Source organism: Trachypithecus francoisi, unplaced genomic scaffold, assembly GCF_009764315.1.
Source record: "Trachypithecus francoisi isolate TF-2019V2 unplaced genomic scaffold, Tfra_2.0 Lachesis_group11, whole genome shotgun sequence".
Taxonomy (NCBI): domain Eukaryota; kingdom Metazoa; phylum Chordata; class Mammalia; order Primates; family Cercopithecidae; genus Trachypithecus; species Trachypithecus francoisi.
Genome location: NW_022681456.1, coordinates 1 through 53,458, shown reverse-complemented (window position 1 = coordinate 53,458; position 53,458 = coordinate 1). Strand labels below are relative to the sequence as shown.

The following is a 53,458-nucleotide window of genomic DNA, read 5'->3' as shown; positions in this document are numbered from 1 at the left end:
TCCCTATGAGTGCTGTGAATGTGGGAAAGTCTTCAGTAGGAAAGACCAGCTTGTTTCACACCAGAAAACTCATTCAGGACGGAAACCATATGTGTGTAATGAATGTGGGAAAGCTTTTGGTTTAAAATCACAGCTCATTATACATGAGAGAATTCATACAGGAGAGAAACCATATGAATGCAATGAATGTCAGAAAGCCTTTAATACAAAGTCAAACCTTATGGTACATCAGAGAACCCATACAGGGGAGAAACCTTATGTTTGTAGTGATTGTGGAAAAGCCTTTACATTCAAATCACAGCTCATTGTACATCAGGGGATTCACACAGGAGTAAAGCCCTATGGGTGTATTCAGTGTGGGAAAGCATTCAGTTTGAAATCACAGCTCATTGTACATCAGAGAAGTCACACAGGAATGAAACCTTATGTATGCAACGAGTGCGGCAAAGCCTTCAGGAGCAAGTCTTACCTTATTATACATACAAGGACTCATACAGGAGAAAAACTCCATGAATGTAACGATTGTGGGAAAGCCTTCAGTTTTAAATCACAGCTCATTATACATCAGAGGATTCATACAGGAGAGAACCCCTATGAATGCCACGAATGTGGGAAAGCCTTCAGTCGGAAATACCAGCTTATTTCACACCAGAGAACTCATGCAGGAGAGAAGCCTTATGAATGCACCGACTGTGGAAAAGCTTTTGGTTTAAAGTCACAGCTTATTATACACCACAGAACTCATACAGGGGAGAAACCATTTGAATGTAGTGAGTGTCCGAAAGCCTTTAATACAAAGTCAAACCTGATTGTACATCAGAGAACTCATACAGGAGAGAAACCCTATGGTTGCAATGAATGTGGAAAAGCCTTTACGTTCAAATCGCAGCTCATTGTACATCAAGGAGTGCACACTGGAATAAAGCCCTATGGATGCAGTCAATGTGAAAAAACCTTTAGTTTGAAGTCCCAGCTCATTGTACATCAGAGAAGTCACACAGGAGTAAAACCATATGGATGCAGTGAGTGTGGGAAAGCCTTCAGGAGCAAGTCATACCTTATTATACATACGAGAACTCATACAGGAGAGAAACCACATGAGTGCAGGGAATGCGGGAAATCCTTTAGTTTCAATTCACAACTCATTGTGCATCAGAGAATTCACACTGGAGAAAATCCCTATGAATGCAGTGAATGTGGAAAAGCCTTTAATAGGAAAGACCAGCTCATTTCACATCAGCGAACTCATGCGGGGGAAAAGCCTTATGGGTGCAGTGAATGTGGGAAAGCTTTTAGCAGCAAGTCCTACCTAATTATACACATGAGAACTCATTCAGGTGAGAAACCATATGAATGTAATGAATGTGGGAAAGCCTTCATTTGGAAGTCACTACTCATTGTACATGAGCGAACTCATGCAAGGGTAAACCCTTATAAATGCAGTCAGTGTGAGAAATCCTTCAGTGGGAAGCTACGCCTTCTTGTACACCAGAGGATGCACACAAGAGAGAAACCATACGAATGCAGTGAGTGTGGAAAAGCCTTCATTAGGAATTCTCAACTCATTGTACATCAAAGAACTCATTCAGGAGAGAAACCCTATGGGTGCAATGAATGTGGGAAAACCTTCTCTCAAAAATCAATTCTCAGTGCACATCAGAGAACACATACAGGAGAGAAGCCTTGTAAGTGCACTGAATGTGGGAAAGCCTTTTGTTGGAAGTCACAGCTCATTATGCATCAGAGAACTCATGTAGATGACAAACATTGATAATTTTATGAAACTCCGGAAAGTAAATTCACAAGAAATCACAAAATCATGTATAAAGAGAAACTCTGTAAGTGGAATCATCTTGTCGTCTTCCAGAAAACTCATACTGAATAGAAACTTCATGAATACACAGCATATGGAAAGGCATCTACAGAAAGCTGTTCTTTACATGCAGAAAAAATAGTAGAAAATACACAGAAAACTGAATTTAGTAACCACTCGGAAAATTCTCAGCAGCAAGTCATACCTTTTTTAAAAAGTTCATACGGGTGAGAAACTATGTTAAACAAATGTTGTAAAGTCATTTATTAACATAAGATTCACAAAGAGTAAACTTCATGAACCAGATGAATATAGAATAGACTTCTTTGAAATTCATAGTTTACAGGATTTTAATGAGAGAAATTTTTTTTTTTTTTTTTTTTTTTTTTGAGACGGAGTCTCGCTCTGTCGCCCAGGCTGGAGTGCAGTGGCCGGATCTCAGCTCACTGCAAGCTCCGCCTCCCGGGTTTACGGCATTCTCCTGCCTCAGCCTCCGGAGTAGCTGGGACTACAGGCGCCCGCCACTTCGCCCGGCTAGTTTTTTGTATTTTTTAGTAGAGACGGGGTTTCACCGTGTTAGCTGGGATGGTCTGGATCTCCTGACCTCGTGATCCGCCCGTCTCGGCCTCCCAAAGTGCTGGGATTACAGGCTTGAGCCACCGCGCCCGGCCGAGAGAAATTATTGAGCTAATGAATAGAATTAACAAAAGTACAAACATTTTATGTATTGGAAGCATATACCTTGGAGGAACCATGCTGTAAGGGAAAGTTTAAATCTGGAAATGACAAACCCCTAGGGAAAAAAATACATACATAGGAGTGAACATCTATGAATGTACCAAATAAGCCACAGCTGGACTGTTAACCTCACCTTATATCAGAAGCTTCATTCTAAAAAAAAAAACCAACCTATTATTATATTTTAATATTAATTTTGAAGAATGATTTCCTTTAGGAATCAAGAGACATTTTATTCCAGATGTTCCCAGTTTTCAGGAAAAGATTTGAGAAAATTCTAAATTATAAGTAAGATACAGATTATTACATTGTACAAGTGAATCTAGTAAGGAGGTTAACAATAAGAAGTTACATACCAGAGCCTACAGGGATGTTTAGATTCCTTCCTATGTGTACTACATAATATGAATTTTGCAGTTTGGCATTTTACTTGTGAATGCCGTATGTGAGACAAAAGTAAATATCTTCCAGAGAGTTCTACTCTGCATAGCAACATTGTTTCTTTGTGGCTTACCAAATACAACTTGTTACTGGAATGACTTAGTAAAAATGCATTTCCACACTGCAAACATTTTCTTGTGGTATCTTCTGCCCTTTTGAAGCAGCTTTGGCAGCAACCTCTTTAGTTATAGTAATCAATATAAGGCACACTTCATGTGTTTGTGTAGCCTGGAATCTATTCTACCATCACTGGTTAGAACTTCTTGATTCCCTCTTAGAGAAACATTCCCTCACAGTGTATGCAGTCATGATGGAACCACCATTCAAGATGCCCTGCCAGGGACTTGGCATGAGCACTGTTGTCAGCTGAGGCTCAAAACTGTACATTGTTAACAGGTTTTTCAGGTTCAGAAAAAGCAACATGAGCTTTTGTTCTATGGTGGCATCTTGATTTAATAAGTAGCTATTTCAGTAGAGGTTCCTAGAACAGCTTTTGTAACTGTCATTTTCTTAACCTTGTTCACTTGTCTTTCATTTTGAGCTATTGGGTGTGCTTTTAATACATTCCTTGTTGGATTGCATTAGCCATTGTGTATCTGTTGCATACAGCTTACTAAATCAGACTGCTTCAGAAATGGGTGGTAGAGAGAGGTGTAGGCAGAAGCTTGCAAGGATATGTGGATATTTGGAAACGGCTGTTTCCCAAGACAGGATGGAAGTCCTTCAAGTCTCCATTTATATTCCACAGCAGAAACTTGGCCCATGCTATGAAGTCATGAACTGAATTGTTGGCATCATGTGCTCACTGAGGCTCTGGGGAAATGGATAAGTTGTCACTGAAAAAATTTAAACAATTCTGGAGTGTGATTAAGAGGGATTGTTTTTGATACCCATGTATATAATGATCTTAAAAATTCAATTTAAAATTATGTGTCATCAGTGATACTACTTAGTTACATGTAACTATAGAGTCAGAGTGGTGAAAAATTCTGCCAGTTGCTTACTCACAAAATTAGTTTTATTCACTACCTCATCAGGTTTGTTAGGTGAGTGGGCATTAATCTGGTAAGAGTGGGACCCTGGCAGTTAGATTAGGGCTATCTTGGAGGAATATGAGGATTCAACACTGCAAATATTTCTGAAACACCTTCCGCTTTGTACTCTATTAGAGGAGGGAACCCTGTCACTTGCCCAAAGAAATTTTCATCCTTGCAGGTGAGGAATTGAATGGTTTCTGAATACCTAACTGTTGTTGTGTTCTGCTTATACAGAATCCAACCTCAAGATACCTTGGGTGAAGAATGATGATTCACAGAAGGGAAGAGAAATCTTACATAAATAATTGCAGATATTTGCTGAAGTGTACCCCCCAATCCGGGAAATACTGTAAAGGTGTATATTGGCCGGGCACGGTGGCTCAAGCCTGTAATCCCAGCACTTTGGGAGGCCGAGACGGGCGGATCATGAGGTCAGGAGATCGAGACCATCCTGGCTAACACGGTGAAACCCCGTCTCTACTAAAAATACAAAAAATTAGCCGGACGAGGTGGTGGGCGCCTGTAGTCCCAGCTACTCGGGAGGCTGAGGCAGGAGAATGGCGCGAACCTGGGAGGCGGAGCTTGCAGTGAGCTGAGATCCGGCCACTGCACTCCAGCCTGGGCGACAGAGCGAGACTCCGTCTCAGGAAAAAAAAAAAAAAAAAGTATATTATTGTTATTGATGTACCAAAGAAGACAGAATAAATTCATAAGAGAAAATTTATATTCAGCTTACTACTACCTAGGGTTAGATTTTAGTTTGTTGTTTTTTCAGATGCGAGTCTACATGCAGCCTTGCCTAGTAGAAGCCAGAAATGTTGACAGTATTGAGGACAGCACTCAGATACTGTGGGAAAGAATAATACTTGATTAGGACTTTGGCATGAAGTACATTCCCATTATTGTGCAACTATCATTTTACATTCCACCAGCAGTGCACAAGGCTTACAATTTCTCCACATACTTGCCAATATTAATTAGTTTATCTTTGTCTCTCATTTCATAGGCATGATCATGGCTTACTGCAGCCCCAGCCTCCTGGGCTCAAGGGATCCTTCTACCTCAGCTTTCTGGGTAGCTGGAACTACAGGTGCATGCCACTATACCCAGATAGTTATTTGTTGTTTTTTGAAATGGAGTTTCACTCTGTCACCCAGGCTGGAGTGCAGTGGCACCATCTCAGCTCACTGCAACCTCCGCCTCCTAGGTTCAAGTGATTCTCCTTCCTCAGCCTCCTGAGTAGCTGGGATTACAGGCATGTGCCACCATGTCCGGCTATTTTTTTCGTATTTTTAGTTGAGATGGGGTTTCACCATGTTGGCCAGGCCAGGCTAGTCTCAGACTCCTGTCCTCAAGTGATCCACTCACCTTGGCCTCCCAGAGTGCTGGGATTACAGGCTTGAACCACTGCACCTGGCCTCCATATTTTTTATAATATCCACTCGAATGGGTATGAAATGGTATCTCACTGTGATTTTCTCTAAGAGAAAATCTCTTTGATTTTCATGTACCTAATGGCTAGTGATGTTGCAAATCTTTTCATCTGCTTGTTGGCATTGGATTTGGCAATGATTTCTTGGATGTGACACTAGAAGCATGGGAAACAAAATTAAAAATAGATAAATTGGACTTTATCAAAATGGAAAACTTTCGACATCAATGGACACTATCAAGAAAGTGAAAAGAGGCTGGGTGCGGTGGCTCATGCCTGTAATCCCAGCACTTTGGGAGGCCAAGATGGGAGGATCACTTGAGGTCAGGAGTGCAAGACCAGCCTGGACGACTTGGCGAAACCCCATCTCTATACTAAAAATACAAAAAAAAAAAAAAATTAGCTGGGTGTGGTGGCATGTACCTGTAATCCCAGCTACTCCGGAAGCTGAGGCAGGAAGATCATTTGAAGCTGCAAGTGGAGGCTGCAGTGAGCCAAGATCATGCCACTGCACTGCAGCCCAGGTGACAGCAAGAAAGCAAGATTCTGTCTCAAAAAAAGAAAAGGCCAGGTGCAGTGGCTCATGCCTGTAATCCCAGCACTTTGGGAGGCCAAGGCGGGCAGATCATGCGGTCAGGAGATTGAGACCATCCTGGCTAACATGGTGAAACCAAAAAATTAGCCAGGCATGGTGGTGGGCACCTGTAGTCCCAGCTACTCGGGAGGCCGAGGTAGGAGAATGGTGTGAACTTGGGAGGCTGAGGTAGGAGAATGGTGTGAACCTGGGAGGCGGAGCTTGCAGTGAGCCCAGATCTCACCACTGCACTCCAGCCTGGGCAACAGAGCAAGACTCTGTCTCAAAAAAAAAAAAAGTGAATATGGGAGAAAAGACACTGTAAAATAATATACCTGATGAGGGTCTAGTATCCAGAATATATAAAGAACTCTTACAACCCAACAACAAAAAGCCCAAGATCAAAATGAAGAGACTTTTCTGTAAATAAGATATGCAAATAGCATATGAAACAATGCTCAACATCACTAGCCATCATGGAAATATAAATCAAAAATATAATGAGATAACATTCCATACCCATCAGAATGGCTATTATTTTAAAAGCAAACCAGAAACAAGTGCTGACAAAGAAGTGGAGAAACGTGAACACGGCTGTAAAATGGCAAAGCTGCTGTGGTTGACCCTTGCTACAACATGGAGGAAAAACATTGTGCTGAGAACCCAGCACAGGGCCACACACCTTAATCCCAGCTACTTGGGAGGTTGAGGTGGGAGGTTGCTTGAGCCTGAGAGTTCAGGTCCAGTCTGGGCAGCATAGCAAGACTCTATCTCTACAAAGATAAAAACAATGTGTAGAAAGAAGCTGGACACGAAAAGCTGGACACTTATATGAAATACCCATAATGGGTAAATCCAAAGAGACAGCAGGTTGTCAGGGGTCAGAGGGAGGATGGAATGTGTGACAGCTGCTTAATGGAGAGAGGATTTCCTTTGGAGTGATGAAGCTGTCTTGGAACGAAGAGGTGGTGGCTGCACAATGTTGTACATGAACTGAATGTCACAGAAGTGTACATTTTTAAACGTTAATTTTATGTGTAAATTTTATCTCAATAAAAAAATCTAGTCCGCGGCATTCCCTCACCAGGGTGAGCCCTCTTAGCCTCACGTTTAAGCCCCTCCACAGCCCAGTGCTGCCTGGGCCTGGCCAACCACATTCCAGACATGTGCTCCAGCCACACCATCTGCCAGCTCCTAAACCCGTGGCCGTTTCGTCATTCCAGGTCCAGGTCACCTTCTCTCTGATGCCGTCACAGACACCGAGTGATCAGCAGTGCCTCTTTAGGGCACACAGGGTCTTCTGAAACTTGCTTTGCTGTAATTCATACCTCAGCACATGATCTCCCAGGGTTGTCCCATTTCAACAAGGAGAAATCAGTGTTTTCTGACCACCACCATGCAGGTGTCTTGCTCAGATGACTCACAGCAATCTGTTAGGTATGGCTAGTTCCTTTTGCAGAGGGGAGGGCCAGGCTCAGGTGACTGAAAGATTCACCCACAATCACACAGCCTCCAAGTGGCTTCACATTCAGGTTCCAGCCCAGAACCTGGTCTCCAGGTGCCACTCAAAGTTTGTGAGTCATATGAACCTGTGTCCAGGCCACACAGAAGAGGTAACCCAGCTGTGGGGGCACTTGTCTGGTCATGAGATGGCTCAGGTTCTGCATGAAGCCTCATGAGCCACACAGACCCTATCATAAATACACCAGCCTGGGGCTCCCCAGAGGTCAGCTCCAGGAAGTGGAATCATGCTAGTATTGTAATATTTAGTTAGAACTGAGGCCACCTGCACCTTGCTGCCATCCACACCCCTTCCACTCTCTGTATGCTAAAGATCAACTCTAGGGCCTGCCTCAACCCTCATGATTCAGCTCCACTGAGGTCCCCCAGAAAACCTCAGGGGCTCTGCAGGCAAGCAGAGTGGGAGGGATGCTATCTGAGTCAGAAGGGGCTTTTGCCTTTGGGGGCCTGGGACTGTAAGTACTTTCTGCCTAGGCCACAGGAGGCATGGGAGCCCCCAGGAGAGGTCCCCTGCTGTGGCTCAGCATCCAGAGAAGGACCAGCCTCTGGTTTTTCCTGCCTTCAAAACACCAGCACCTCAACCCCAGAACAGTCTGAATCCAGCCTTTACTGGGCAAGGGATCCCAATGCCAGCCCCAAATCCAGCAGTTAGGCCCTCTGGTGAACTGCCTGGAGCACCAGGTACAAGGATGGGGCACCCTGGGAGGGGCCATGGTTACCTGTCACCAGCAGGGATGTGGAGATCACCAGCAGAGACAGAGACACTGCTGGGGTTGAATTATATCCCCCAAATTCATATGTTCAAGTACTGACCCCCAGTAGCTGTGAATGTGGCCTTATATGGAAATAGAGTCTTTGCAGATGATAAATGTGAGATGAAGTAATTAGAGCCAGCCTTAATCCACTATGATTATGTCCTTATAAAAAAGGGGGAATTTGGACACAGACATGCATACAAGGAGGAAGGCGTGTGAAGACTGAAGCTTCGATGTCACAAGCCAAGAAACAAGCAGAACTGGGGAGAGGCCTGGGGGCGATCCTTCCCACTCTTCAGAAAGCATGACTCGGTCTCCTTGATTTTCCAACTTGGAGATGACAAATCTCTGTTGCTCTAAGCCTCTCAGTTTGTGGTGCTTTGTTACAGCAGCCATAGGAAAGGAACACAGGCATGCTCCATCCACCACTCTCTCCAGACCACAGCTGCCTCCCAAGCCCACCCGAGAGGGCGAGTCAGGGAAGTAGGGCTCTTCATGGGCCACCACTGCTATTGGGTGGTCATTTCCACTCTGGAAGTCCTGGTCTCGATTCTTAGTCTTCTGGAGCTGTTTTAGCTTCCACCCTGCTGTCCCTGGGGCTGCACCTGAGCCTCCACCCCGCTGTCCCTGGGGCTGTCCTGAGCCTCCACCCCGCTGTCCTGGGGCTGTCCTGATCCTCCACCTCGCTGTCCCTGGGGCTGTCCTGAGCCTCCACCCCGCTGTCCTGGGGCTGTCCTGATCCTCCACCTCGCTGTCCCTGGGGCTGTCCTGAGCCTCCACCCCACTGTCCCTGGGGCTGTCCTGAGCCTCTACCTTACTGTCACTGGAACTGACCTGAGCCTCCACCCCGCTGTCCCTGGGACTGTCCTGAGCCTCTACCTTGCTGTCCCTGGGGCTGCACCTGCGCCTCTACCTTGCTGTTATTGGAGCTGCCCTGAGCCCCCACCTTGCTGTCCCTGGAGTCCAGAAAGCCCAGGGCTGGTGAAACACCACCCCTCATACCTCTCTTGGCCCCTCTTCCCAGCCTTCAATCCACTGGAACAGCCATTATGTCCCTTCATTCTCTAGACAGGTGCCTCAGGAAGGCACAGAAAGGGGTCACACCACTTGGTCATGGTGCCTCCCCTGTGTCCACTGGACTCAGGCTGGTCCTTTAATGGGGTGAGGGCAGAACAGGCTGTGGGGCCACATCCCATTGTCACAGAGGCCAGAGATAAAGCCAGAAAGGAGACGGGAAGGAAGGGCCTGTGGGTAGCAGCTCCTCCTCACAGGTGAACAGAGACAGTGAGGAGCCTCCACCCTCCATCCTGGTAGGACCTGCAACCACGGCTAGGGATCTCCTTTCAGCAGGTCCAGTCCTAGCCAAGGGCTGGCTCCAGAGACTTTAGTCCATTTTCTCTAGAATGGACATGATACAGCTGTCTGAGTCAGGACTCTAGAACATTCAGGACAGACCTGCTGAGGACAGGAGGGAACAACATGCCCTGGAGATCCTTGTGCAGCCTGGGCCTCTGGCTGTGACCAGCTAGCACCCAGTGCCTCTTTGCTGGGTCTCTGGGCCCTGCTGGTTGCAGGAAAGGCCCCAGCCCAGGGCTGGGTTAGGCCCAGGCTCTGTGTGTTTCCTGGGAGGGCCAAAGGGTGGTGCCTCCCATAGCAGCCCAAGGCACAGTAGTCTGCTGCTGCTTCTGCCCTCTGAGCCTGGGGGAGCCGGCCTGTGGGGAACATGGGGGCCGGTTCTCCTGCGAGAGGTAGGCGAGCAGCTGTTCCCTCCACTCCATACCACCCGTCTGGCAGCACATTCTTGAAACTCAGGATCGCTAGGAAGCTGGTCCCAGTGCCCTCCTGCTTCTCCAGGCCTGGGGATTGCCAGGGATACATGGGGCCACAGGTGAGCAATGCAATGGTCGCCAGATACCAAAGCTCCTGTTCTCTTTGCCGCGCTACCCCATTCCCTTCCTATCACAATACGCTTCTCCAACCTCCATCAAGATTCTCCTGTTCCCCCAACCCCCACTGTCAGATCTCCCAGCCATGGCTCCTCCTCCTGTTCCACCCATGACCCCACAGGAAGGTTGGTATTTGTGCTCCTGTCTCTCACAGAGCAGACTGGGAGCTCCTGAGAGCAGGACCAGAGTCTGAATTCTCTGGCTTAAGGGCTATTGACCTCAGCCCAGACCACTTGTGGCTCTCAGCTGAGATTGGCACGTGGCCAGGTGAGCACAAGGTCCGTCACAGACACTCCAAAACCCACAGTCCACACCTAGGGCTACCATAACCGACCCAGAAATTCAGCTTCCAGGAATTTATCCTAATAATAACCAGGTGAAGGGCAAAGGGCAGAGGACAGGGTTGCCCACCCAAATGCTGCATATAAAACAGACACTAGAAACCATCCAGATGTCCATCTGTCGGACACTGCTGCATGATTAATGTACACCCACATCATGAAACGCTGGCCCTGGGTGGAAAGGCTGATGTTCATCTCTGTACTTTGGCATGGACAGATGCCCAGGATACATGGTTAAGTGAATACAAGGGAGTTCAAAACATTAAACTTTAATTGACAACATTTGTGTCATAGACACAGTGAATTACAACCTGAAGGGAAAACCCAGCCTACTCTGCCCTGCCTGGGCCATTCGCAGACAGGTTTGTCTCCCAGTACTCGAAGTCCCTACACACAGAAATCTCAGGACGCTCCTCATACCTCACTCAGTTAACTTGGTGGAAAAGTCTGGCCTTGTGCATGGGCAGATGGCAAGGCAGCCAGCAGCAGAACACTCCTCTCTCTAGAATGGCCTTCTCTGCACACGAGTGCCCCGGAGCCTGACTGATCCAGAGCTGCCTGAGTGGGACACCTTTGACTCCTGATCCCATGAACATTTCTCAACTACAGGGAATTGCCAACCAAACTATTCAAACATGGCAGTGGGAAAGAATCTCTCAATGCTTTTCAGCAGAGCCCCCAGGGGAACTCTAGGGACCTTCATTTTGTATTCAGGATAAAGCTCTGCAACTCCTTGTGTTGACCAGCCAGACCATCCACACCTGCTCCTCCTCGGGTGCCGCCTGGCTCCCGAGGATAGCTCAGTCCAGGCTGCTCCCTGAAAACTCAAGGAGCATCCTGGCTCCCCAGAAGGCATCACCAGAGGCCTGGCTGTTGGAACACTGCACCTGGAAGAAAACACAATGTTAAACACAGAGGCTTCCTTTCCAGGCTCAAGATCGGCCCTCCCACCTGGGCACCTCCTGACCTTGGGAAGACCCCCCCCAAGTCTGGGCTCAGGAGGGAACGTTGCCCCACAGCATCCCTCACCCCAGCTCCCAGTCCAGTAATGTCTAGCCACAAATCATCCTTGTCCCTTGTTCATCTTTGCCTGGTATATTCCCTCCAGTGGCACGAGCTGAACCCTCCTCAGCACCATGAGCTGCAGATCCAGGAGTAGAGAGGGAATCCTTTAGTGCTCATAGGGAAGCCTCACCTGGCTGGAGGGCAGGGCCTGGCTCAGCTCCATGGCAGACACAGGGCCGGGGAAGGCAGATGGGGCTGGGGCCAGCTCCAGAGGGCTGGAAAAGACACAGTGTAAGGATGGGCCCTGTCTCAAGGGGACACTGGGTGACAAAATCCACCCAGCTGTGCTTTCTTCAACAGGAGCCATTCTAGTACTTGACTTACCAGAACAGACTCTCTTCCTGCAGGGCTGTAATGTATGTAGGGTGTTAGGAGGGGAATGTGTTACATGGAGAGCAGGGTTACCTGGTGGGTCATAGGGGCAACTGCACAGAGGGCTCAGAGCAGGCTCATGGAAGAGCCAGTGAGCAAAAATGTGGAGGAAACAGGGACCTCAAAGGAGGAACAGGCCTGGGCTGTGGAGACAAGATTTCAGGGAGCAGGAGGGAGAGCAGGGACGCACGGCACAGTCACTCAGGGCAAGGGTCGGTGGTTCCTCAGCAAGGTCAACGCATACCTAGCACGTGACATGGCCACGGCTCTCCTGGGCATGCACCATGAGAAAAGAAGGCAGGTGTGCAGACTATACACATACGGGATGTTCACAGCAATATGGGATGTTCACAGCAGCCTTATCTGTGATGCCCCCAAATCCCCATTCATAGGATGAGGGTGAAGAAGCTGTAGCACATCCATGCCATGGCACGTCGCTCCGCAGAGAGGAATGAACTGTTCATGCATCCACAACATGGTGACTCTCAAAGTCGTCATGCAGAGTGAAGGAAGCCAGACCAGAGCAAAACAAAGACCCGAAAGTATACCATATTTACATGAAATTCTATAAAATGCAGCTAATCCTTAGTGACAGAAGCAGATCCATGGTCCTGGGTGGCCAGGGAGAGGCGAAGGACAGAACGGTACATTGAAGACCTTCATCACAGTGGTGGCCTCGTGTGGATGCGAAAGTCACACTGAGAAAATTCAGGTGCTCCATTTACACATGTACAGCCAATCACACCTCAACGAAGCCACTTTGAACGAAGGAACTGATGTTCTGAGGTTGAAGCATGGCCTTCAGATCGGAGTGGGGAGGCATGGGAGTTGGGGGAGCAAGAGGAGGGGTCGAGATGGCCATGTGGAGAGGTCAGGCGAGACACAGGGGACACCGTGGCCATGGCAGACTCTGCCTGGTCTCAGCTCTCAGCCATGAATGGAAAAGTGAGTCCACCTGTGTGGTGTACATTTTCTCACAATCTGGCTGTTTCAGCAAGCAGACCATGTGATTCAGGGGCCGTTCCCCCTTTTCTCCTCTGTCCCCCTGTAATTCTGCCCTCACTAGCACGAGCCTTGAGTCAACCTGGATTCAGCTCCCTGATGAGGGAGACCCCACACCCTCGGGACCTGCTCTGCTCCTGGTGGCCCTCCTGTAGAGAAGATGGGGCGTCTGCTAGAACAGGAGTGGTGGGGGTGATCGCCTCCCCACCAGAGGACCCCAGGCCACCCTGCCACACTCCTCCATCCCACCTGTCTCTGCAGGATCCCACCTGCTGTGCTGGCCCCGAAGGCCCTGGTCATCTTCTGTTTCTAAAGTCTACAGCACTAACACTATCAACAGGAAGTGTCAGGGAGGCTGTTCCAGACCCCCCAAGTCTCTTTAAAAATACAATTCAGAATAGAAAATCGGGATCTTGATTCTGCTCAAAAACTGACAGTGTTTGCTCGGGGAAAAGGAAACTCCAGCAAGAGGCTGCTGGGGTCCAGGGTGATTTGAGGGGAAGGGTGAACCCTGATCATGACCAATAAATGGGATGCCCACATCTGCTCTGATGTTTTGGGGTGCTCTTTTGAGAGGAAAAACCACCCTTTTCTTTGTAGATGTAGGCTGGGGGGGACTGTTACAGTTTTCAGCAATCCAAGGGAAAGGGCCCTATCTGCACAGTCTGGGATGGTGAGTCTATAAATTGGGCATTACCGTACCTTGTGGCCCATGGTAAGTATTGTCCAGGCCTGTGTGGCTCTTCAGGACTTACCTCTGGGTGAGGATGAATTCAGGAGCTTGCAGTGGGGGCTGTGTCACCAGGAAGCTGCCCACCCGTAGCTCTGTCTGTCCACCGCTTGTGCCCAGACCCTCCTCCAACTGCACGCTCTGGGGATAGCCACTAGGGGGGCCAGCAAACCCTGCATGTAATGAGATTCCACAGCACACTGGCAGGAGAAAGGAGCACAGCTCACGTGTGACGCAACCAACACCTCAAAGCAGATGCAGCCTGCGGCCCCACCAGCCCGGGCCACGTGAACCAGACTCACGGTCCCTGGGCCTCAGTCTCCCTCTCTGAGGAAGGAACTGTCGCAACCATTGATCTCAACAGCCTTTCCAGGCTTCCGGAGACCAAGATGCGGTTGCATTCTGCTGACTTTAAATGCTGCTGTCATCGCAGACCTCATGTGTCTTCAGTGCCAGAGTCAGTCTGCAGCTTGCTCCGTCCTGCTGGTGCAGAGGAATGTGCCAGGAGCCCTCAGTTTCCTCTTGTGGCTGGTTCATGGAGTGCTTGGCCACCAGCCCTTGGTGGTTTCCACTGTTACCTCCTACCAAGGGTTACCAAGATGCCACTGAGGTATAAGCTGTCACTAGTTTCCACTCCCAGTGACTTTCCAGAGCGTATCACAGAACATCTCTCGCTCTTAGACAAGCTACTGTGGATTTGGTCAATTCTGGGTGGACATTTAGGAGAGCTGTGGCCTGAAAAGGCGGGATTTTTTCCTGCCCTGAGTCTATTAGGCTGTAAAACAAGCATTAAGATAGCCCTGATCTAAAGACAAAGAACAACAGGCCTCGGGGTGAGGCTCACGTGGTCCTCCTGCCTGTACAGCAGCGTGACCACCTAACCTGGTGCCCAGCTGCTCTGGGCCTTCTTAGGTCAAAGGGACCTTCCTGACCATGTGCCTGCTTTCTGCTATTTCTTCTTTCATGCAGACCTTACAGACACTCTGGAGAGAAGAAATAATGTTCAAGCACCAGTTTGGACATTCTGGTCCCATCCATCAGTGGTACAGCAATAGATTACACATTCTCTTTCCTTTTTTTTTCTTTTTTCTTTTTTTGAGACGGAGTCTCGCTCTGTCGCCCAGGCTGGAGTGCAGTGGCCGGATCTTGGCTCACTGCAAGCTCCGCCTCCCGGGTTCACGCCATTCTCCTGCCTCAGCCTCCCCAGCAGCTGGGACTACAGGCGCCCGCCACCTCGCCCGGCTAGTTTTTTTGTATTTTTTAGTAGAGACGGGGTTTCACCGGGTTAGCCAGGATGGTCTCGATCTCCCGACCTCGTGATCCGCCCGTCTTGGCCTCCCAAAGTGCTGGGATTACAGGCTTGAGCCACCGCGCCCGGCCCACATTCTCTTTCCAAGAGAAAGGGAAAGCCATGAGCACAATGTCCACATTGTGCAGTCAGGACGCAAGTGCAGCCCATGGGGATGGGGTGTCTGGCAGGGAGCTGGGGTGTGGGGCAGGGGCTGAGATTCACAAGGAGCTCAAGAGAGGGAGAGCATCCAGGTGCCCAGGCAGCAGCAGGGAACCTGAAGGCAGAGGTTTCAACAGACAGAACAAAGGACTTCGCTGATTCCCACAGAACATCCCCCCTCACTTGTGCAGGCCCCAGGTTTGAAGACCAGCTCCTCTTGTCCCAGTGTGAAGACATCCAGTGACCGTCCCCACTCCAGCCTCGTTAAGTATAGACAGGCACATGTGAGTCTCCAACAGTTAAATAAAAAGGACAGCAAAAAAGGAAAGGTCAGTATGATCAAACTGACGAGTCCTCTCCAGAGGAGAGAACCCTAAGATCCCTTCCTCTTTCTGGCCCTGCATCAAGGAAGGGCCAGAATCCACAGTCCCAACATTCCTGCATTCAGTCAATGAAGCACATTAAAAAAATTATTATTAGGAACCTTAGAGAAGTATAAGATATTGCATCCATAGAAAGTAACATAATCTATGAAGGAAGAAGAGTTCAGAGATCTGTAAAGAAGGATTGAAATTCTCTTAAGATATACAACTGTTGGCCGGGCGTGGAGGCTCACGCCTATAATCCCACACTTTGGGAGGCTGAGACGGGTGGATCACTGGAGGTCAGGAGTTCGAGACCAGCCTGACCAACATGGTGAAATCCCATCTCAACTAAAAATACAAAATTAGCCAGTGTGGTGGCACATGCCTGTTATCCCAGGTACTTGGGAGGCTGAGGCAAAAGAATCGCTTGAACCTGGGAGGCAGACGTTTCAGTGAGCCGAGATCGCGCCATTGCATTCCAGCCTGGGCAACAAGATCGAAACTCCGTCTCAAAAAAAAAAAAAAAAAAAGATATACAACTGTTGAAACAAAAAAATCAGACAACAGAATTTAAGAAATACCCAAAACACACATGCAATTAAAAAAATACAAGATAAAAGGTAAATTCTTTGGGAGATTGGTCCCAGAGTTCCAACATACATAACACTTGTGCTTTAAAGAGAGAGCTGAAAACATGGAAGCAGGAACTTATCAAAGATACTATCAAAGGATATTAGGAAAAAATGCTCAGAGCTTATAGGAGACCTTATTATTATTATGTTTTGAGAGAGAGCCTCACTCTGTCACCCAGGCTGGAGTGCAGCAGTGCAATCTCGGCTCACTGCAACCTCCACCTCCCGGGTTCAAGTGATTATCCTGCCTCAGCCTCCCACATAGCTGGGACTACAGACGCACGCCACCATGCCCAGCTAATTTTTTTTATATTTTTGAGTACAGATGGGGTTTCAGCATATCGGCCAGGTTGGTCTCGATCTCTTGACCTCATGATCCGCCTGCCTCGGCCTCCCAAAGTGCTGGGATTACAGGTGTGAGCCACTGCGCCCAGTCAGGAGACTTTATTCTTTAAGATTAAAGTCTTAACAGCAAGATGAAGTAAAAAGACCCATACCTCGGACGCTCAGTGTGAAATTCCAGAACTTTAAGACCAAAAAAGAAAAAAAGAAAAGAAAAAAGAATCTAAAATCTCCAGGAAATTATGAGGGGTAAAAAGTATTTCAACTCAGAATTCCGTCCTTGCAAAATTGTTAAGCAAACTTGAGAACAGACTAAAGACATTTTTCAAACAAATGAGGACTCGGATAATTTATCTTGCAGGCACTCTTTCTCGCAAAGTTAACTGAAACCGTTGGCTAACAAAACAAGGGAGTCCAATAAAGAAAGAACCAGGCCTGAAATTCAGGACACCCTGGAGTAAACCCAGGGAAGCAGCATGGGAGCACTGCAGACTGTGGCTTCACTCCAGGCCTAGGGAGCTGTCACTTGGATGGGAAAGGGAAAGTAGAGGGCCCCCAGCAGTGAGTTTTCAGATGGGATGCTTCAAATGCTGGAAGATAAACATGTGATAAAAACAGACAATGTAAAAAGAAAAAGGAAAGGCATGGAAAAGCTCCAAGAAGAAAAAAAAGCTGAAGAGAAAAGATGTATATACCCATAGAATATTAAATATAGGTGAATTTGGCTGGGCACAGTGGCTCACACCTATAATCCCAGCATTTTGGGAGGCTGAGGTGGGTGGATCACTTGAGGTCAGGAGTTTGAGACCAGCCTGGCCAACATGGTGAAACCTCGTCTCTACTGAAAATACGAAAAATTAGCCGGGCGTGGTGGCAGGTGCCTGTAGTTCTACCTACTCAGGAGGCTGAGGCAGGAGAATCGCTTGAACCTTGGAGGCAGAGGTTGCAGTGAGCCGAGATTGTGCCACTGCACTGTAGCCTGGGAGACAGACCAAGACTCCATCTCAGAAAAAAAAAAGAAATTTCATAGCGCCAATTTCCTCCTTACAAAGTGAGAAATCACACGATTCTGGACAAAATATACATCTAAATACATATTCTTTAAATGATTTTACAGCTTCAGTAACTTAGAAACTAAAATCGTGGGATCTCTACTACAGGTAAGGGGGGTGGACAAGTGGGGAGTCTAAGGAGCTCAGCCTCCTCTGCTGCACCCGGTGTTAACAGATAAATCAAGTGGACTGCAGTGGAGAGCACAGGATGGCAGCTCCTTCCTTTCAACTAACTCTTCCTCTTCAGTGATATGCATACACACATACACAGCCACACACACACACACACACACACACACACACACACACACACACTAAAATAGATGAGAAATAATCTGGGATGTTTGTGGGAAGAGTCTTTGTTCTGGCTACATTGGTTCCAGGTCTAATCAAATACCATGGGTTCAAGCCATGTGGCCCTACCCACACTTCTACCCCCTCAAACAGGACCTGAGTAGTCACAGTGTCTGGTGCTGAAACTCATGGTCTGTCTGAAGTGGACCCACCTGTAGGGCTGGGATCTCCAAGGGTGGCAATGGACACAGCCACAGCGGTGTCTGCAGGGCCCATCATGAAGTCCAGCCCATGGCTGTGGACCAGCTGCCCAGTCTGGAAGGAAACTTCCTTGGAGGACGCCAGTGCAAGAGACATCAGCCAAGATTCAGGGGCAGCCAGAGAGGGGTCCAGCATGTCATTGCCAGCAGCCCGAGGGCAGAGGCCAGGGCCAGGGCAGAAGAGGGGGAGGGTGGCAGGATCATGGCCAGGCCCCTCCTGGTACATCTCGCCACCCGGCAGAGACCTGGGGGACATGGAGAACACTGTCTCTTGGTGGGCAGAGCCTCCCTCAGGGCAGGGCAGGAGGGAGCCCAGGGTGCACAATGTGCTCAAACAGCACTGGTGTGCAGTAGGAACTCAAGAGATACTGGCTGGTATTAACTCAATGAAAATCCAAACAGACAAAGTACTAGAAACAAACTCCAGGGACAGCTGGGTTTGTCTTTAGGTGGCAGGCCTGCATGTACTTCTTTCTAAGTCTGTCCCCACATTCTCCAAGACAGACACGAACTCAGGAGATGAGTCAGGCGGCAGGAGCACGTGTGGGGTCAGAAGAAACTGTCCCCCACCCCAGTCCCTGACAGGGGCCCCTTGCTGGTGGCTTCCCTCTCCCTGGGGTCTGACTTGATCCCAGTGTGGGGGTCCTGTCACCCCTATGCCTACTCCATGCCCCAGTCTCCACCTGAGGAAAGGGAACTGAATAAGTGAGATGATTCCATGGCCATGGAGATGATAGTACCTGACATCCAGTGGCTTTGAGACTGTCTCATCTGCAGGAAAGGCTGGGGCTAAGGCTAGTGGCTCCCATGGTCCTTGGGTGGTCTGTGGGGACTGTGGAGGCCCCTCTTCCTCACGTTCCTCTGAAAGTAATGAGATGGGAGGGGAGGCTTAGTGAGGCTCTGATTCCCAGCCTCCTTCCCAGCAGGTATGAGCAGCCCTGCTGGCTGGAAAAGGTTGTTGCTATGGGGCCATCCCAATATTTTTGCTTCTTGTCCTATCTTTGGTGTGAACCAACAATCCATAACTGCCAACCCAGGACACCCCAAATCCTGGTGCTTGGTTCACTTCTCAAACTGACTCACCAACTCCTCCTCTGGCTATATGATGCCCTCCTCCCCAGCCCAGCTCCTGGCCCGGCCACACAGTGACCTTGAAATGCAGAGGGGCAGCCACAGCCCAGCCTGGGCCAGTCTTGAGCCTCAGACCCTCAGACCCTGTGATCTTGCCCCCACAGAGGGACACCTGGAACCTACTGATTGGAGGAGGGCTACCCCTGTAACCAGAGTGGCTACCTAGGCCCGGCCCATAAGAAATCAGCTCCCCAACTACCAGGAGACTGGGGCCCTCGGGCCACTCACCTGACCACTGAGGCCTGTCCACAAACCCAGAGTCAACATGGGGGTTGCCTGAGGGCTGCAGGAGGTCAGGACCCCTCTCCCTTGCACCAGGGTCTTCAGCTGTGGCCTGCTGGGCTGGCTCCATGTGCTGGGGAAGGGCTCTTTGGCGGCGCCGGTAATTGGCAAACCAGTTGTACACCTGCTCAGGGGTCAAGCTTGTCTCCAATGCCAAGTTCTCCTGCCCCCAAACAACAAAACTTCTAGCCCTGCTTCCATTCCCTGAGGACAGGGAGTGTGTAGAAGTGGCTCTGACAGCTCATTTACACCAAGAAAAGGGCTGAGACCTCTCCAGCCTAACCTCTCCAAGGACAGCAGGGAGCTGCGCGCATGAGCAGAACATGCAGGCCTCGTCTCCCCCGGCTGATCCCCATGCCCTGAGCAGTGAGGCCAGGTCAGGCTGTCTGCACAGCCACACGTGCATGTACCCCTGAGTGGGGCCCTTGCTAGGTCCACCCAGAAAACATGCCCAGGGCCACCCGAAGCCACTGGAGGGAACCACACTGCCTGTGCCTGGCACAAACCCACGGTGCAGTGGAGAGCGTGTCGGCCGGCGGATGCCTCGACCCATCGTCCTGGTGCCTGGCACACAGTGGGTGCTGAGTGAACAGCCGTGGGGCCACAGACACGATGCTATGACTCCACGTGAGAAAATGAAACCTTTCATGTGGCAGACAAGACAGTCTGTAGGGGCTGCCCACCAACAAGGGCCCTGTCCAGAGGAGAGGCTGAAGCCAACAGCACCCTGGGGTGGGGGTATCCCCTTGGGGGAGGGGGAGGCACCAGGCGGGGACCCCCTGGGTCCTGGTATCTTCTATTCTTACCCTCTCAGTCTTGCTGGGGTTGGTGTTCACCCTCACAGCGAAATTGTGCAGCTTCTCACGAACCTCTCTGGGGAAGTTCCGGCTCTTCAGCCCCTCCGGGCAGAGGGAGGGGGGTGGAGGGTTCCTGGGTGAGGACAGTGAGGAGGTGGTAACAGACAGGACCCCTCCAAATCTGTTCCCTTCTCCAGGCCTGGCCCTTTGCAGAAGGTGACACTTCCTTCCCCGTGCCTCCTCCTGGGGGATGCCTCTCTCTGCCTCCAGTTAGTGAAAACTAGAGTCTCTCCCACAGACATGCACAAACCCTGACGTATACTCTTCCAGAACATCTCTAGGCGGCTGTGAGGAGCACCCTCTGTGGGCCCCTGCAGTGCTCCTGGGTGCATCTCAGCCCACGGAGCTCCCGTGGATGGCCCTCCTGGACATACTCACACACAGGCATCCTCACCTATGGAGGCCCCGTGCACGGCCTTCCTGGATGTACTCACACACAGGTGTCCTCAGCCCACGGAGCTCCCGTGGATGGCCCTCCTGGACACACACACACACTGTTGTCCTCAGGACTTGGCTGACCCCTGTGTGCTTTTCCATGCAGTGCCTTCTGTTCATCGCTGGTTTCCAGGCATCAGCCCCATTCTTGCATGAGTCCTCTGAGGCTTGCAGCACTCACACCCCTGCCACCCTGCATGGCCACGTCAGCTTTCTCCCTTCTTCTCTCACCCCTAACACCTCCTCCCAAGACTCATTGTCCTTGGGTGATCTGGCTGTCATTTCACCAAGATGTTCTCAGAAGAGAAGCATCACCTGTGCCCCCACCAAACCTGCCAGCTCTTCTGCACTCCTCAAATGCCTGTGGGGCCCCTGGTGAGGGGAGGCTCCAGCCGTGGCACCTGCTCATCCCCCACATCACTAAGAACGCTCCCCTGAACTAACTCCCTGCTTCCCACCATCAGTATTTCTTCTAGTAAGTCATTCTCATGAGCTGCTAAGCTCTGTAAATTTCTCACCTCCAGTGGTTACCCCATGACTCTGCTCCCGTCCCAGCTGAACTTCTCAAACAATGATCTTGGATCACTGCCACTGTCTCCCTGTGTCTGTGACACACCTGGATCCCTGCACCTTGTCACTGAAAGCACTTGCCCAGTTCACAAAATCCAAAGTTCATTTCCCAGCTCTCCTCTTAACTGGCACCTCCTCAGCCTCACTGGTTTCTGAACTCTGCACACTGCTGGATTTCCTCTTCCTCTCACTGGCCACGTCTCAGCTGAATCTTCCTCATCCTCCTCTGGGCTGCAAAGTCCCAGAGGTCTGTCCCCTGAGCATAGAGGACCCCTCCTTTCTCTGTGCCCTACCAGGGTTTCAGTGTCACTCACAGAGATGACAAACGGACACATGTCCGAGAAGTGCTGGAGCTGGACACCGGGGGCGTTCCAGCTGGTTATGCTCCTCTCTAGTGCTGAGCTGATTTGAATATTTCATAAGAAAAAGATGATATATGCACCAATATTACTTGTCTATAGAAGACGTGTCATCCCAGTGCCTACTTGGACATCTAAAATGCATCTCACACATCACGAATCCCAAAAGAACTCCATCCCCTTTCTCCAAACTTTTCCCCAGACCCTGTGCACTTCAGTGAAGGGATCCTCATGCTCCTGGTGGTTCCCACACAGGCCAAGAGCCCTGGAGTCTACTTCAGTCCTCTCTTTACCTCCTTTAACGTGTTCAGCCCACCAGCAAACCCCCCAGCTCCACCTCCAAAATCTACCCTGACACAATCCTGTCCACTTTCTCCAGCCACTATCCCAGCCCTGGGCCATGCCTGGAACCTCTTAGAAACTCCAGCATCTACTCCTGATCCCTGTGTCTGCATCTGGTGTGACTCAGATGCCATCCCTTCCTGACATCCCCCGGGGACCATCAGCATGGTCATAACCCAAACCAGCAGCTACCATGGCTGCAGGCCCAATGTCCTCCTGCTGCTCATCAGCCTCTAAGGCAGGGTGGGTGAATCCGCTCCACCACCTGCTTCTACAGTCACAGGCTAAGCATTGTTTTCACCTTTTTCAAGGGCTGTGAACACATACACCCCGAAATATTTCCCATCTGCCCCTGAACACCAAGCTTCTCTGACCCCAAGTCTTTGAATGTGCTGCCCCTTCCTGGAAACTTCTGCTCACATGGCTGGCACGTCCCCACACTCAAGACTTTCCAAGACTAGGACCAGCCTGCACTGACCACCCCATCTAAAGCAGCCAACCTCGCACAGCCCTCTTCTGAACCTATTCTCTGCATAGCACTTCTCACTCTCTGAATTATGTGATCTACTCTATTTCCTTGTCTGTCGGCCATTGTCCACATCCCACTGTCAGTTCCATGGAGGCAGAGCCTGCCTTCATCCCCAGCACCTCCCAGAACCCAGCAGGCAGGGGACACTTAGCAAACATGTCGACAAGATGACAAGATGACACCACTGCACTCTGGTGGGCTGCCAGCATGCCCATGGAGGGCTACAGTCACATCCCCGGAAGACCCCACAGCTGATTTACTGCAGGGCTTCTGATGACTTGTCTTACTCCGTCACTCTGATGGGTACCACACAAGAACATTCTCTGGGCCAAAAAGGTATCCACGTCTTCTTCCTCCAGCGACCAGTATTCTTATCGACCAGGCCCTGTGGCTCAGGAATCTTTCATGACTTGGGCTGTCAGGAGTTCACAGCAAGATCTACAGCCCTTTCCTGACCAGTGGAGAGCACCTGAGATGAAGAGTAAAGGCTCCCAGGAGTTTGAGACCAGCCTGGGAAATACAGCAAGACCCTGTCTCTACAAAAAATTAAAAATTAGCCGGTCATGGTGGTCACAGCTACTTGGGGGGCTGAGGTGGGAAGATCGCTTGAGCCCGGGAACTTGAGGCTGCAGTGAGTCGTGACAGTGCCACTGCATGCTTGTCTGGGCAATGGAGCAAGACCCTGTCTCAATTTTTTTTAAAGGCTCCAATTTCTCAGTGTCTGGGCTAGAGTCCTGGCTTTGCACCTCTCTCTTGTGTCGAACCTCAGGTTACCCTTTCTGTGCCTCCGTTTCCTCATCCATAAGTGGTGATGATGGTGATAATAATAATTACTAGTAGTAACATAGATTTAGTGTTGATAATGGTGGCGATGACAAGGACTACCACTTACTTAGTGCCTATCATGTGCCTGGCACTGTTCTGAACACCTGGCGTGTAACTCATGCTAACACTGGCAACATTCTCACTCTCACTTCTTTGAAAGGCCTTGCAGCCCCTCAGTGGCCACCCAGAGCCCAGATGTGGGGATTAGGTGACCTGGGGACACATGCTGTGCCGCTCCCACCTGCCCTCCACCTCCACTGTTCCTGGCCCGAGGGCCCCCTTTCTGGCCAGTCCCTGGGTGGATGCTGGGTGGAGATGATCAGGAGGCCCACCTCCTGGCCTTAGCCTCAGTCACCCTGCAGTCAGTCATCCACTTCCAGCCATCAGCTGACTGAAGTGGCTGGTGGAGAGTGTAGCTCAGTGACCAGCATCCAGCACAGGTGTGACCCACACTGAAGCCATGTTATGCTGACTACACTGTGACTATTACTGCTCTGGTGGACACTTCCCATCCGCATCTCCTCACCTCTACTTTTCTTCAGCCCCTCTGGGGTTTGCACGGTCCATCTAATCCCTCGGGATCCCCATGAAATATGCACAAGTAAAGGCTTCTGGGTTACCTCTTCCTGCAGCGGAACTTCTGCACCGGGGTGAGTGCAGCCACGCCCAGCCTCCTCATGACCAGACGGTAGTGGATGTCGTTCCAGAGCTGCACCAGCTCCTGGCTGCCTCCTGGCACCTGGCACCCCTGCCAAGAAGAGTGTACTGAGCGCTGGCCACCTGCCCATCCTGGAACACTTTTGGGACCTGCGTCTGCCATCCCAAACCGACTCAGCCTTGGGGAAGGCAGTGATGGGAAGAGCAGGGTTCTGGGTTCAAATCCACTGATTTTACAAAGTGCCAGTGTGGCCACGCAATGCAGGCGTGAGTCATACAGCCCCTGCTCCATTCTCAGCAGCCTCAGCGTTATGACCCTAGGCCTGCCAGGTCACCTCACAGACCTTGGGCAGATGCACTCACATCAGTCTGCCTTTAAACCTTCAACCCTCCCCAAAACACAAGATGAGCACAGCTCCCAGCTATACCTCAAAGGTAAGGCACATGTGGCAAGGGAAGTCCAATAATTCTCTTTTGGCCAATAGCAAAGGAGAGGTGGAGCAGTGGTTATAACCACATGGTGTGATTTGAGGGCCTGATGTGTGATTCAGGTCTTACGTGAAAGACCTTTGTCTCCCAATAGTAGTACTGGCCCCTCGGGTACTCGGCACATTCTAAGGTGAGGGGGACAAAGGGGTCCCGTCCACTTAACCGGACTTTGCTGATGATGGAGGATGCCTGGTGCTGGTCTCCCGTGATTCCTGTGTGGCTCCCATCATTTCCTTAATTCCAATCACCTGCCACAGGAGTGATCCCTGTGGCCCCACACTGGCCTTTAACTACAGTGTTGCCTAGACCATCCTGGCAAGGGAGGTGCTGAGAATCATTCAGCTTTCTCTCTGAGGCATCAGAGAGGCCCAGTCTTGCTCAGCAGTGACCCCTCAGAGCCGACGGCTCTGTGCCCCTGTCTCCTCTCAGCACACAGCCTTCAGGGAACCTGCATGGGAACCTCCCCCTGCCCTGACTTGGGGGCAGGACTGGGCAGGAACACCCTGCACAGGCTGGGGTTGCTGCCTGTTCTTGACGTGGTGGTCCCTTCATGCCTCCCAGGCCTCAGTCACAAGTCACCTCCTCAGACATACTCATGGGTCACCCTGACTGAGCTTCTAATTCCTCTCCAGGGGGTTTTCATCACTGACGCCAGCGGTTGCCTTCACGGCAGTCGTTACAACTCTAACTCTGCACTCCCTCATTTGTTTACTTCATTTATTTTGACAGATTTGAAAGACCTTGAGCCCTGCTAGGTTCTAGGTGTCATGCTGTATAGCCAATCTTGCAGTGAGAAAGGCTGTGGCGGCCCTGCCTTGTGGGCCTTCAGTGCAGTAAGGGAGGCAGATGGAAGTCACATTGACAAACCCTTCTAGTTACAAACACAGGAAGGGACAGAAAAGGGATAATGAGGGGGCAATACTGGAGCATGAGGGAGACACCACATCCATGGGTTGACATTTAAAGTAGAAACTAGAAGGGTAGGAAGGCACCAGCCACACAGAGAGCCAGGCGCCAGCCTCTAACAGAGGGAAAGACACCTGCAAAGGCCTTGGGACCGGGAAATATCTCGGGAGTCGAAATGGCAAGGAGACTGGTGTGGCCACTGCAGAGGAGGCTGGGAGGAGCCAGAGGTGACAGGACGGCAGCAGGCTCAGGCCCCGGCTCTGGGAGCCACTGCTCAGGGGCACACCATGACACCATCTGTATTGTAAAAACTCCCTCTGGCTGCTGTGTCAACAGGTGGAGGAGCAGGAGGACACCACACTAGCTTGGTTGGGGGGGTGGGGTTGGAAGGAACTGAGTATCTTGAAGGTAAACTCACAATGAATTATGCATGGACTGTATTAGAGGGTCAAAGAAAGGAAAAATAGGCATTTGAATTCCTTTTTGGAAGCTCTTTGGGCCACACGTGTTCTGCAATTCAGAATTTTTCAGATTTCAGCAAGTAACACAGGCGTCTGGCACACGACACGCACCACTCAGCACCACCTGGGGCAGTGTCCTGTCATCAAGCATACAAAACGGTCAGAGGTCACATTAGTTGGAATAATAAACACTGTAAATAGCTTCAGATCAGCACAGGTCAGGTTCAATGCCTAATGTGTTGAGGTTGAAGGTACCAGCAGGTGAGTGACAAAGATACTTTTGTTTTTCAGAGTTCTCCATTGCAGACTTGCAGCCAGAGAATGAGAGGGGGTCTGTCTGAATGCCTCGCTAAGATGTTGGCTCTCCAAAGGCAGGACTGCATTTTATTCACTCACTTTGTTGGCATCATACCTGTCACAGATCACCACTCAATAGGGATTTGACGAATGACAGATTACCAAACTAGTTAGAGTGTAGTAACATGAGAGTGGACTAAGCTGATATAAAACCGCCCCCCACGTTTTTCCAAGGCCTGGGGTTGGACCTCCAGCCAACGGGTTCCTACAAACTCCCCGGTATTGCTGCAGTGCCTGGCATGGGTGGAGGCTGCCTGGAGAAGTTGCTACCTCTCTCTGTACCCCACGCCTGTAGCCCAGGCCTACCTCCAGGAGCCTGCAAGCTGCCTGCTGCTGCTCCTGCTGGTCCAGGACACGAGCACACGCCAGGGCCACATCTGCATTGTCCAGCAGGTGCAGGCGGAGCGGGCTGTCCAGAATGGCTGCGACCAAAGGCTGCACTTGGGCAAAGTCATCCTGGAAATCCCGGCACAGTCTGCCTGCAAGGGTCACCAGCTCTGCTGGGGGTGCGCGGGTGTCCTCATGCTCCTTCAGCAGAGTCAGGAAGCTCTGCATCCTGTGGTGGGTTGTGGCCACTCTGCCAACACAGAGAACAGTCACAAGAAAGGCCAACACTGACCACGTCCTTTCCGTCAGTCGCCCAACCCACTCTGCAAAGCAGGTGATGCCACGGCTCGTGAGCCATGGACACTTGTAGGAGTAAGACCTCACATATTCCGAGAGAGGGCAGCACCATAGCAGACATCCTCTAGAATTTCCTTCTAATCCCCAAAATAGTTTAGTCCTTAACAAACACGGCTGTGCACCAAGCACTGGGCCGGGTACTGTCTGCAACAGCTCCTCCACCTCTCTGAACCTTCCACCTGGCACCCTGGTCCACAGCCCACCCTGTTCCTCTCAGCTCTGCTTGCCCTTCCTTTCCTCCACGCTGTCATACACTTCGTGATTATGTTTCATCTCACTCCTTCTCTGGGCTCAGTAGGGTAGGGACCTTGTGTGCAGCAGTCACCAGTGGATGCCAAGGCCTTCCATCTGAATCCACATACATGCACTTGTTTTAACAGCAGAAACTGCTTATGCCAATACTTAATCCAAACAGTGTCAAAGACACACTTTGCAATCACACGCTTGGTCCTGCATCCACACAGGAGGGACCTTGACTTGTTCTAACGGGGCCTCACCTGAGGACATTTAGGCAGCTGCCAGTGACTGCTTTTCCCAACATAAAACCTCTCCCAATCGATCTTACTTCTGCGGAATACACTGTTATTCCAAAAAGTTTGTAAACCCTCACGGCCTCAAAGAACCAGCTAGGCTGTGCACTCCCTGGCGAGGGGCTCTTTCTGCCTGCATCATCTCCCGTGCCCCGCCAAGGGACACGACCTCGTCTACTCCACCCCTTCCCGGGCTCTAGCGCCATCTCACCCGGGTCCCAAGTCAGGGCTCTGCGTTTCCAGCTGCCACAGTGGGCAGGAGGCCCTGGACCCGGGGTCCCTTGGGGGAACAGAGGCTGCAGAGGCCTTGGAGGAGGGCAGAGGAGGCTCCCGGGCCTGGGTTTCCTGCAACGCCAACCCGCACCGGCTCTGGGAGGGGCGGGGTTCCTGCCATTTCAGGAAGGAAAAAGGTTCCCGAGGGGTACCTTGGCCTGTCCGCCCGGGGCCCTAAGGGGCACCCGGCTCCGGCTGAATGGAGGGGAAGGGTCGCGGGAGGTGGCTCTGCGTGACTTCCTGACTGTGGCGGGACCCCCCCCCCCATGGCCCCGCCTCCCTACCTTTCTGGCGCGCTGCTCCCTGAGGCCGAAACTGCTGCCCGGGGCTCCAGCCCGGGAGGCCCCGCCCTCAGCCTCACCCCGGCCCCCGCGCCCCCCTCACCCTCCGGGGGCACCCCTTACCCTCAAGGACTCCTGCCCTCATGCCCCTCACCCTCCAGGACCCCTCTGCCCGGGTGTCCCTCACCCTCCCGGAGCCTCCCCTGGCCGCGCGCCCCTCACCCTCCGGGACCGCTTCAGCCCTGGCGCACGTGCTTGGCGCGCACCCGGGGCTGTCGAGGAGGCGCGGGGCAGCGCAGAAGGTGCGGGTGCTACAAAGTATCCAGGCCGCGGCCAATCCCCGCGAGGCCCCGCCCACAAGCCGTCCCAGGGACCCGCGCCCCTCAGCCTCCGGGGCGACCGCGGAACCCGGGGGAGCTGAGGGGTCTGTGGGGGGTCCGGTGTACGTGGCATCTGCGGGTCCGAGGAGTCCCGGGCGTCCCGGAGGACCTGGGGTTTCTGGGGTGCGCAGTGCGGGGTCAGAAAGGCTTGGAGCTTTGCGTTCTCGAGCGCCGGAAGGAGCAGGCCTGCGGATCGCGGGGTGCGGGGTGGGTGGGGGAGGGCGCCGTGACCCCTGCCCTGAAGCGGAGCCGAGGGAGTCGTGACCCACGGGTGACCCTGCGCTGCCCGCCCTAGTGCTGGCGCCGCAGGCGCAGCCGAGTCAAGCTGGGGTCGCGGCTCTGGGGCCCAGCGCTTTCCCAGCGCGGGGGAGGAGGGCGCCGCTGGAACAGACCCCCAGGGGACGCGCCCGGGTCCAAGCGGAGTTCCGACCTCAGCCTCGGCGGGGGCTCCACCCAGGTGGGCCCTGCGGGCGGTTCCCTCAGGGGAAGCCTAGAGCAGCCTGACCACGGCTGACCTCCGTGACCCCCGGCGCTCCGGGCACAACTGGGCGATCCGGGGGCGGGGTGGGGTCCTCGCAGACCTGGTCAAAAGGTGGCTGGGAGATGACCGAACACCCCAAGTCCTGGCACGGACACAGTCCAGCCTCTGCCCTTGTGGACTTTATAGTTTTTTTGTGTGTGTGGGTTTGTGGGGTTTTTTTGGTTTTTTTTTGGGGGGGGGGTTTGGTGTTTTATACAGTAAGTTCGGAAGGTACCCGGCAATGCAAGACCAAAGACCTTGAGTTGTTTGTTTAGAGGCGGGGTCTCGCTGTGTGGCCCAGGCTGGAGTACCCCGGTGCAATCAGAGCTCACTTCTGCCTCAACCTCTTGGGGTCAAGTGATCCTCCCGCCTCAGCCTCCCAAACCACAGGTGCGCGCCACTGTGCCCGGCCTTGAGTTGGTTTTCAAAGGTAGTCAAGGTCTAACTGGAAGGAAAAAAGTCAGTAATTGAAGACACGCAGGATAAACATTTCAGTGTTTGTTCCAGTGAAGATGTGAAAACAATCCAAGTCTCTGGCGGAAGATTTGAGAAATAAACCAGGTTCAGACAGGGGATGGATTCCTGGAAGGTTATTAGTAGTGATGCTGAGGTCGCTTGGGCCCAGCTGATGATCGTGATACATTGTACAGCAGAATGCTGTGTTCTAAGACAGATGTAAGAGTCCACGTGGAAAGCGGGGATAAAATGATGCAGGCCACATCCTAAACCCTGGTGGCTCTGGGTGATTCAAGTACCACTTTGTTTTAGTATCATTTTTAGGCATTTTAATTTTCTTCTTTTTGCTTATCCACATTGTCTAATTTTTATAAAATACTTCTGTGGTTTTCTATTTTTAAATTTCTTTTTAAGGAGTGGAAAGAACAGGACAACAAGGTTGTGGAGAAGCAGCACTGACTGACTGAGTCTCTTTGGACTGGAGACCCCTGAGGGGGTGGAGAACAGACTGCAGCTGTCTGAGGTGCAGAACAGAGGAGAGCAATAGTCCCGATTGCTCGCTACCGTTAAGCACCAACAAATGTAAAACAATGGGGCCGAAAATGGTGAATTATCTACATTGTTCGATTTAAATGAATTCAACACATTTTTAATGTATTTTTATTTTTTTAGGCACATGACCTTGCTGTGTTGCCCAGGCTGGCTTCTCTTAATTGTCAGACTCGAAAGTCTACCTTCTTTTTTATGTATTTTATTATTTTTTGAGATGGAGTCTTGCTCCGCACCCAGGCTGGAGTGCAGTGGCATGATCTCTGCTCACTGCAACCTCTGCCTCCCAGGTTTAAGTGATTCTCCAGCCTCAGCCTCCCGAGTAGCTGGGATTACAGGTGCGCACCACCATGTCCAGCTCATTTTTGTATTTTTAGTAGAGATGGGGTTCCACCTTGTTGGCCAGGCTGGTCTCGAACTCCTGACCTCAAGTGATCCACCCACCTCGGCTTCTCAAAGTGCTGGGATTACAGACGTGAGCCACTGCATGCGGCCTCTACCTTCTTTTTTTTTTTTTTTTTTTTTGAGACAGAGTCTCGCTCTGTCGCCCAGGCTGGAGTGCAGTGGCCGGATCTCAGCTCACTGCAAGCTCCGTCTCCTGGGTTTACGCCATTCTCCTGCCTCAGCCTCCCGAGTAGCTGGGATTACAGGCGCCCGCCTCGTCGCCCGGCTAGTTTTTGGTATTTTTTAGTAGAGACGGGGTTTCACCATGTTCGCCAGGATGGTCTCGATCTCCTGACCTCGTGATCCGCCCGTCTCGGCCTCCCAAAGTGCTGGGATTACAGGCTTGAGCCACCGCGCCCGGCCTCTACCTTCTTTTTTAAAACAATATAGAGCTTCATGAATTTGTGTGTCATCCTTGCACAGGGACCATGCTCATCTCTGTGTCATTCCACTTTCAGTACATGTGCTGCCAAAGTGAGCACAAAAGTCCACATCCTTGGGTACTTCAAGTGCAGTGGTGTTTACAACTGACTGATCACAACCATGTAAAGATTTTTCTCTACTTCCACTGCTTCACTTGACTAGCCCAAAAAGTCTACATTCTTAACTTCAGAACTTCAGTGTTTAAATTGCAAGTGTTCTAAATGAGGACAAACCTACCCACCACCTTATTTTTTTTTTGATGGAGTGTCACCCTGGTTGACCAGGTTGGACACGATCTCAGTTCACTGCAACCTCCGCCTCCTGGGTTCATGTGATTCTCCTGCCTCAGCCTCCCGAGTATCTGGGATTATAGGCATGTGCCACCACGCCCAGCTAATTTTGTAGTTTTAGTAGAGATGGGGTTTTACCAAGTTGGTTAGGCTGGTCTTGAACTCCCGACGTCATGTGATCTGCCTGCTTCAGCCTCCCAAAGTGCTGGGATTACAGGTGTGAGTCACTGTACCTGGCCGAGAATGAACCCTTATTTATATATTTATTTATTTATCTTTTAAATTTATTTATTTATTTTTTGAGACGGAGTCTCAGTCTCTGTTGCCGAGGCTGGAGTGCAGTGGCATGATCTTGGCTCACTGCAAGCTCCGCCTCTCGGTTTCACACCATTCTCCTGCCTCAGCCTCCCGAGTAGCTGGGACTAAAGGTGCCCACCACCACACCTGGCTAACTTTTTGAATTGTTTTTTTTTTTTGAGACGGAGTCTCGCCCTGTTGCCCAGGCAGGAGTGCAGTGGTGCGATCTGGGCTCACTGCAAGCTCTGCCTCCTGGGTTCATGCCATTCTTCTGCCTCAGCCTCCCAGTGGCTGGGATTACAGGGGCTCGCCACCACCCCCGGCTAATTTTTTGTATTTTTAGTAGAGACGCGGTTTCACCATGTTAGCCAGGATGGTCTTGATTTCCTGACCTCGTGATCCGCCCGCCTCGGCTTCCCAAAGTGCTGGAATTACAGGCGTGAGCCACTGTGCCCGGTCAACTTTTTGTATTTTTAGTAGAGATGGGGTTTCACCGTGTTAGCCAAGATGGTCTCGATCTCCTGATCTTGTGATCCATCCGCCTCGGCCTCTCAAAGTGCTGGGATTACAGGCATGAGCCACTGCACCCGGCCGATGAACCCTTTTTAAGTATTACTTTTAATAAAGGGTAGTGCAAAAATTTGAGTTACCAATGCCTATTGTAAATATATACTGTCTCCCCTTTCCCTCCATGCTGTCTAATGTGAAATGCAATTGGGAACACATCATACATTGTAAGGCATACTTACCCACTATTTCTAGATTTTCTCTTCCTTCCTGGACCCATGCTTCCTGGGGCAGACTGTCAGTTCAGTTACTTGATAGCTGTGTGACCTTGAGCAAGTTACTGATCCTCTCTGTACCTTTTCTCCTCTTTGGCATAATGGGGATAACAACAGGGCCTCTTCCTTGGTGGGACTGAGATAACTACAGTCAATATTCAATAAGTGCTATTTTTGTCATCTTTTTTTTTTCTATATACACTATCTTTAGCACATTCAAAATCTGGTAAGTTTTCTATCATTATGTGTCTTTCTAACAAATTTCCTGGGAATTCCTGCATTTCTTCCATCGTAATTAGCTGAACCACAAAAGACTGGAAGATGATTTAGGTCAACTTCATAAGAACCTCTGTTTCATCCTGAGCTGCTGTCTTCCATCCCAGGAATGCCCTGCCCTATCCGTATCTTGAAGTTGCTGGATAGCCCTGGGTTGAGTGCCTCTTAGGAGAACTGTCCAATGTCTGCCTGCTAATTAGGGGGCTCATAGCTGTTGGGGATCAGTCTTCAGGCCCCTTATGTGGGCTCACAGAATTATAGAGAGCCAGTCTTCTGGGGAACACCAAGGGAGATATGCGGGCAGGAAAAGAGAGGGCGTGTCTTGTATCCTGGGTAGAAATTTGTAGAAGGACAGAGGGAGCCTAGGGCTTCGGAGAGTGATTCATCAGCCCTTCCTTTCTTCTTGGAATTTGAGCCCTTATAAAGCAGATGTGGACAGGGCCAGAGAACAGGAAAACAGGATCATCCATTTAAAGCACTCCCTAACATATGACTCAGAGAAGATTAGGAATGACCCCTTCTTTGGTGTGACAGCCCTGCTCAGAGGGCCAGAAGCTGTTCTTTCACAAGCTCAGAAGGGGCTGGTTGCAGCCCTGCAGTTCCTTCCTCTGGGTCATGGTCAAGGCTGCTCCAATCACCTGAGTTGTAATCTCGCCCCTCAGCATAATAACCCAGCAGGTGGGGAACATGACACGCCCTGGATTCTGGATCTATAAGCACCACCCAGGTGTCCCAGATGATTTTTCTTCCAAATAAGGCTGAGAATGGGATGAAAGCAAGTGAAGTATCAAAAAACTCAGTAATCAAGATAAATAATATTGCAATGCAGTGTTTTAATTTAATTTAATGTAATTTTTTTGAGATGGAGTCTTGCTCTGTCACCCAGGCTGGAGTGCAGTGGCTCGATTTCGGCTCACTGCAAGCTCCGCCTCCCGGGTTCACGCCATTCTCCTGCCTCAGCCTCCTAAGTAACTGGGACTACAGGCGCCCGCCACCACGCCCGGCTTTTTTTTTTGTATTTTTTAGTAGAAACGGGGTTTCACCGTGTTAGCCAGGATGGTCTCGATCTCCTGACCTTATGATCCACCCGCCTCGGCTTCCCAAAGTGCTGGGATTACAGGCGTGAGCCACATCGCCTGACCAATGCAGTGTTTTTAAAAAACCAAAATATATGTTGAAGAATCTATGAGGAACAGAATATCAAAATTTTGGATAAGACAATGTATATTATTGAGTTTTCCTTTACCTGAAGCTTCAAAGAAGCAATAGTTGCTTCTTTCCCTCGTGAGTCAGGTACAGGATGGGGAGTGGGTCTGGAGAGTTCAGAAGTATTTTTGGAGCATATGTGCCAGGTCATCAAATGCTCCTATGACTCTGAGGTGGACAACTGCCATCACTGCCACGTGACAAAATGCCCACCTGAGGTAAGTCATGGGTCTGCAGTCACAGAAATGGCACAGGGGTGGTTTGATTAAACCAAAGCATTTTAAGTTACCAGAATATTTCCTGTGAACAGTGGTTTAGAGGTAAAAGCCAAAGAAAATAAAAGTACATCGTGAAAGGACAGAATGATAAAGATTTTTAAATCTGTATTTTCTCTACGGAAGTAGATATTAGTTGAAACAACTGATTCTTAAAAATGTACATGTTTCTATAATCACTATTTCTAAAAAGGGTTAGTGTTAGAGTGAGAATTTAGGGATTAGGCTTCGGTTAAGGGTTAGGTGTTACAGAGAAGAATTAGAGGTTATGGTTTAGGAGTTAGGTGTTATGGTTAAGGATTACAGATTAGGCCAGGTGCGGTGGCTCACGCCTGTAATCCCAGCACTTTGGCAGGCCAAGGTGGTTGGATCACGAGGTTCAGAGATCGAGACCATCCTGGCTAACATGGTGAAACCCCGTCTCCACTAAAAATATAAAAAAGTAGCCGGAGGTGAAGCATGAAGTGACCCGACATTGCGCCAATGCACTTCAGGCTGGGAGAAGGAGCAAGACTGTGCCTCGGCCGGGCGCGGTGGCTCAAGCCTGTAATCCCAGCACTTTGGGAGGCCGAGACGGGCGGATCACGAGGTCAGGAGATCGAGACCATCCTGGCTAATACGGTGAAACCCCGTCTCTACTAAAAAATACCAAAAACTAGCCGGGCGAGGTGGCGGGCGCCTGTAGTCCCAGCTACTCGGGAGGCTGAGACAGGAGAATGGCGTGAACCCGGGAGGCGGAGCTTGCAGTGAGCTGAGATCCGGCCACTGCACTCCAGCCCGGGCGGCAGAGCAAGACTCCGTCTCAAAAAAAAAAAAAAAAAAAAAAAAAAAAGACTGTGCTCAAAAACAAAACGAAACAAAAAAAGAATTACAGGTTAAAGTTTAGGGGTTAGCGTTAGAATTTGGGATAGGGATAGGGTTCGGGTGCTTGAGTTTAGGTTAGGGTTTAGGGTTAGGGTTAAGCTTAGGGCTAACATTAGTGCTAGAGTTAGTGGTTAGGGTTACTGTTGGGGTAGTGTTGGGGTTAGGGGTCGGGGTCAGAGTCAGGGGTTGGGGTAGGGTTAGGGTTAGGGTTAAGGTTAGGTTAGGGTTAGGGTACAGTTAGGGGTAGGGTTAGGGGTTAGGGTTAGGGTTGGGTTTGGGGTTGGGTTTAGGGTTGGGGTTGGGGTTAGCGTTGGGTTATGTTTAAGTTTGGGATTGGGTTTGGGGTTAACATTAGGGTGAGGGTTAGCAAAGTTCTCCACTTTTCGACCTTTTTTTTTAACTGAGCGGGAATTAGGAGAGGAACCTTGTACTCTCCACACAGCCCAGCAGGTATACCGCCCATATCCCTGTGGAGAACTGCGGTTCCTGTTGGGCCAACAGGTGTGGACCAAGTAGCTATGAAATTTCTTCTGAAAAAAACGCAGTAGGAGAAGGCGAGTGAGCTCTGTGGAGGAGGGGCACTATTCCAGGGGACGTCCACATACATGGACTTGTGAACCCCAAATATCTGAGATGGTCTCAGTCAATTTAGAAAGTTTATTTTGCCAAAGTTGAGGACGCACGCCCAGGAGACAGCCTCAGGAGGTCTTGATGACATGTCCCCAAGGTGGTCGGGACACAGCTTGGTTTTATACATTTTAGGGAGACAGGAGACATCAATATATGTAAGATGAACCTTGGTTCCGTCGGGAAAGGCGGGACAACTCGAAGCAGGGAGGGGGCTTCCAGGTCACAAGTAGGTGAGAGACAAACTGTTGTATTCTTTTGGGTTTCTGAATAGCCTCCCCAAAGGAGGCCATCAGATATGCACTTATCTTAGTGAGCAGAGGGGTGACTTTGAATAGAAGGGGAGGCAGGTTTGCCCTAAGCAGTTCCCAGCTTTTTTCCCTTTAGATTAGTGATTTTTGGGCCCTCAGATTCATTTTCCTTTCACAGGCTAAATAGCTTTAGGAACTGAGAGGTTCATGAGGCTGTAAGGAAGAGCCGCGTTGCTCCAGGTGAGCCTCGGCCACAGCAGCATGCAGGACCTGGGCACCCACGAGGGGCTCCTGGGAGGGTTCGGGAAAGGGAGCTGTGAACCCTGACTATCTGAGATGGTTTCAGGTGATTTAGAAAGTTCATTTTGCCGAGGTTGAGGACGTGCACCCGTGACAGCCTCAGGAGATCCTGGTGACAAGTGCCCAAGGTGGTCAGGGCACAGCTTGGTTTTAGGGAGACATGAGACATCAGTCAATACATGTCAGAAGTACCTTGCTTCCATCCAGAAAGGTGGGGACAACTGGAAGCAGGGAGGGGGCTTCCAAGGTCACAGGTAGGTGACAGACAAATGTTGCGTTGTTTTGAGTTTCTGGTTAGCCTCTCCAAAGGAGGCGATTGGATGTGCACCTATTTTAGTGTGGAGATAGGTGATTTGGAATAGAATGGGAGGCAGGTTTGCCTTGAGCCGTTCCCAGCTTGACTTTTCCCTTTAGCTTAGTAATTTTGGGGCCCCAAGATTTTCTTTTCACAGAGCCTATGACTAGATTTGCATTTTTAGGTCCTGCGAGGAGGCTGCTACACACATGCAGAAGTCATGCTGGTGGCCTGGACTTTGAAGGGAGAGAAGTGGATTTGAGAGACATTTAGGAGGTAGGATTGCCAGGGCCTTGGTGATAGCTTGGATGTGGAGGGTGGAGCAGGAGGGGTGTCAAGCAGATATTGCTCTTAGATTACCACCTGGGATATTAGGGAGAGTGAGTGGGCTGTTTTTTCTTTGTTAGGCAGAACTTGGTTTTGTGGTACAGTAGGGTGCCTCAAACCAAAAGCCTGACTTCCTCATACAGGCCAGACCCCACATGGCCGTTCCTGTGACTGCCAGGCCACTTTGAGGTTGAGAGAGATGGTTTTGTCTGGCCTCTGCCCTGCATGTATTTACAAATGACTTCTCTGTGTTGGCAGATTTGGGGGTCCACCAGATAGGATCCTGTGAAGACACCTCAAAGGTCTTTAGTCCAATTTATAAAACATCTTTTTGTTCATTATATCATTTCCACAATCAAAGATGAATAAAATATACAGAGGTTTATTTAGTGAATAAGTTTGATGGTGCACCTGTGCTAGGCAGTGTTTTAGTTTGTTGAGACACCAAGGAGTTGAAACAATCCTTTACCTTGGAGTTTTGGGTCTGTAAGTCCTGCTGTTGAGAGCTGTGTGTGTTAAAATGTCTGATTTGCGCAGGTGAGATCTGGGCTGTCTGTAAGGTTAGGTGAGAGGAGGTTGGTGTCCAGCAAGTATCCAGTGCCCTATCAACATCCCAGTTCTTGTCCACCAATCTTCCAGTTCTAGGACTGATGCGGAGGCCCTCAGAGCGACTTCAGAGGAGAAGTAGTGTGCTCTGTGGCTGTCTGTTTTGGAGTGTAAATTGTAAATCCTCTGCAAACAGGAAGTTGGAAACAAGTAGCGTTTCAGCTTGAGTTTCTTGTAAATGGCTTGCAGTCGTATGAACCAGAGCGTGTATACCACAGGGCGACATGAGGGTCCCTCTATCACCCTTTCTCCCGGTGGCCTAGGTGGGGATTTAAACAGAATACTGTGTGCAGCCTCATTGTGTGAAAGTCCAGTACTTTGTGCTTGGCGTGTCGTCAGGGACGGGCCCCTGACTTGGAAGGCTGCTGCGTCTCGCTCTGTGAAGGAGGCACAACGTGGCCTTGGTCTTACGAAGACCTTGGGTGCCACAGCTCACTTCAGCCCTGATCAGCCTGATGCAGCCGCTGGGCCCTGGTTCTGGAGGTGAGAATACACCCTGGGCTTCCACTGCATGGCTGCACTGTGAGCATTCGGGTGCTTATTTGGGGACTGATACGGAGTCCTGTGCCAGATGCAGTGGTGCACACCTGGGAACCAAGGGTCCCCGCTTCTACTGGAGAATCTGGACAGATGTAAAAGGTAAGAAGGGCTGGGGGTAGGGGTTAGGGTGAAGGTTAGGCTTGGGGCTGGGGTTGGGATTGTGGTTCGGGTTAGGGTTAGGGTTGGGGTTGTGTTTAGGGTTATGATTAGGGTTTAGTATTAGGGGTTAGGGTTTTAGTGTTAGCGTTTTAGGGTTATGGTTGGGGTTAGGGTTGGGGTTATGGTAAGGTGTTAAAGGTTAGGGTTAAGGGTTAGGGTTGGGGTTAAGGTAAAAGTTACAGCATTTAGGGTTAGGGTGCTTGGCAAAATGGGTCCACCCTCTCCCGGGTAACCCTGGCTCTAGACCCTCTTTTATGTCCTGGCCTGCCCCACCCATCCCCTGGAGCCCTCTGCTGACCTAAACTCCACGCTGTATGTTCTTACTTCTAAGTGGGACATAAGCTGTGATGATGATTCCAAGGCCTAAGAACGGTAAGTGGGCTTTGGGGACTTAGGGGGAAAGGTGAGAGGGAGGTGAGGGATATTACCCTACACATTGGGTACATTGTACTCTGCTTGGGCTATGGGTGGGCCAAAATCTCAGAAACCGTCAATAAAGAACTTTAGCATTTAACCAAAACCACTTGTTCCCCAAAACTATTGAAATAAAATAAAATAAAATAATAACAACAGATATCTTATTCCTTTGTTAGACCACATGGCCTAGCTCAAGAATTTACTAAATACTTGTAAAATATAAGAATAAATGGAACAACTGGGTAACCACAGCTCATGCAGAGATGTCCAGCCATTTCAGAAGTGTTAAGGTTCATAGCAGTGTTCCCTGCGCAGGCCCTGGGGTACTGCGTTTTTGGGGAGGCACTGCCATCTCAAGCCTCCTTGTTTATGGCTCATATTCTAACCCTCACACAGCACATGCTTGTCTTTAAAAACATCAAGGTGAAATAAACCACATGTTAATCCAGGTAGAATAAGTGGGCAATTAGAGACCCACATAATTTAGTTGTATAATAGTAAACTTCTGCTGCATATTAAAGGAAAATAGACAAGATAATCTTTTTATAAAAAGTGCAAAGTATTCCACTGTTTCTGAATACTCACTGCTAAAACTCCACACTGAAGCATTGCCAGAATGGTGGCCCGGGAAGCATTCTCAGTCTGGGACACGTTATTCCTCTTCTGTAAAAACTGCACCACTTTCAGACTGATTCTCAGGCAAAGACACAGAAAATTATCTCATTATTAGATTCGTGATCTGTTAGAGGTTTCCTATCACTGAGGTCATCTGAGCCATTAGTTTTCAAAATCAGTTGATGGCTTCATATCCTAAAATGTTGCATTTAAAATCTAGTTAAAAATAGTTTACTGTATTTTTCCATTCTAAGACAGATTTTTTTATATGCTTTACTTTTTCTGGAATTAGCATGCATCTTACAATAGATACACTGCAATAAATATGATGAGATCTCTTCTGTTCTTCTTTTTTTTTTTTTTTTTTTTTTTGAGGCGGAGTCTCGCTCTGTCTCCCGGACTGGAGTGCAGTGGCCGAATCTCAGCTCACTGCAAGCTCCGCCTCCCGGGTTTACGCCATTCTCCTGCCTCAGCCTCCCGAGTAGCTGGGACTACAGGCGCCCGACACCTCGCCCGGCTATGTTTTGTATTTTTAGTAGAGACGGGGTTTCACCGTGTTAGCCAGGATGGTCTCGATCTCCTGACCTCGTGATCCGCCCGTCTCGGCCTCCCAAAGTGCTGGGATTACAGGCTTGAGCCACCGCGCCCGGCCCTGTTCTTCTAAAAATTGTTAATACATTTGTGATGAATATTGATTTAATAGCATCTCAGAATTTAAAACATCCAAGTTACAATCATTAACTCTTCTACAGTATTTAGATACAAGAAGGTCATATTTCTTTCTTTTTATAAGTCAAATTACATCTAGCAGAAACCCACATGTGTGAAGATATGGAAGATTCCAATTCACGGAGGTTCCTCATCATATTCTGTGCCAGACACTGGAGGCGGGTATGGTGGCACTTCATGCTCCTCACCTTCCTGTCTCACTACGTTTCCTGTGACTGCCGACTGCTGTCCCTTTACTCTGAAGGGGATGAGAGGACCACTGCCCCTGGCACTGGGGAGGGGATGCTCTTCACAGCACAAGAAGTGCCAGGAAGGCAGCCGTCACATGCCGGAACCTTGGCCACACCAACCACATCTGGGGAATTGCATGTGACTAGGGCCTGGCCCATTAGGAATGCTACTGTTCTGGGAATATCTCCCCAGTATCCTCATTTTGTTTTTCCATTGGCTAGTCCAGCTTAACCCCTCAGATGATTCTAGATCTCCCCCGAAAATACCTAGGTGAGAGTTATCCAGGCAAATTCCCTTTTCCTCCTTTGAAACCATAAAGGCCATATGCGTGTGTGTGTGTGTGTGTGTGTGTGTGTGTGTGTTACAGAGAGGCCTAATCTGCAAAAGCACAGCTTGGCCTTCAGGAAATAGATGGGAAAAGGGAAAAGGGCTGCTTTATTATTTCCTTGTGCCTTCAAAGCACACACAAAGAAAATATCAGTTAGACTGGGCGCTGTGGCTGAAGCCTGTAATCCCAGCACTTTGGGAGGCTGAGACGGGCGGATCACGAGGTCAGGAGATCGAGACCATCCTGGCTAACACCGTGAAACCCTGTCTCACTAAAAAAATACAAAAAAAAACTAGCGGGCGAGGGTGGCGGGCGCCTGTAGTCACAGCTACTCGGAGGCTGAGGCAGGAGAATGGTTGTAACCCGGGAGGCGGAGGTTGCAGTGAGCTGAGATCCGGCCACAGCACTCCAGCCTGGGCGACAGAGCCAGACTCCGTCTCAAAAAAAAAAAAAAAAAAAAGAAAATATCAGTTAGTACTTTCTCTAGTAGTTCCATCTGTAGATGAGCATTTAAAAGTGTTATAATACGTGTAAAACCTTGCCCATACAAGCGCATTCTAAAATGTAGCAGGAATGAAGCAATCAATGTCCCAGCTTAACCTGTCTCTGTAAGCCACGAAATACATTTCTCCCACTATGAATATGTTCACCATTGGTGCAAATAGACCACTGAATAGAGATAGTAGACAATTTTTATTTTGACAGCAATCCACTCGTAAAATGACACACACAAATTCTGCTGTAACCTATGTGCATTGGCAGATGCAGTTAAATGCGAGCCAAGGCCCCTTTGTTCATGCATGTGTGTTTATGATTGTGTCTGCTCCTTTTTGACTTACATATTTATAATACAGAAGGTGAGACGAGTTAGCTCTGTGTAGTATTTAGCTGTAAGACATACAAAAACTGTTCTAGAACCTTTAAAAGCAGTTGTAGGAATTTTTTTAAAGTCTCTGAATTACAAGTCAAGATATTATTTTAAATTATTATTTTGAAACTACTTTTCTATATACATCAAGATTTATCCATAGTATATAACAAAGTAGGAAAGTGTGGTTACCATATTTTATAATGGCGCCTCATGTTGCTTATTTCTTTTATAATTAAGTCATATATTGAGCTCACAAAAATATTTATATTAATGAAATGATTATCATTGGTAATATCTGAGTTTTTCTTGTACATTTTTATGTAACAACAAAAAAGTTTTTACTATTAAAAATGGTTTTAAAAAAATTGGAGCAAGCCTAACCTTCATTTTATGAATACAATAACCTGAGGCTCATCAGGGCTGGTGACTCACACAGGTGCACACCCAGCATTGCTGGATATCAGCTCAGGATCCAGAATGAATTTGAACAATTCATGCTAAATTAACAAATGCACTTTAAAATAGGCCCATATTAATCCCAAAGTAACTAAACCTGTGGAATTTGTAAAAGAAGATGTTTATGAATGAGAACGTGGCCTTTCGACACTAGTTCTGATTCTTCCCTTTCTAAAAGAATCTACAGTCTCCATTTTCCCATTACGAGATTTCAGAGGAGAGCCTGGTGGCACTTACAGCAGACATCACAGATGTCTGAGTGTTTCGACTGAGGATGGTAAAGGCTTTGTTTGTTTCATAAAACCTTTGTTTTCCAGGGGAAAAAACACAGGTTGAGTCTAAAGTCAATCCTCCCACTGGAATATTTTAATGACGCTGAAAAAGGTTGTTGTGTTTCGCAGGTGCAAGCGGAGCCGTGCAGTCCTGACTTCTGAGTGGAGCTAGAGGAGAATTATGTTAATGTGTTTGCACTCCTTGCTCAATTTTTAAATATAAATATACTTATGCAATGCTTTTTAATGAGAATAAAATAGTTTAACAATGTTTATGCACCTATTTTAGTTATTACATTCTCTAAGCTATTTTTATCCTCACAACCATGGAAGCACTCCACCGTCTCCATTTCAGAAAGTAGACAGTAACTGAACAAAACTGTCCACTTTTAAAAAACATGATTTATTTCATTATGAAAGTTCATAGTTGATGTAATTAGTACCTTTTTGTGGTCTTAATTCAATGGGTGTGGGCATCTGCACACTGTCGTGGGTCCACCGTTGTGGTGAAATTGCACACGGTGGTCTCACTGCCCTAAACAGCCAGGGCTCTCTGCCCATCCATCCTTTCCTCTCCCCAACCCCTGTCAACCATTGATTTGCTACCTATGTAATTTTCCCTTTTCCAAAATGTCATGTAATTGGAATCATACAGTATGTAGCCTTTTTGGCTTCTTTCACTTAGTGGTATGCATTTTGGGTCCCTGTGTGCCTTTTCATGATTAGATAGCTCATTTATTTTCTCACTGAAAGATATTCCATTGTCTGTAGTTACCAGAATTTATTTATCCATTCACCTACTGAAGGATATGTTGGTTGCCTCCAGTTTCTGGTAATGCTGAATAAAGCTCTGAACATTTGTGTGCAAGTTTCTGTGTCGACATAACTCTTGAAGGAATGACAAGGAAAGGTGTATTTGCCTGATCCCAGGAATCAATATAAACATCCATGATAACCCCACTTTTTTTTTTAAATGTATGATTTGGATGAAACAAGAGAACGAGACTGACTGTTGCTGAGTCCCTGCTGCAGTCCTGACACAGCTGGAGACACCCTGGCCTCCTGCTCTCCTTATTTTGTTGATGCTTATGAGGACCATGTTGTCTGAGGAAGACGGTTCCCATCCAACTCTGCCCCTGGTGTGTCACGCGCCGGCCTTGTCAACACACATGAGAACCTGACAGGGTGAGTGTTATAACCCCATCTATAGAAAAGGAAATGTCTCTAAAGTCTTTAGCATCTTGCCTGAGTTCGGACACTTAGCAGAGGCCTGAGTTTAGACGCAGCCCCGTCTTGCTCTTTGACAGCCTCAGCACCACATGCCCTGGGTGACCCACGCAGTGAGTCACTGACTGCCCTCGTGGTTGGCCTATGGTACAGCACAGAGCAAAATGGCCCACTGACCTTTTCAGACATTCAGGCAATTTGTGATAGAGCGTATGTGGTCACTCCCAGTTAGGTATGTTGTTCAGTTTAATAGAATACCTAATTCTATGTTTGTTATGAATAAAGGGAGATTTCTTGTGCTTTTGTTTTTTTTGGAGACGGAGTCTTGCTGTGTTGCCCAGGCTGGAGTACAGTGGTGCGATCTCACTCACTGCAAGCTCTGCCTCCTGGGTTCATGCCATTCTCCTGCCTCAGCCTCCCGAGTAACTGGGACTACAGGCGCCTGCCACCATGCCTGGCTTTTTTGTATTTTTAGTAGAGATGGGTTTCACTGTGTTAGCCAAGATGGTCTCGATCTCCTGACATCATGATCCGCCCACCTCGGCCTCCCAAAGTGCTGGGATTACGGCGTGAGCCACTGAGCCCGGCCTCTTGTGGTTTTTAAGAATATGAAGCATATCTATTTTTCCTACAAGTTGGAAGTTCCAATACTACCGGAAGCATAAGAGCAGGTTATAATGATGGGTCTTTTATAAGACTGAATTCACATCAAACTGAATCAGTAACTCCAGCTGTATGAACAGGGTGAGACATTAAACATTTAATGAAAAAAACTCCTTTCTTAGGTCACAGCAAGGACTAGATATATCTAATTATGCCCAGTAAGATGTATTGTGATATTTACAGTTAATCACTCATTTAATTCAAAGGGTATCTATTAATCGTCTGCTCTGGGCATAACATCAATCGAAAGCAATGTGTTCACATGGAAAAAAAAACTTACCTGAGGTGGCCGGGCACAGTGGCTCATGCCTGTAATCCAGCACTTTGGGAGGCTGAGGCGGGTGGATCACCTGAGATTGGGAGTTTGAGACCAGCCTGACCAACATGGAGAAACTCCATCTCTACTAAAAATACAAAATTAGCTGGGTGTGGTGGGGCATGCCTGTAATCCCAGCTACTCAGGAGGCTGAGGAGGGAGAATCGCTTGAACTTGAGTGGAGGAGGTTGCAGTGAGCCGAGATTGTGCCACTGCACTCCAGCCTGGGCATCAAGAGTGAAACTCCATCTCAAAAAAACAAAAACAAAAACGAAACTTACCTGAGGCTCTAAGTCAACTTTCCACAACCAGCACACATTTCTAATTTGAAATACATATCTAAAGCTTTGAATGCATAAATAGCTATCCCAATCTAGAACTAAGTCAATAGTTGCTTTGAATTGTTTAAATTATCCTGGGAATCTGAAAGATATGTCTACATGAAACAATAAAGTTTATATTAGAATTAGTAAACTTTAGAAGACCATTTTAATCTTAATATATAAACATACTACCTAGGTACACTGTTTAAATACATCTACAACCTACTATTTTTAGATTTAAGTAAATCATTAAACTTTAAAGTTGGAAAAGATTCCAGTGTTAAGAGCTCTAGACTGTAAATCCTGAATGTTTTTCTAAAATTTTCGAGTTTTTATCTGGAATACAGATTTTCCATGTCTCTAACAACTGCAAGAAATTTCACTTGGAGTCTCCACATAGTCAACTATGTGATGGCAACATCAGTGTAATAGATAGTATCACAAACATCCTGTGACTTTTATATGTATATTTTAAAATAATTTAAGTTCTGGGATACACGTGCAGAATGTGCAGGTTTGTTACATAGGTATACACGTGCCATGGTGGTTTGTTGCCCCCATCAACCCATCATCTAAATTAGGTATTTCTCCTAATGCTATCCTTCCCCTAGCCCCCAACCCCACAACAGGCCCTGGTGTGTGATGTTCCCCTCCCTGTGTCCATTTGTTCTCATTGTTCAACTTCCACTTATGAGTGAGAATGTGTGGTGTTTGGTTTTCTGTTCCTGTGTTGGTTTGCTGAGGATGATGGTTTCCAGCCTCATCCATGTGCCTGCAAAGGACATGAACTCGTTGTTTTCCATGGCTCCACAGTATTCCATGGTGTATATGTGCCACATTTTCTTTATGCAGTCCCCAGCTAACTTTTGTATTTTTAGTAGAGATTGGGTTTCACCATGTTGGCCTGGCTGGCCTCAAACTCCTGGCCTCAAGTGATTTACCTGCCTTGGCCTCCCAAAGTGCTGGGATTACAGGCGTGAGCCGCCACGCCCGGCTGAGGTCAAGTTTTGGAGTTTTATCTTGTTCTTTTATTGGGCCCTGTTTCTCTGTTTGTTTGTGTGCCTTGTAACCTTTTTCTTTAACCGAGATTTGAATATCTAAAAAACGAATACCTCTTACAGCCTTTGCCTACTGGCTTTATGCAGAGGAAGACCTTCACCAATCACCTGGCTGGAGTTCTAAAACTTCTTGGACCTGTTTTGATCTCTTGCTCTTCCTGGCATCTGGCTGCAGAACTGCAGCTGTAGTGTGCTTCTTCCCTCTGTTTTTAGTGGCTTCCAAAATTCTAGCGCTAATCCCATCAGTGCTTTGAGTCTGGTGAAACAGAAAGCAGCCCCTGGTCAGCCCCCACACCGAGTCAAAATGTTTGGTGAAAGATCAGCTCTTTGTTTCTGTCCAAAGGGGAGATGAGTGTGAAGATTTTTCCTGATTGCTCTGTACTGTACGGCATAGGGAAGCAGCACTAAACGGACACACCAAATGCTATGAATTGTCCTTCCCTTTCACTGAAATCCCTCTTGGTTTACAATGGCCTAGGTGCTCTAATTTCTCAGCTTGTTTATAGGATTCTCACAGAGGGATTCTGGTCGGTATATTGTTGTTAACTTGGTGTCTCTGTGAGGAAAGAAGGGGCTGTAGCTTTCTAGTCCATCATCTATTGACATCTTACTGTACAATATTTACTTACTTACTTAATTTATTTTTGAGACAGGGTCTCCAGACACTGCGGTTTCCAGACTGGAGTGCAGTGACACATCTTGGCTCACTGCAGCCTCCACCTCCGGGCTCAGGTAATTCTACTCCTCAGCCTCCTGAGTAGCTGGGACTACCGTCCACGCCACCATACTGGCCAATTTTTTGTATTTTTCTTTTAATGGTGACAGGGTTCACCATGTTGCCCAGGCTGCTCTCGAATTACTGCACTCAAGCATCTGCTACCTCAACCTCCCAAAGTGCTGGGATTACAGGTGTGAGTCACTGTGCCCGCCCTATGCAATTTTTAAATTTATGAGTTTCAGATATTATCTAATGACTTCTATTATGGTGAATGAGATTTTTTTTTTTTTTTTAGATAGAGTTTTGCTCTTGTTGCCCAGGCTGGAGTGTAGTGATGTGATGTCTGCTCACTGCAACCTCCACTCCTGGTTTCAAGTGATTCTCCTGCCTCAGCCTCCCAAGTAGCTGGGACTACAGGCATCTGCCACTGTACCCTGCTAATTTTGTATTTTTAGTAGAGACGGGGTTTCACCATGTTGGCCAGGCTGTTCTCAAACTCCTGACCTTCTGATCCTCCTGTCTCAGCTCCCAATGTGCTGGGATCACAGGCGTGAGCCATCATGCCTGGCCCTGAACATTTTTTAAAATATAAATTTTACCTGTTTCTCACACTCTTTGTTTTCCCAAATTGTTGGGAACAAGCCCCCAAATCTGGCCATAAACTAGCCCCAAAACTGGCCATAAACAAAATCTCTGCAGCACTGTGACATGTTCATGATGGCCATGATGCCCACGCCGAAGGTTGTGGGTTTACCGGAATGAGGGCAAGGAACACCTGGCCCACCCAGAGCAAAACATCGCTTAAAGGCATTCCTGAACCACAAACAATAGCATGAGCGATATGTGCCTGAAGGACATGCTCCTGCTGCAGATAACTAGCCAGAGTCCATCCCTTTGTTTTGGCCCATCCCTTTATTTCCCATAAGTAATACTTTTAGCAAATCTATAATCTATAGAAACAATGCTTATCACTGGCTTGCTGCCAATAAATATGTAGGTAAATCTCTGTTCGAGGCTGTCAGCTCTGAAGGCTGTGAGACCCCTAATTTCCCACTCCACACCCTATATTTCTGTGTGTGTGTCTTTAATTCCTCTAGCACCACTTGATTAGGTCTCCATGACTGAGCTGGTCTCGGCAAGTGGTGCCTATACGTGGGGCTCGAACCCAGCTTGAAGGGTCGCCAGAGCGACAGTTGGAGAATGTGGAACTAAGCTGGAGGATACCCGAGTACTCTTAAGGAATCCCTTTGGTGAGTAAGAAGGGGAACTTAAAAGCATCAGGGTAACAAAGGGACAAGTGTGGACTCTGGTTTGTTCCACCTGGGAAACTTCTCACACTAATAAGGGGGAAGGAGAGTATAATGAAGAAGTGACAGAGCAGGTTTGTTTATCAGCTAAAGCTAAAGTGACAAAGGAGGGAGACGTTCATCCCTACCCTTCTGTGCCCCCTCCTTATTTTGAAGAAAAAGAATGGCCTGACCCTCCAGATCTTTCTTTCCCAGAGGCCACTGGGTGAAAAGTAGTTGCCCCAGTGACTGAGCAGTGCCTTGAGCGACCGCTGTCAGTTCTATTCAGGCAGGAATCCAGCAAGCTAGAAGAGAGGGTGGTATAGAGGCCTGGCAGTTCCCTGTTAGAATACACCCCCCACATCAACAGGGAAATATTATAGCTACATTTGAGCCTTTTCCTTTTAAATTACTCAAGAAATTTAAACAAACTGTTAATCAATATGGACCAGGTTCTCTTTTTTTAACGGGATTGTTAAAGAATGTTGCTGTTTCCAGTGGGATGATTCCTACTGACTGGGACGCTCTTACTAGAGCTTGTCTCACTCCTGCTCAGCTCTTACAATTTAAAACTTGGTGGGCAGATGACACTTGCATTCAGGCTTTTTGCAGTGTCCAGGCCCAACCTCAAATTAAGAAAACTGCAGACCAACTTTTGGGGGTTGGCTACTGGGCTGGTTTAGATGCATGAGTGATCATGCAGGCGGGTGCTGTAGAGCAGCTGAGAGGAGTGTGCATTAGAGTATGGGGGAAAAAATCACTTCAGGAGGACAGCAATACTCTTTCTTTAGTGCTGTAAAGCAGGGACTTAAAGAACATACATGGATTTTGTAGCTTGGTTACAGGAGTCTCTTAAAAAGGTGATTGCAGATTCAGCTGCTCAGGGTATAGTGTTGTGTTTATTAGCTTTCAACAATGCTAATCCTGAGTGCCAGGCTGCTCTGCAACCTTTTAGAGGGAAAGCACATATAGTTGATTATATCAAGGCCTGTGATGGTATCAGAGGTAATCTGCATAAAGCTACTTTGTTGGCACAGGCAATGGCAGGACTGAGAGTGGATAAAGGAAATACTCTATTTCCTGGAGCTTATTTTAACTGTGGGAAGCATGGTCATACTAAAACAGAATGTAGAAAAAATCAGCCAGTCAGGCCGCCAGATAGGGGAAAAAAGAAAACTGCTGATCCGGAAATATATCCAAAATGTAAAAAAGGAAAACATTGGGCTAACCAGTGTCACTCTAAATTTGATAAAGATGGGAACTTGATTTCAGGAAATGCTGTGAGGGGACCGTCCCAGGCCCATTCCAAACAGGAGGATTTTCAGCTCAGGCCATCCCTCATCCTGTACAATTGTCTGTCCCCACCACAGCCGGTAGTGCCACAGTAGATTATGCTGCACAAAAGCTCTGAGCCTTCTGCCTGGGGACTCCCGCAAAAAGTTCCAACAGGGGTCTGTGGACCCTTGCCACTGGGGATGATAAGATTACTTCTAGGAAGGTCTAGTTTAAATTTAAAAGGAGTACAAATACATACAGGAGTCATTGATTTAGATTACACTGGGGAAATTCAAACTGTTATATCTACGTCTGTTCCCTGGAAAGCAGAGGCAGGACAGCGTATAGCACAGCTCCTGATTATGCCATATGTAGAAATGGGGAAAAGTGAAATTAAATGAACAGGAGGATTTGGAGGCACAAATAAACAAGGCACAGCAGCTTATTGGGTGAATCAAATGACTGATAAACGTCCTACCTGTGAAATAACTATTCAGGGAAAGAAATTTAAAGATGTGGTAGATACAGGAGCAGACATTTCAATCATTGCTCTGTAACACTGGTGATCCGCATGGCCAATTCAATGTAACATAGTTTAATTTAACATAGTTGGAGTTGGTAAAGCCCTGAAGTATATCAAAGTATGTTTTGCATTGTGTTTTGCATTATGCAATTGCATTGCATTATGTTTTGCATTGTGAAGGGTCTGATGTACAACTTGGGACTATTCAGCCGATTATAACTTCTATACCTATAAATTTATGGGGGAGAGATTTATTACAACAATGCAGAGCACAAGTTCTAATTCCAGAACAATTATATAGCCCTCAAAGTCAACATATGATGCTTTAAATGGGGTATGTCCCTGGTATGGGACTAGGAAAAAATTTGCAAGGTTTGAAAGAACTGCTTAAGTGGAAAGACAAAGTTCCCACTGAGGTTTAGGATAGCACTTTTGATGTTGGCCATCATTAAGCCTCCAGAACCTATACCTTTAAAATGCTATCCAAATTGGCTAGAACAATGGCCGCCGAGTAAAGAGAAACTGCAGGCTTTAGAGGACTTGGTTACTAAACAGTTCTCGATAATCATTTTCCTAAAATGAACCCATGTTACTGCCTCTGGTCTCAAATGCAGATGCAGCATTACCTGGAAAGAAGCTAAAGCTGGGCGGTTCCAAGATGGCCAAATAGGAACAGCTCCAGGCTACAGCTCACAGCGTGAGCGACACAGAAGATGGGTGATTTCTGCATTTCCAACTGAGGTACCGGGTTCATCTCACTGGGGCGCATGGGACAGTGGGTGCTGGACAGTGGGTGCAGCCCACCAAGTGAGAGCCGAAGCAGGGTGAGGCATTGCCTTACCCAGGAAGTGCAAGGGGTAAGGGAATTCCCTTTCCTAGCCAAGGGAAACCCTGACACACACACCTGGAAATTCGGGTCACTCCCACCCAAACTGCACACTAGGAGATTATATCCTGCACCTATCTTGGAGGGTTCCATGCCCATGGAGCTTCACTCATTGCTAGCACAGCAGTCTGAGATCTAACTGCAAGGTGGCAGCGAGGCTGGGGGAGGGGTGCCCACCATTGCTGAGGCTTGAGTAGGTAAACAAAGTGACCAGGAAGCTCGAACTGGGTGGAGCCCACCACAACTCAAGGAGGCCTGTCTGCTTCTGTAAACTCCACCTCTGGGGACAGGGCATAGCCAAACATAAGTCTGCAGAAACCTCTGCAGATTTAAATGTCCCTGTGTGACAGCTTTGAAGAGCGTAGTGGTTCTCCCAGCACAGAGTTTGAGACCTGAGAATGGGCAGACTGCTTCCTCAAGTGGGTCCCTGACCCCCAAGCAGCCTAACTGGGAGGCACCCCCCAGTAGGGGCCGACTGACTCCTCACACAGCCAGGTGTCCCTCTGAGATGAAGCTTCTAGAGGAATGATCAGGCAGCAACATTTGCTGTTCAGTAATATTCACCATTCTGCAGCTTCCGCGGCTGATACCCAGACAAACTGGGTCTGGAGTGGACCTCCAGCAAACTCCAACAGACCTGAAGGTGAGGATCCTGACTGTTAGAAGGAAAACTAACGAACAGAAAGGACATCCACACCAAAATCCCATCTGTACGTCACCATCATCAAAGACCAAAGGTAGATAAAACCACCAAGATGGGGGAAAAACAGAGCAGAAAAGCCGAAAATTCTAAAAATCAGAGCACCTCTCCCCCTCCAAAGGAATGCAGCTCCTCACCAGCAATGGAACAAAGCTGGATGGAGAATGACTTTGATGAGTTGAGAGAAGAAGGCTTCAGATAATCAAACTTCTCCGAGCTAAAGGAGGAAGTTCGAACCCATCGCAAAGAAGCTAAAAATCTTGAAAAAAGATTAAACGAATGGCCAACTAGAATAACCAGTGTAGAGAAGTCCTTAAATGACCTGATAGAGCTGAAAACCATGGCATGAGAACTACATGACAAATGCACAAACTTCAGTAACCGATTCGATCAACTGGAAGAAAGGGTATCAGTGATTGAAGATCAAATGAATGAAATGAAGCGAGAAGAGAAGTTTAGAGAAAAAAGAGTAAAAAGAAATGAACAAAGCCTCCAAGAAACATGGGACTATGTGAAAAGACCAAATGTACGTCTGATTGGTGTACCTGAAAGTGACAGGGAGAATGGAACCAACTTGGAAAGCACTCTGCAGGATATTATCCAGGAGAATCTCCCCAACCTAGCAAGCCAGGCCAACATTCAAATTCAGGAAATACATAGAATGCTGCAAAGATCCTCCTCAAGAAGAGCAATTCCAAGACACATAATTGTCGGATTCACCAAAGTTGAAATGAAGGAAAAAATGTTAAGGGCAGCCAGAGAGAAAGGTCGGGTTAACCACAAAGGGAAGCCCATCAGACTAAAAGCAGATCTCTCAGCAGGAGCTTACAAGCCAGAAGAGAGTGGGGGCCAATATTCATCTTAAAGAAAAGAATTCAACCCAGAATTTCATATCCAGCAAACTCAGTTTCATAAGTGAAGGAGAAATAAAATCCTTACAGACAAGCAATGCTTAGAGATGTGTCACACCAGGCCTGCCCTACAAGAGATCCTGAAGGACGCACTAAACATGGAAAGGAACAAACTGGTACCAGCCATGGCAAAAAACATGCCAAATGTAAAGACCATCGATGCTAGGAAGAAACCGCATCAACTAATGAGCAAAATACCAGCTAACATCATAATGACAGCATCAAATTCACACTAACAATATTAACCTTAAATGTAAATCGGCTAAATGCTCCAATTATAAGACAAGACTGGCAATTGGATAAAGTGTCAAGACCCATCTCGGTGCTGTATTCAGGAGACCCATCTCACCATGCAGAGACACACATAGGCTCAAATAAGGGTGGAGGAAGATCTGCAAGCAAAAGGAAAACAAAAAAGGCAGGGGTTGCAAGAAGTCTCTGATAAAACAAACTTTAAAACAACAAAGATCAAAAGAGACAAGGCCATTACTAATGGTAAAAAGATCAATTCAACAAGAAGAGCTAACTATCCTAAATATATATGCATCCAATACAGGAGCACCAAGTTCATAATTCCTAAACAGTATAATGCGAATTAGTGGATGAACATATTTTTGAAGTTCTTTAAGAGAGTCAAGGCCTGGCGCGGGGCTCAAGCTGTGATCCCAGCACTTTGGGAGCCGGGACGGGGGGATCACGGGTCAGGAGATCGAGACCATCTGACTAACATGGTGAAACCCCGTCTCTACTAAAAAATACAAAAAACTAGCCAGGCGAGGTGGCGGGCGCCTGTAGTCCAGCTACTCAGGAGGCTGAGGCAGGAGAATGGCGTGAACCTGGGAGGCGGAGCTTGCAGTGAGCTGAGATCCGGCCACTGCACTCCAGCCCGGGCGACAGAGTGAGACTCCGTCTCAAAAAAAAAAAAAAAAAAAAAAAGAGATTCAAGCAAGCACCCAGGTTGAGAGCCATTGACACAAGGCAATCTGTCACTCACAGATGAAGCCGTTAAGATAGACATCCAGATCAGTCAGAGCTGATAGTCACTGCACACTGGCGGATGTGCCATGGGCACTGCTGGTTTGTTATGACCACCATCTTTCTCATTGGTCAATGGCCATCCTGTGTCCATATGATAGTAGTGTCCATGATAAAAATTTCAAATACAATTATATTTGCAGCTAATAAGTAGTAACATTGAATTAGCACTAAGAATCTTCCTGCCATGAAGTCAAGTTGTATGTTCTCTGCATTCCCTGACCTCACTTTTTGTGTAAAGTTTGGTTTATTACCTGATGAATAGAACAAAACTTGTTTTGTGCCCATTAAACAGGTAATTCATGTTTTTGAAAGATAAGCATTATCTTTCCTTTATCACTTCTAATATTTCAACTCTGTAGTCCTGATCAGTGTGGCTTACAAACTGGACGACAAAAGACAGTTTAAAAAGCCTAATAGCTAAGTAGTTTTTGAAGCGATTAATATTTGCTAAAATTTGCTATAGAAAGAGAAAAAAGCTTGCTGAATAGAACTCTGTTCTTAGAGATTTCTCCTGGAAAAAGTCACGTGTTATTTCTTCTCACCTCCATTGCCAAAAAAAAAAAAAAAAAAGCTATGTGGTCATGCCAAAATTTAAGCAGGTGGGTTGGAATAGTCAGA

The 53,458-nt window shown here is 48.4% G+C and overlaps 2 protein-coding genes, 1 long non-coding RNA gene and 1 other non-coding gene across 15 annotated transcripts in view; 2 read left to right on the top strand and 2 right to left on the bottom strand.

Annotated features, from left to right (window-relative positions):
• The window catches only part of ZNF268 (zinc finger protein 268), a 21,550-nt gene extending 19,375 nt beyond the window's left edge, over positions 1-2,175 (top strand). For all 8 annotated transcript variants that reach the window (XM_033219951.1, XM_033219948.1, XM_033219955.1 and 5 more), the window contains one exon: positions 1-2,175. This exon is cut by the window's left edge and continues 616 nt beyond it. In XM_033219951.1, the coding sequence (XP_033075842.1) occupies positions 1-1,771 (1,771 nt within the window). In that variant the 3' untranslated portion in view covers positions 1,772-2,175.
• An 8,671-nt stretch (positions 2,176-10,846) lies between these two features.
• ANHX (anomalous homeobox) lies at positions 10,847-28,381 on the bottom strand. Of its 2 annotated transcripts, none has more exons than XM_033219946.1 (9): positions 28,353-28,381; positions 26,669-26,939; positions 24,113-24,240; positions 20,382-20,505; positions 19,522-19,738; positions 18,903-19,023; positions 13,793-13,921; positions 11,794-11,878; positions 10,847-11,485 (listed from the first exon to the last, which is right to left on the bottom strand). In XM_033219946.1, the coding sequence occupies exons 2-9, from the start codon at positions 26,915-26,917 to the stop codon at positions 11,399-11,401; spliced, it is 1,140 nt and encodes a 379-aa protein (XP_033075837.1). In that variant the 5' UTR covers positions 26,918-26,939; positions 28,353-28,381; the 3' UTR covers positions 10,847-11,398. The 2 variants fall into 2 exon arrangements, with proteins under 2 accessions (XP_033075837.1, XP_033075838.1); XM_033219947.1 differs by lacking the exon at positions 28,353-28,381 and adding an exon at positions 18,115-18,407 and having other exon boundaries at positions 10,853-11,485; positions 13,793-13,940; positions 26,669-26,917.
• A 2,476-nt stretch (positions 28,382-30,857) lies between these two features.
• On the bottom strand, positions 30,858-30,961 carry LOC117091156. The gene has a single exon (XR_004440277.1). It is a non-coding gene; the product is annotated as a U6 spliceosomal RNA (small nuclear RNA).
• Positions 30,962-35,620: 4,659 nt separating this feature from the next.
• Positions 35,621-42,881, top strand: LOC117089127. 4 transcript variants are annotated; one of them, XR_004439470.1, is made up of 4 exons: positions 35,621-36,641; positions 37,730-37,937; positions 39,841-39,920; positions 42,046-42,881. It is a non-coding gene; the product is annotated as an uncharacterized LOC117089127 (long non-coding RNA). The 4 variants fall into 4 exon arrangements; XR_004439471.1 differs by lacking the exon at positions 42,046-42,881 and having other exon boundaries at positions 37,870-37,937; positions 39,841-40,468; XR_004439468.1 differs by lacking the exon at positions 42,046-42,881 and having other exon boundaries at positions 39,841-40,468.
• Positions 42,882-53,458: the final 10,577 nt, after the last annotated feature.

Excerpts from the sequence above, each read along its gene's own strand:
- ANHX (XM_033219947.1), bottom strand. The coding sequence starts at position 26,917 with ATGCAGAGCTTCCTGACTCTGCTGAAGGAGCATGAGGACACCCGCGCA. Across the intron at positions 24,241-26,668 it reads CAGCTTGCAGGCTCCTGGAG|GGGTGCCAGGTGCCAGGAGG; the intron begins GTAGGCCTGGGC and ends TCTTCTTGGCAG. Across the intron at positions 19,024-19,521 it reads GGACAGGCCTCAGTGGTCAG|AGGAACGTGAGGAAGAGGGG; the intron begins GTGAGTGGCCCG and ends CATTACTTTCAG.